This window comes from Perna viridis, chromosome 3, assembly GCF_037379345.1.
Source record: "Perna viridis isolate PV_CMFRI_1.1 ecotype Kerala chromosome 3, ASM3737934v1, whole genome shotgun sequence".
Classification (NCBI taxonomy): Eukaryota; Metazoa; Mollusca; class Bivalvia; order Mytilida; family Mytilidae; genus Perna; species Perna viridis.
Window position 1 is genome coordinate 54,318,463 of NC_142447.1, and position 60,166 is coordinate 54,378,628.

The following is a 60,166-nucleotide window of genomic DNA, read 5'->3' on the forward strand; positions in this document are numbered from 1 at the left end:
AGTTTGCGATAACCAATATCCAGAATGATGGCCACAAGTCTGTATGTTCATGAGGTTAACGCAAAGCATGATATTGATCAGTTATGCATTTACCAGCGATTGGGATTAAAAGTTTACCAAGAGGACAATGATATCCTTTCAGTAACATATCAACAGGTCATATTCAAAAGACTATGTGACTATGGTGCTCAGCTGTAGTAATACCAATCACTGATTTACTAATTCAAAAAATAGTATGAATTCTGTTTTTAAAAAATGCTCCCCAGGCAGAATTGCGTATTGTGAGCAAAGACCACTGTTTTTAACAAATACAGAAATGCTTTATGCATGTATTGTGAAATATTAAGGTTATGCACTTTAGTTATTCTTCTGAGAATTAGCTTGTTGCATGGAAAAACACAATTTTAAGTCAACCTTATAAAGAAAAAATTGTGCATTATTAAGATAACATTCGAGAATGAGATAAAATGGTCAAATGTCAATAAGAATTTGAACATCACAAAAAATGTATCATTCGACACTCATCTTCCAATTTATATGAAAAGAAAAAAGTTAAAAGAACTTGAGAAAAAATTGTTTTTGATCCATCAGATATAGCGACTTGCAACTTGGTTATCATATGACATAGATAATATACAGAAGTACTTCGTAACAGCTGAACTAACGCGGCTGCTTTGTTATGTACTAACACCGATCATATGACCGTTCTGATCTTGTACTGGATACCAAAACTTCATAAAGCCATTCAAATCACAGTTTATTTTATCCTCCAAAATAATTCTGAATGTTTAACCTCTACTTTGACTACAATTAAAAACTTTGATATTAATTATTGCAAGAGTGATCAAGAGAACCAATGTTATAGCGGTAATAAAAAAAATGCAATCCAGGGACAAAGACCAGACATGGAAGAGTAACCAAGGGACCAAGGTTATAGCGGTAATCAAAAGAATGTAATCCAGGGACAAAGACCAGACATGGAAAACAGACATTCACAACAAAGAACATAAAATAACTAAAATCATGCATACAAAGTAACAAAAGTAAATGAGCAACTCGGACTCCTCTAAAAACTGGGAGCATGGACCAGGTGCACCGGTAGGGTAAGCGTCCTCTGCTTTTCTAGAAACACCCGCCGAGTTGCTCATAAAAAGTCAAGTCCGGGGTAGACAAACGAGGAAAGGAAAACTATGACCCGTTGAATACATCAGTTTTCATGGTGCTGATGGATACACCATAACGATCCTCGAGTTCATGATGACAACCATAAAACGTCTGTAGCGATGACTTCAATTTTGTAGCAACATAACCCTGTTCAAGAAGCCTATTTGTTAGAGTTCTAGCGCGATACAAAAAGTCTGCGTAGTTTCGACAAGCTCTGGCATAACGTATGAGTTGTGATATGAACACTCCATACGCAGGAGCCGAAGGGATGTTGCCACAGATGAAAGTAAAGTTAACAATTCTGAATGAAAAGTCATCACGTTTGTCGTAAAGTTTGGTCAATAGTTTTCCTTTACCATCGATTTCTAAGTGTAGGTCAAGATATGAGGCTGACTTCACAGTGTCTGTAGTATCCTTTATCTCAAGTTCTTTTGGGTAGATGCGATGTATCAAATCCACAAAATTAGGATTGTTTAAAGATAATACGTCATCTATATAGTGGAAACTGAGATTAAGGATCGAGCCAAACGATATTCTTTCTTTCGGATCAAATCAGCTATAAAGTCAGCCTCATAAGAGTGAAGGAATAGGTCAGCAAGTAAAGGAGCACAATTTGTTCCCATTGGATTGCCGTTTGTTGAAACATTTGAAACAATTTGAATAGAAAAACAAACAAACAAATGAAAACAAAAAACAAAACAAAACAAAACAAAAAATATAATTTGGCTCAATATAGATATTCTACTTCCGAAAGTCAATAAAAGCTAACTTGCATGGCATCAGAACTAATTAAATCCAATTTTTATACCAATGTTTCCGCAGAGTATTCGTTTTTGTTGATTCTTATATTTGTTCCAAACCTGGAGAATGAGTCGTTAAATCGTCAAAAAGTAATCCATAACACACAGTAACAAAAAACCAAAAGGAGAGTGTTGAAAATCATACACGACGGCTACAGAACTAGTCAGACACAATGATCAATCTTATTACATAATATTTTATCTAATAACATTAACGGTCAGTTCTCACAGAAAAACCGTTGCCGCATTTCTTCCAACTATTGAAATACTAAATCGTTGATAAGTTCATAACCTACTATAATATTTTATTGACTTTCGGAAGTAGAATATCTATATTGAGCCTGTCCGTATTTGGTCTGTTAGTCCATATTGAGCCTGTATTTTCTACATTGAGCCTGTTTCTCCTTAATACCGTATTGGTCCAATTACTGATTTTTATTAATATTGAATGGACAATTATAATCATATTTTACACAACTGGTTATTAATTTGATTTATAAATATTATTAACTGATAAAAGCGTATATATAAATTAATATATACGATTTAATATGATTTTTTTATTCTCTTTATTTTACAGAAGAAAAGCTTGCCTTTATTTTACAAAAATAATAAAAATGTGGTTATTTTCAGCTATTTGGCTATACAAAAAGCTATAATTCAATTTTCGTTCAAAAATGATAACACTAAATGTCCTATAGGCCACACACTTGTCATTTGCTAAGTAAAAGTTTCATATTTTCCATATATTTGTCTATTTACATATGACATGCACATAATATATACATCACATAAACATAATAACAGGATTTAAATGTCGTGTAGGATAGACGTCTACCAAAGATAACCCAAAGGGAACCTGCACGTACACCATTCGTACGCGTATTTAAGAAGAAATTCGGGCAACGGTTTATCTGTGAGAACTGACCGTTGTTGTAATTAGATAAAATATTACGTAATAAAATTTATTGTGTCTGACTAGTTCTGTAGCCGTCCACTATGATTTTCAACACTCTCCTTTTGTTTTTTGTTACTGTGTGTTATGGATTACTTCTTGACGATTTAACGACTCATTCTCCAGGTTTGAAACTAATATAAGAATCAACAAAAACGAATACTCTGCGGACACATTGGTATAAAAATTGGATTTAATTAGTTCTGATGCCATGCAAGTTAGCTTTTATTGACTTTCGGAAGTAGAATATCTATATTGAGCCTGTCCGTATTTGGTCTGTTAGTCCATATTGAGCCTGTATTTTCTACATTGAGCCTGTTTCTCCGTAATACCGTATTGGTCCAATTACTGATTTTTATTAATATTGAATGGACAATTATAATCATATTTTACACAACTGGTTATTAATTTGATTTATAAACATTATTAACTGATAAAAGCGTATATATAAATTATATATATACGATTTAATATGATTTTTTTTATTCTCTTTATGTTACAGAAGAAAAACTTGCTTTTATTTTACCAAAATAATAAAAAGAAAGGTGGTAATTTTTAGCTATTTGCCTATACAAAAATCATATTTTTTGTTTCTTTTTTTTTCCTTTTTTTTGTTTGTTTGTTTGTTTTTTTTATTCAAATTTAATTCATTGTTTTACTTTTCCTCTATTTACAGCTTGTTCTTTTCCATGTAATTGGGTTAACAAATCTTACTACAATGAGGATGAAACCCTTGAAGTTGATGTAGTAAGTTCACAATTGGTACAAATCCGAGCGCCAAACAGTCCTAATAAGACCAATATTACTTGTTATAAAAGATCAGGACCATTTATTTTGAGGTAGATGTTTACATACACAAACAAAGACAGGGGACTTTGTTTTCGAGAACGAACACTAACAACCAAACATACTAATGAGTAACACAAAACAAGTATAATATAAATTACACACTTAAATGGAACTTGTATCTAGTATCAGAGCTATTGCGTATAGAAGATCAGAAAAGCAACGTCTTCATACAAAGTCAATACAAATAACATGATTTAATGTAAGGGTTATAGAAAGTGTTTTTTAATATTGGGCCATATTATATCCAAGGACAGTCATTTTTGGCCGAGGCCCAAAACTATTTGTCCGCGAACATTATACAGGACCAATATAAAAAAGCATTCTATGACACTTTATTGTGTAAAATAAGTTATTCATTACTTTGTTTATATATGCTGTAAGGATTTCTATGATTTTCGTAATTTGATCTTTGAGTCATGGACACTAACTTCATATTTCAGTGTTTTTAACATATACTAGTAATATAAATGAACGAATGAAATGTTTTCACCAGACTCTTAATATTGAATCTGTGAAACGACAACTTGAAAGTTCAGTTACAAATACATGTTTAGACGCTTAAATTAATATGTCCGACATTAAGATTTATTTTTGGGAACTGCCAATCTCATTTATGGGAAATATTTAAATGGATTCAAATTTTTAATACTGAATCGTTGAAAAGCTCATAACCTACTATATTATTTTATTGACTTTCCCCAAGTAGAATATCTATATTGAGCCTGTCCGTATTGGGTCTATTAGTCCATATTGAGCTTGTTTCTCCGTAATACCGTATCGGTCCAATGGACAATTATAATAATATTTTACATAACTGGTTATTAATTTGATTTATAAACATTTTTAACTGATGAGAGCGTAAAGTTTTGGTGTATAATATTTGCCAGATTTCCATAGTATTGAGATATGCAGTAAATTATCACCATTTTAAATAAAATTTTATTTTTATTGTAGAGTGTCTAATGTCAATGAGTACAGATGTTTTAAAATCAATGACATTGGAAACGGTGACGCGTTTGTTCTTATTCAGACGAATGTTTGTAAGTTAACAACAGCGGCTAGTATAGATTGCTTTCAACATAGTTAGAACTTGCTAATATAAACAAGGAATTGAATGTGTTTTTGGCACAGTATTACTAGGTTCTTATACAATATGAACAATTCCAAATTCAAACCAATATTATGTATTTGTTGAATGGTCGTGAGGGAAACAGGAAAATGACTACCCGATACCAACCTGAGGCAACGCCGAAAGTATTGGTTGGTATCGAAAGGGGGATTAGTAAATATACCCAAATAAAGAGCTACCAGATATTTTATTATAACGATTTATGACGATGCCTCCATAATCAAGAAACGAATTGCGCGACCATGATTCTTGATTGCCGTCTGATCATGCAGTATCGGGTTTTAACCTTTTTCAAGGATATAAACCTTGAAAACATCTGAACGTCGAAAGGTCAATGATAATAATAACGAAATATTAATGCGCACGGGACTACTGGTCAATAGTTAAAGCTACGTTTTGCGGTAATATATTAAAACGTTATACACGTACTTATGTATTACTACAAAAAATGTATATTGAATTATAATAATATTATAGTTTATTCCAATTTTGATATCACACTCTTCTCCTTGCTGATATATCCGAGTACGTTAGATAAAATATTTTAATAAACACATTTAAGGTCAACCTAGCAAATTAGGATCACACATTCGAAATCTACATTACAAAATGTGGATGATTTCGTTCGGATTGTGTGTAACATGTCCACTTTAGTTGTGTTGGGTATATTCTAAATGACTGCTATCACCACACGTATAGTATGATTGGCCGTATGGGCAAGACTTGATACATTGAAAGATTTGTTTGCATGACCTAATCTATATTATTATACGGATATGAAATTTGGGAATTTGAACAATATTATGTCACATGTATTGAACTTATTCATTTGAAATAATCATGTGGAGAGCTTGGAAGATTTCCTCTGAACCTCTCAATACTTACTATATTGGAATATAAAAGCATCAACACCTATGATTTCTTTATACTAATTTTCCTCATGCTTAGTTTAACTGCCGACCAAAAAGCGTAACACATCGCTGTTAATCTTAGAAGAGTGGAACACTTAGATACAAGTACGTAGTACTTTGTAGAGATTATCCATTCTTTGTAAGAAAAAAAAAAACATTTTCAATTCATCTTTCAAATAAACCGACGGAGAAGTTGTCAAAATATTTCAATTTTTTTTATCGACAACATATTTGTCCAGTTAGGTGGACGAGTTTTTTCAACAGACGGTCCAATGAGAACAAAATGTGCTCTGCTACTCGCTAACATATTCCTTCACTAGTATGAGGCTAGTTTTACAGCCGATCTTATTCAAAAATTTAACCAAAATGTTATAATTCTTAGCGACCGTTACTTAGTTGACACTTTGTCTATAAAGAATCCTAGACATTGTGTCTACCCCTAAAAGACTTGAGGTATGTGACACTACCTACACTGCGAGTCAGCCTCATACCATAATCTGTAATTAGAGATCATTGGAAAGGGGAATTTATACGGCAAACGTGATGACTTCTTCTTCCGTATTACCAACTTTCCTTTCATCTGTGGCAACATCCCTTCAGCGCCTACGTATGAAGTATCGTATAAAAATTCACACGTTATTCCAGAGCTTGTCGAAACTACGCGGACTTTCTGTATCACGCTAAACTTCTAAAAGTAAGGCTTCTGTAACAGTGCTTTCTTGCTGCAAGATAACAGTCATCTAACAAAAGTTTTATGGTCGTCATCATGAAGTTGTTGATGTGCATCCATCTGCATCATGAGATTTGTTCTCCTTGTCATTAGTTTTCTTTTCCTCGTTTGTTACTTTGTTGTTTGTTTCTATGTTTCTTGTCTAGTCGTTATCATTTGAATGCGTTATTTTTTATAAAAAATCATGGTTACCTTTATTTCCCTCTACAAATTCATATTGAAGTACTCTTAGCTTCTATTTGGACAACGATGGTGATGGTACATAATGAAAGCAAAAGAAAAATCAAGGGAAAGTATTGTGTAAATGTCTTTTTTCATATTTACGGAATGCAAGCTATTTTAGCAAGTTTTTCAAAGGGACATACCTAACAACATCCGACAACCTGGTTGCCGGTCTCATTGGGGAAAACAGTAACCATTTTCCTTTGAAACTTTAAACTATTTTCACTTCACTGAGTGGTTTCAAATGAATTCTTTAAAAGATTCCAAATCCTTACCGCGGCTCTAATAAATTGAATATTTGGATTTGAAGTACTCTGCTGTACAGTTTGACAGTTAACTAGTCTGTCGGATGACTTATTTGTAGAAAGTTACCCCCTTAGCTTAAAATATTAAAAAGCGAAGCCAAAGCCGGGAATATAAAAAGGGACTACTTTTTATTGACTTATGCTAAAACTGCACGACACTGAAATATCTATATGGATTGTATTATAAAAACTAAAAAAAATATCTGTGATGATATCGATATTAGTGGAATTTTTGCGAAATAAATTCATTTATTAATGCTAACTATATAAAGCAAGTTTATTTATTTAATCTTGATATTTCTGGATTTTGAAACATCCTTAGGTCTTGAAAACGTTTTAGTCTGATTACCAAAATTTGGCGGGGTTACACAACTCTACTCTCAATTTACCCATTGAAAAGGGGAGATAGTATCACATTCTAAAACTAGATACACTATGCTATATTTTAACGAGAATACTGGCGATGAATACTTTGTATTTGTGTTAATAAAAGATAGTTGGTAAAGGATTCCTATAAGTATCAAAATCGCAAAAAAATGAAAGATTTACTTTTTGTAATTTAAAAATTTGTGTTAAAAATATTTTCCACGTTAACAGCTATATACAGTTGCGATCACTTCTAACCTCTCTTAAATTCTGTCAGAATCTGTCAGGATTTCTGTTCTATGACAGCAGATAGAACAGAAATCCTGACAGGGTCTGACAAAGGCTGTCCTGGGTCAGGACACATTTTGCCCCATTCCCTGACAGATCCTGACAGAAACTGTCCTGGGTCGTGACAAAGAAATTACGAAAAGCTGTCCTAAACTGTCATACCCCTGGACAGTTCCTGACACTAAATCTTTCTATTCTGTGTGACGTAATTTAGAACAGGAAGTCCGCGATTACTAAATGAAACTGTGTGACCAATGTAAATTAGGAAACAGTTATGGATTTCGAAAATTTACATTAAATTTCCAATTATATATAGAGAGTTCCTCGTGATCATCATCTCCTAAATTACTCGATCATTGTTCATGTTCCAATTTTCGTCGATCACGGTCCAGTCACTCATCGTTCAAAAATTATCATTGCTTACATGTATAATATTTTTACACTCTGTCATACACCTGTGATATTAATTAAATCAAATTATTTAATTATAAAATTAAAGGTCTATGTTTCTGTCTAATAGTAATCAAGGGAACCAAGGTTATAGCGGTAATCAAAGAGTAATCAAGGGAACCAAAGTTATAGCGGTAATCAAAGAGTAATCAAGGGAGGTAATCAAAAGAATGCAACCCAGGGACAAAGACCAGACATGGGAGACAGACATACACAACAAAGAAGATAAAGTAACTAAAATCATACATACAAAGTAACAAAAGCAAACAAGCAACTCGGACTCCACTAAAAACTGGGAGCATGGACCAGGTGCATCGGTAGAGTATGTGTTCTCTGCTTTTCAAGAAACACCTGCCGAGTTTCTCATAAAAAGTCAAGTCCGGGGTAGACAAACGAGAAAAGGAAAACTATGACCCGTTGAATAAATCAGCGTTCATGGTGCTGATGGATACACCATAACGATCCACGAGTTCATGATGACGACCATAAAACTTCTGTAGTGATGACTTCAATCTTGTAGCAACATAACCCTGTTCCAGAAGCCTATTTGTTATTCTAGCGCGATGCAAAAGCTCTGCGTAGTTTCGGCAAACTCTTGCATAACGTATGAGTTGAGATATGAACGCTCCATACGCAGGTGCTGGGGGATGTTTCCACAGATGAAACATCAATTTTGAATGAAACATCATCACGTTTGTCGTAAAGTTTGGTCAATAGTTTACATTTACCATCGATTTCTAAGTGTAGGTCAAGATATGATGCTGACTTTACAGTGTCTGTAGTATCCTTTATTTCAAGTTCTTTGCGGTAGATGCCATGTATCAAATCTCCGAAATTAGGATTGTTTAAACGTCATCTGTATAGCGGAAACTGAGATTAAAGGATCTAGCCAAACGATAGTGTAAAACTCGTAACAGATATCTTTCAGATGTTTAGCAATTCAAGTTCAAGATTGACAAAGTACTTTTTGAGTGAAGGCCACTTTTAATAACATAAGGGTCACAAATCATTCTGAAAAATGCTAAAATTGACAATTTTGCATTAAATGGGTGACTGATACCGAAATATTTCGGTCAAAATTTTCCAAAGTCTCACTTTTAGCAACGAATGTGTGTGATAACACTTCCAATTTCCCAAAATAGTCTTGTATGTAGAAGATGTAGAAACTAAAAATGTTAATTTCATATTAGTGACTGTGACACCATTATTTCAGTAAAAATTCTGCAAAATGTATGAGTGCAGGCAGTTTTATTTTGCATGAGTGTCTAAAACTATCGACTAAAATGTTTTTGTTTTTTTTTTCAATACAACTATCATGTGGGTGACTGTGACTCATATATTTTTGTCAAATTCTACAAAAATGGCATATTCCAGCATATGTAAGAGTGCCCACACTTTTAATATCTATGAGGGTCTAAAATTAATGACTAAAATGGTAAATTTTTCAATATACATATCATGTGGGGGCTGTGACACATTAGTTTGAGTCAAAATTCTTTAAAAATGTTATATTCTTGCAAAATGTATGAGTGCAAGCACTTTTTATTTCCACGAGGGGCTTAAATTAATAACTAAAATGGTAAATTTTTCAATATAAATATCATGTGGTGGCTGTGACACATTAGTATGAGTCTAAATTCTTTAAAAATGTTATATTCTTGCAAAATGTACGAGCGCCCACACTTTTAATTTCCATGAGAGTCTATAAAGGCAATGATTAAAATGCTAACTTTTTTCAATATAACTATCATATAGTGGTTGTGACAAATTAATTTGAGTCAAAATTCTTAAAAAATGTCATATTTTTGCGAAAATGTATGTTTGCACACACTTTTAATTTCCATGAGGGTCTAAAAATAATGACTAAAATGCTTAATTCTCCAATATAACTATCATGTGGTTGCTGCGACATATTATTTTGAGTCATAATTCTTTAAAAATGTCATATTCTTGCAAAATGTATGAGTGTGTACACTTTTAATTTGCTTGAGGGTCTAAAAATAATGACTGAAATGCTAAATTTATCAATATAATTATCATGTTTGTGGCTGTGACACATTTGTTTGAGTCAAATTTCTTTTAAAGAATCTTATTCTTGCAAAATGTATGAGTGCAAGTACTTTTGATTTCCATGACAACCTAAAATTATTCACTAAAATGCTATTTTTTGTAATAGAACTACCATGAGGGTGACTGCGACTAATATATTTCGTTCAGAATTCTTTCAAATTGTATGAGTGCGAACACTTTAAAGTTCCATAAAGGTCTAAAATTTCTGCATAAACTGTTTAAAAATGTCAATATGTATAGGTAATCCGTAACATACCGGTGTCTAGATCTGCAACCAAAAGGAATTCAGTCCCAAATTCTATGAAGTCAGGGGCGTAGCAAGTAAGACAGGAAATATTTTTTGTTGGTACTGCATGCCACACATAAAAGTCGGGTAAAATATTGAAAAAATAAATCCAGGGTGTCAGGCCCAATGCATGACAAATTATAACAGAGTTTGTCCGAAGTCCTGATAGACCCTGACAAGGTGTGTCGCGGGTCAAAACAGTTTCTGATAGTTTAGAACTTTTCTATGACAGCGAATCCTGACAGGATCGAAGAGAGGTTAGAAGTGATCGCAACTGTACATGTATGTTATGATAAAATGTTTAAGTGTATTTATTCACTCTACCTACTTGTTAATCCTTTCTATCTGTAATGGCTTCACAGTGTAATACATATATGTCTGAGTACATCATTTATAGGGAAGGGGCAGAGTATCACCTGTAGGGAGTTGTACTCACCTGTAATACCATTCGTTTGCGACCCGAATGATTAAACGAAAGTCGATGCATTAGGCAAGACGTTTCAAATTAAATGTTTAATTTCCCGACTGTAGAATTACGATAACTTGAAATTCTTTTTGAAACGATTTTCCTTTTTCATGTAAAACAACAAATTAAAAAAAATTAATCATTTGCAGCTTGTATGATGTGAGCTTTCAAATTGGTGTCTCAAAGTTCACTTCGGTCTATTTACCTTTCTCGGGAAACAAAAAGGCAGATGTCTAAGAAATGTTATCGTGGCAGTACAAGGCATATTATCAATCATCTTCCGTCTTTTGAAATTGGAGATCGTGTTTGTTTTGCCCGTGATATTGGTTCTACGTTTTATTATTCACTACAAATACAACACACATTTAACAATCAATACATAAGCAGACTTGTATTTCTTTACAGACACATTGTCCTCTCCCCCAGCTTTGTGTGACATCTGTTCTCCAAAAAATTTTACAGAGGCACCAGAAGTCTGGGTTGGTAAGTACTTAGTGGGATTTAAAACCTTATTTCCAAAGTTTTTAACGAAACATCGAAGCTACATAGGCCTATTAAGATATGAAACTTTTTTCAAACTAACAGCTGTATACTCATATTTGTCAAAATGTGTAAAATTGAAGAAATATGGTTAATTAAATTATCACGATAAATTTGTCTCTGCATATACAAGTAGTAGTAAAATTTTACTTTGTTCGTATTTATCATGACAGAACTCGGACCAATAAGTTGAAACAACATTTTATTTCTTTTTCAAGTTAAAGAAAAAACAGGTAAGTTCAGTGTTTTTTTTTTAAATAAGATAGACGATCGCGGCGTCTCTTACTGTCAAGTTATATATACAAACGGAGCAAAGCGCTCAAGCCGATCCCCACCTAGGAAGCATATATTAAAAAAAAAAAAAACAGTCATTAAAGAGGAATTGTACGATTTTGCGTAGTGTTGACCATTTGTGATTGGATAAAACCGTTCGTCCAAATAACCGAAGCAGCAATATGCAAATTAATAAAAAAATCCATCCGCCATTGATGAAAATATTATAATGAAATAGACAAATGCCCATAAAGGTAAAATCAATCCACAAATGAAAACAATTGTTGCAGAATGACGCTGAGACTGATATAGCTTTATCAATGAAACGTACGATGCACGCTTTAAACAATTTGATCTCAATAGTTCAATCACGCCACCGGCAAGTATATACATTTGACCAGGACGCCAAGACAAAAATAGATTATACCTAGTAACCACTGAATGATTTTCAAAATAACTCCAAGAAATATAATGTGACAGAAAGATTAATTAATTTCCCCATTATGTTGATAAGCAAAATCGTATAAAGATGTAATAAGCTCCGGTAACAGTCTAAGATTATTTAGACAGTCAGTAGATCTGTTGGAGGGGTGCGGCTAATAATATATATAAGTCTAACGGATTGCACTAAGATACCGATAAAAATGAAGAGAATGTTAACGAGCAAAAATTTCAGTCAACCTTTGACCTTCAAAAGGCATAAAATGATATATATAAATATAATTATAAATCTGTGATATTATTTTTCTATTGATTAGCACTTGGTTGTGATGCTCCACAGACATGTTCGGCTGGTACAGGTACAAAATGTGACGGAACCGAACCACACAGTCCGGCTGCAGGATGTTAATGAGTACATAATTAAATGTACTAAAGTAAATCAAAAAGTCTCGTTGTATTAGTCCTGTCAACAACTCCAATTAACTTGTTCGTCAGACTCAGAACAAGTCCATGTCCATCTCCATCATATCTATCAAGTTTAACTGTTGACGTAGGTCTGAGATCGCCCTCAAAGGAAAAAACTCGAACTACTTTTGTTTTGCGAAGGTATACGTATATGCTATCATTAGAACAACATACCCCTTCCGGTTTGTCGTTCAATTTATAAGTCCATTTTACTTGGCCTCTTTGATCAATACATCTAATGACATCATTAGTTTTGGTTTCAGTTATAACAACTAAGCATGAATTCGGAAGGCCACAAATTGACTTCAGTGGCATGATGAATGGCTGACCAAATTCTTCTGGTTCGCAAAGCAAATTTTCACGTAAACTTTTCACGACAGTCCCGTCTTCTTCAATTATATCAACATTTGACGTCACTCCAAAAGACCAATCAAAACTTACCTTTTTGTTTGCGTTGCATTTTGGTTTATCGTGAATTAAAACTGCATATTGCTTGTTAGGCAATGGAGTAATGTTATAGTAAGGATATGCTGTGACAATCTCAGACTGAATACGTAAACCTTGGTATGTAGAGAGTCGTATTAATCGAGATTTTGCAGTAGGCGCAGTGACTATAACATCATCATTATCGTGAATGTTTGCAATACCGTAAACTCCATAAATTCTAATCTCATCCACTAATTCATTTCCATATGCAATCCTAAAACGTTGTGCCTTAAAGTTGGCATTATCAACTATTATGACGGAGTGCCCATTGAAAACAATATCAGTTATTCGCGCTTGTATCTCTTTCTGTCCTTTGGTAACTAATTCTATTGTAAATGAATGCTGAAAATATAAAGCCCTAGATGGGAGAGTATTAGTGGCAAATCGTATCCTTTGCCTACAAACTTTAGTTTCAGAGTCCTCAAAGTCAGTGGAATCTGCTGGCAATACATGAAGAGTTCCAATAGGCATGTCTTCAAGTGTCTTGCAAACGTCTAAAAATGTTTGGTCTATTTCTAACTGTAGTTTAACTGGATTTTGCTTCATTCCTAGGAGTTTATATATACGATCGTTGTACTGCTTGAGAAATGCTTGACAGTGAGTCAATAAAAGCAGCCTGTCAGTTGTAGCATCTGTCAAAATAGCGACATGAATTTCCTGTTGTTTATCGCTCAATGCTTGAACTATATCATCGGCTAAATGATTAACTTTATGTTTTTGTGTTTGATTGTCAATTTCACTTAACAATGAAGACACTTTAGCGTTTATGATTTTCTCGTAGTTTTGTACAACTTTTCTCAGGTTCATCAGTGTTAATTGCACAGTACTTCTTGAGTGCATCAAGAGTTGCTCTTTCTCTGACTCTTTATAAAATATGTCTTTACCATAACGTTCCAATCGTTGGATTTCCTCTGAAACTTCATGCAACCGGACATTTACATGATCAGACGATTTATTTATGCTCCTACAATCGCAGTTTAAGTTTCTATGCTTTTCTACTGCACACTCAGAACAAAGTATCTGTAAACAAGTGAAACAAAAGAACTCACAGATGGCATCGTCATGGTCGGGACAGCAAAGTCCAAGTGTTTTCGCATCAGAGAGATTAACTTCACAATATATAGTTCGAAGTAACTGAGTCGCTAACTCATCAGCTGGAAAGGATTTCGCCCAATCATCAGAAGATATTCGATAAGTCGGGGCTCTAAACGTTTTCCTATCGACGGGACAGGAAAACCTGTTCGTATGACGAGAGCTGCTGATAAGTTCACTTAGACAGTTAGTACACAGTGTGTGATCACATGGCAACAGTCTAGGCTCTTCTAGGGTCTCTTTACATATGGGACAAGACAAGTGATCCGATGTTATGTTTTTTGCTAATCGTCTTGCCATTCTGAAATGTTAATAACCATAAAATCATCGAATACTTGTCTTTACATCATATGAAAATATTCCAACGAATTACTAGATGTTAAAGCGTTCCCCTCCGAACAAAAACTACCACGAGTGGAATAATCATAAGGGGTTACCTAAGATAGGACCACGGTAGCATTTACAGTATATGGAACGGAGATATGAAGCCTGGGTACGGATATTGATGTGCTGTTTTAAAGTGGTGGAATTTTATACATGAATAAGGCTATATTCAACCGTTGTATCTATATCATTCACGGTAAAAAATACAAATGAAGAAATTTGTCTCTCTGTTCCACATTAAATAAAAAACAAATATGTACCGTGATTGTGTACACATTTAAGCCCCATAATGTTCCGGATTTTAAAGATAATACTTCAAAAGATATTACATATGTTATATTATGTTTCCTACCTTCAAGATTTTCAGAAAGTGAAATGTATTTTATACACCAGAAGTTGAAGAAGAAAATGGAAACAAATAGATAATATTTGAATTGCTACAGCAAAGGAAATCACCATTATCTTAACAAGAGTTGCATTTCTTCTAACATTGTATAGAAAGTATAAATAGCTCCGTCACGTTACTAAATATAACTTGCTTGTTGTTTATTTTGGTAATATATGGGGAAATATATTTTTTTTTATTTATTTCTTTTAAAGCCTGTTCACCAAACCTCGTGTAGCTTTATACATCTCATTGGTACTATTATACCTATTGTATCACTATGCCAATCGATCAATGCATAAAAAAAAAATAAATTGAATACAATGAACTTACTTTTTAGCGAATCAAGCTGCAATTTTGTATTGTTCATGCACTCACCTTTGACTTCTGTATCAGGTTAGTTTGAAAATTCCCTAACCAAAACAGAAAGTAGAATTGGTTACACGGAAAGTACGTAAGATTCAACCTAATAGTTTTATTGTACTTTCATTTCACAAATGAGATTTTAAAGATCCCCCACAAAATATAAAAAACAAAAACAAAAACAAAAGCAAACAAACAATAAATAAATGAAGTGTCATTAATTGAGTTATTTTCCTTTTTTCATTTGATTTGCAAAAACAACACAACAGGACAATAATTTGATATACAGCCTGGTATAATTTGTATCATTTCTCAGTAACTTTCAGCTTGGTTGCATACTTATTTCTTGCTTAATACCGAAACCTTTTCTGCAGTAAAATTAGAATGGGGGAATATTTTTTTTTCTTATTTATTCCTTTTGTTCAAAATAGGTACAAAACCTCTAGTATTAGCTTTATCCTTTTACATCTCATTCGTCCTATTATACCTATTGTATCAATATGCCAATCGATCAATGCATAGAAAAAAAATATTATAATTCGAATACAATGTACTTACTTTTAGCAATTCAAGCCACAATTCGGTAGTTTCATATTCAGATTCAGAATGTCCAGGCACTTACTAGTGACTTCTGTATCCGGTTAGCTTGAAAATTCACAAACCGAAACAGAAAGTAGAATTGGTCACGCGGAAAGGACGCAATATGCACGCCACAGATTGAATCTAATAGTTTTATTTTACTTTCATCTCAAATGAGCTTAAAAAGATCCCCCACACAAAATTTAAAAAAAAGCAAACAAGACGCAAAACCAACAACAACAAGTAACAACTAGAGGCTCAAGAGAGCCTGAATCGCTCACCTGTTTAACCATTTGCTTATTTAAAAAAACTTGAGGAATGAAACAGGCTAAGTTAAAATCAACTAAACTGTCAAATGCAGGAAATGCTTTTCATAGCATTTTCATGACCTGAACCAGAATTTTGCTGAAGGCAACAATTTTCGAATTGATTTTCAAAAACTTGTCTTATGACCCCTAAGTTCCATTTTTAGTATAGGCAGCCACATCTATTCACAGATTAAAAATCACAATAGTCATTTTGAGCACAATACACTAAAGAACTGTTATGCTTATTTTCATTCAATGATCTTAAATGGTTTTAGAGAAAAAGATTTTCAAAGTTGTACACGTGAAAAGAAACAACAAAAAAACTATTTCAGGGGTCGTAACTCCTACATTAGTCAATGAATGGTGTTGAAAATTTCGACGTAGGTCCTTCTCATGATGCTTAACAATTTTACCCATGCCAGAAATTTTCTAAAGGGAACGGTTTTTGAGTTGCTTGCAAAAACAGCCATCTGACCCCTATGTTCTATTTTTAGTAATGGCGGCCATGTTTTTTTCATAAATCAACAATCCCAACTGTCAATTTATGTGGAATACCCAAAGGAACATATATATCAACTTTCATTGAATTCTGTGAAATGGATTTTGAAAAGAAGAATTTCAAAGTTGCACATGCGAAAATACAAAAAAAAAATGTTTCAGGGACCGTAACTCCTACATCAGTTGACCAATCGTTTTGACAAATTTTGGCATAGGTTCGTCTCATCATGCTGAGCAATATTACCCACGCCAGAAATTTGCTAAAGGCAACGGTTTTTGAGTTATTTGCAAAAAACTGCCATCTGATCCCTATGTACTATTTTTAGTAACGGCGGCCATGTTCTTTCATGAATCAACAATCCCAACAATCTATTTATGTGGGATACCTTAAGAAACATACATGTCAACTTTCATTGAATTCTGTGCAATGGATTTTAAGAAGAATATTTTCAAAGTTGCACATGCGAAAATACAAAAAAAACTGTTTCAGGGACCGTAACTCCTACATCAGTTGACCAATCGTATTGACAAATTTTGGCATATGTTCATCTCATGATGCTAAACAATATTACCCTGCCAGAAATTTGCTAAAAACAACGATTTTTGAGTTATTTGCAAAAAAACTGCAATCTAATCCCTATGTTTTATTTGTAATAACAGCAGCCATATTTTTTTCATGGATGAAAAATCCCAACTGTCATTTTGTGCAGAACACCCTAAGGAACAATTATGTCAAGTTTAAAACCTGTCAGTCCAGCAGTTTCAGAGGAAAAGATTTTTAAAAATGTGTCCACGACGACGACGACGACGATGACGACGGATGCCAAATGATGGGATAAGCTCACTTGGCCTTTGGCAAGGTGAGCTAAAAAAATGAAGTGTCATTGATTGATGTTTCTCTTTTTTTTTGTCATTTGATTTACAAAATCAATAAAAACAACAGCAACAATAATTTGGTATATATCATGTATCATTTCTCAGTAACTTTCAGCTTGGTACAATTTATATCATTCCCCAGTGACTTTCAGCTTGGTACAATTTGAATCATTTCTCAGTGACTTTCACAATTGGTTACACACTAATTTCTTTTTTTAATACCGATTTGTTTTTGATTGCAGAAAGAATACACTGCCGTTAAACATAGACTGGTAATTATTTTGGCCTTATGAGGTCTGGGCTGGCCATAATTGTGGCTCAGCATGACCTGGAAAGTTTGTTAGTCTAGATTCCTTATTGTATACCTTTATGAAATCCTAATGTAATAGAGTAAAAGCGAGTGCCTAGTCAATCTGTTCATAATGTGTTTAACATGTAATGTAAGTATAAAAGGGTCTGAAAATTTCCCAACGATGTTAGAACTGTCAAATTTGCATAGGAAAGTTTTGGTCGTTCCCTCCGCGGGACTCGAACTCGTACCGCTGTGACATCTGTGGCAACACCGCCTGCATGAAGTCCAGCGCCCTAGACCACTCGGCCAGCCGAGCTATATAAAAATATAGCTTTCGCTGACCGGGTCATTCCTCCTCGTAGGATTAATCTAATCTCTGTTGTAATCAAATTAATACAGGGAAGTTCATGCAAGTCAGAAAAGTTTGAAAAATTCCCAACGATGTTAGAACTGTCTAATTTGGGAAGCAAATGTTTTGTCGTTCCCTCCGCGAGACTCGAAACAACCAAAAATTTGCACAATTTGCCTGTTCTGACATTGTCAGGTATATCTGAATTTTTCAGACCTTTCTATACGTTTACATATCTTCCCTATATCAATTTGATCCGAGGGAGCAGTGTAGTGAATAGAGTCGTCACATTCTGAGACATTTGTCTAATATTGATTTGATGTGACATGCATCATTAATTTGATCCTCTATCCTACATAATAACATCTAAATGAACTGTCCCGTACTACCATACATCGTGTACTAAGTTACAGCCCTAGATTAATCCTACGAGGAGGAATGACCCGGCCAGCAAAAACTATATTTTATCTGGCCGAGTGGTCTAAGGCGCTGGACTTTGTTCAGGCGGTCTTGCCATAGATGTCAGAGCTGCACGAGTTCGAGTCCCGCGGAGGGAACGACCAAAAATTTGCATCGCAAATTGGACAGGTTTAACATCGTTGGGAATTTTTCAGATATATATATATATCTGCTTCAGAATTAAAAAAGAAATAAAAAGATTTGATCTCTTGAATATGCTGAAACGAATACGCAAATAACGAAACGCACCCAGAACGGTAGTATGAAGAACTAAGAACGAACAAGAAAGCAAATACGCAGAGCGAACACTAATGCAGGAACGTCTTAGGACTTTTGTCAGCACCTGGTCGATAAGAGCTTGTCATTTAGTATTATTCCTACATATATTTTCATTATAATTTTACAGGTTGTGTCTCTGTATTTTTTATATTTATCTAATATTGTTTTCTTCCTATTGGAACTTGAAAGTAGTAGTTATGTTTCAAATTGATGCTATAGGTTGCCTGTCTAACAAGGTTTATTAAGTCGCCGACCACTTTCAAAATGGCCGCCAACGTGATAAAAAAATTAAAATTGTCAGATATTGATGAAATTTGATATCTAGGATATTGAGGCTATTCTATTATAATAATATACAGCTTTACTGACGATTTGGACAATGTGTCGGTCGTCATTTTTCAAAAAGTCTCCATTTTTTCAAAATGTCTGCCAACATTCAAAGTTGTCCGATTTTGACGAAAATTGATATCTAGGTTCTTTAAGGCATCCCGATTAATAATATGCGGCTCAATTGAAAGTTTGAGCTACGTATTGGTCGCCATTTTCAAAATGGCCGCCACCACGGTAAAAAAATCCAAAATTGTCCGAATTCGATGAAATTTGATATCTAGGTTAATTAGGCCGTCCCGATTAATGATTTGCTGTTCAATTGGCAATTTATATATCAAAAAGGGATCCAGAAACGGAAGGCTACTTCTACACTTACGTGGAAACGTAAATTCTTCTTCTTATTATTATTTTTTTAATTCTTCTGTCAAAAAAATTCTCAAAAGTGTCCTTTGTCCGATTGAGATGAAACTTCTCAAGAAGTCAGAACTACAAAGAATGCCGAACTCCGAAAAATTTCGAGCTGCCGTCATGTATTTCAAAATGGCCGCCGGACTGATCATGCCATTTTTTTTTAAATCGTGTGCATCTCGGCCGTCATTTTCAAAATGGCCGCCAATGCCATCGATAATTCAAATTTGTCCGATTTTGATGAAAATTGATATCGTCAATTAAGCTGTCTTTGGTTCAATTGACAATTTGAGCTATTTATCGGTCGCCATTTTCCAAATGGCCGCCATCGCGGTAAAAATTTGTTGTCCATATTTGATGAAAATTGATAGCCGTTCCGATTAATAATCTGCGACTGAATTGACAATATGTGTCTTTATTATAGATCCAGAAATTGGAAGTAACTGCTACACGTTTTCGCGAAAACGTAAATTTTAATTGTAGTTAAAATACTTCCGTACAAGATTCCATTATCAAGTGCGGTAAGTATTTAATGGTTCCATTAAAGTCATTGTGAATAAAGTGGTGTGCCGTATTCCTATAGAAGTTGCAAAGAAACTAGAGGGTAAAATGATACATTAAACCATGCTGTATTAAAGACAAAAATTTCATGCTAGTCTAATCCTAGATATTGAGTAATAAAGCCTCAAAAACAAAAAAGTAAAATTTTATATTTCACACAAAATATATCCAGAAACTGCAATTTCTACTATTTAACAACTTGAAAAATTATGACGTTTCTTTCATTTTAATCCATGTGCTAAAAGGCGGCAAGACGCTATTTGAAGTGCATAATTTTTAAACTAGCAATACAGTAGATTGGTCTTGTTTGAAAACTTTTCAAATCGACAAGAAAAAAAAAAAAAAAAAAAAAAAAAAAAAAAGAAAAAAAACAGGAAACCAAAAGTTACGAAGTCAAACAAACTGATCAACTCTAAAACTATGATGAATTATTTAAGTCACAGTAACCAATACAGAATCAACTGTTTTAATCATTTTTTTCAGTCAAGCCTTATTGTTTTAAAATATTTTACTAGCTAGCTGAAGTAAAGTCGCGACAAACGATAACATTGACTGATTCACCGCCAGTGTTTTGATATCTGTGAGAAAAAATGCTTCGTCTTCATCCGTGTCCGAATCAAAAACTATTTTTCTTTATCGCCCGATTCATTAATTTCTGTTCAAAGGATTTGTTTTATAACTGAAAACGCGTGCTTGTTTAAAAATGTACCGCTTCTTCAAACTTTATTTCGAAAAAAGAATTAAGAAAATGTACAAGTGCTCCCTAGCTACATGTATCTGTTGTTTTTCTACGACTGTCCGATGTTCAAGATTACAAGTTGAATTAGCTGTGGCATAAAGTTCAAGTAGATAAGATACCGATAAATTTAAGGAGTCACTTGTGGTAAAGATCAATGCTTTTCGGATGAAATTCGTCATTTTTTGCCGTGAAATAACTCCGTCAACAAATCGGATCTCGTCACGTCTAGCCTCTAGGTTTTGCTTGTTCTAATAGAGTTGTTAATAGAGCATTTTGAGCATTTGAATTGTTTTGATTTAGTAGCTTTTTCTTTTGTGAACAAACTACGCGCAACAATGTCTAGTAATACTGAATTAGGCCTACTATTACATGATTTACAATCATAATTAATAAAAGATTAAATAAAATGTGAAATTTTGTGTTGGCAAAACGACTGCAGAAAGCGGAAAGACAAGATCGGGCAAGACTGTACAAAACGCCGAGAAGTAAATTGGCTGAGGTAGTCGTTTCGCTGGTAACAGCGATAACGGAAGTTCCTCCATGCACTACTGAGTGAACAGGGAGCCCGATCCTTACATATATGTGGCCACATGTAAATAAGTCACCCTGGTTACAGAGGACGAGAAATTCCGACTGGTACCAGTCGTGAACCGGCCGCTCTGGTAACAGATAAAGCCTTATTTAAACCCACCTTCCCGTGGTACCACAGAAAGGTATAAAATAATATGGTCCAACGCAGAATTATAGAATCCTGAACCCTCTCATCTTGCCAGATTCCGCCCGCCCATCACTGCAACAATTTCATTTTATTCACTTACATAGCAATAAAATATAAAATACAAAAATTGTCACATTAAGTATAATCCGCATTCTGAATATGCGAAAAAAAGATTCGAAAACAGACAAGACAAGACAAGACAATTCTTTATTATAGTCTCACCTCTAACTGACCTCTAACTGACATATTATATATACATTTAAAAGCAATATATATGATTCTAAAAGTTAATAGTTCACATTTGTATAATACCATTATTATCGATATACAAAACATATACAATTAAAACTTTATGTTGTCAAATTAGAGCCACTCTTTTCAAAGAGTTATGAGAGACTTTAAATAAGTAATTAAAATACTATATATATACATTTTCATTTTAATATATTATATTAACAGAAATTACCTATATAAAATATTTCTTCTAGTTAATAAAACATCATGGCAGATTTTGGCTGAATAAAAGAACATTTTTTCATCACTAAATAAAAATATGAATTTTTCACCATCAGTTAAATTATCAAAATTGTCATTAAAAGATTTAGCCCGAATAAAAATATCTTCTCTCAAATGTAAATACACAGGACAATGCAAAATGACATGTTTCTCATCTTCAATATTACCATTATCCATACATACATTATTAAAACACAATCTATTTTCACTCAAAATACCTTCATATCTGCCAGTTTCTATTTTTAATGGTGCAACATCACAACGAAATTTAGAAAAAGCACTTCTGTATCTACCAGGTATACGTGTTTGTAAATATCGTTCTACTCCATAAGTTCTCAGCTTACTATGATTATTACTATTTAAATCATTGAACCATTTATTCTTAAAATTTTCAAAATTTATATTTTCTAACATATTTATAGAACTTTTGTTAAATATAAAATCTGTATTACAAAAATGGTTTACATTTAGCTCTCTAAATTTACTATGTACTCTAAAGTTCCAATTCTTTATTCTATTATTACAATTTCTATTTGCCCATAAAAAGACTTCTTTATCAAGTCTATTATTACACATTTTTGTAAATCTTGACCACATTCTAAAAACATGACCACTGCTTAATTATACAAGACGACCAGCCCATGTCACCATAGAGTGAAAGATTTGGGGTATATTTACCGACCCCCATAAAGAAACGCATTGCTCTATTTTTTACAGCATTAATACATGAAAAGTCTCTACAGCCCCATATAGAGGCACCGTATTCAATAACTGACATAACCATTGTATCAAATAATTTTGTAAATACAGAATAATCAAAACCTCCGTTAGCATTATATTTAGCTATAAGTAAATCTAGAGCTCTACTAGCAGAATTGGCAACAGCCTTAGCCATATCTACGTAATTCAAAAATTCACTCATGACTAATCCTATCTTTTCTCTATCAAACGTAAACTTAAAATCAGTTCTCTGAACAGATTCAGGTCTAAAATGAACTACTTTTGACTTAGTTAAATTTACACACAAATCATTATTTTGACACCATTGACTTAAAGTGTCCAAAATTCTTTGCAAGTCATTTTCATTTTCACATATCAAAACAATATCATCTGCATATAGCAAAACTAAAATAATAGAGTCATCTAATCTTACACCAACATTTAACATCTTTATTTCATCTACTAAATCATTAATAAAAATATTGAAGAGCAAGGGTGATAAAATTCAGCCTTGCTTCAGGCCTGTTTTTTAATCAAACCAATCTGTCATATGACCATTTATTTTTACACAAGATTGTACATTAATATATATGGAAAAAATAGCATTCATCATCTTTGTACTAACACCGATATTTTCAAGTTTACTAAACAATATATTTCTATTTACAGAGTCATATGCTTTTTTAAAGTCAATAAACGCACAAAAAGTAGAGCATTTATTAAGTTTTCTAGTTTCAATTATTGTTGTTAATGTAGACAAATGGTCGACTGTACTGCGACCTTTTCTGAAGCCATTTTGTTCGCCATTTAAAACCTCTAACTCTTCAAATTTGTCAGTAAGTCTGGCATTTAATACCCCACAATAAATTTTATATGATGTTGGGGCCAAAGTAATTCCCCTATATGCTATAGGATCTCGAGGGTCAGCTATAGATGATTTAGGAATGGGAGTAATCACACCTTTACTCCAGATAGCTGGAATTTTACCAGACTCAAAACAAACATTAAAAATACGAGTTAATGCGTTCAAAGCAGTTTGATTTTTTAATAATTCAATTTGATTTGCTGCTTTTCAAATTTGGTCTTCTGAGGAAATGTTGCTGGTCATATCATATTCTATACATATCATTAAGAACAAACATGTACAGTTTTCCATTCAAAGGCCATGTCAGGTATTAAATGAACATCATAATGGCAAATACTACTGAAATTGTGGTTACACTGTAAGAGTCAAATCTGTACTACAATAAACAATAACGTTTGGCTTAATAAGTTTGTAACTTTGGCGTTCTGAATGACAAATCCGACCTCACAATAAAACGATAAAGTTGCACTTTGCGATTCCATGTATTAGGGTTTTAAAAGACAGAAACGATAATACGGCATATTGCTAGTCTGTAAATATTGAATATCATACCATGCATTATTAAGATAATATTCCATCTTGTGATTCTGAAAATATCGACGTTTAAAGTTTAATTTTATTTTGAAAAATAGAAAACAGGTAAGTTTAAAAGGAAAGTCCGGCGGAATAGCTTTATGTTATAAAGACAACCTTCATGAATCCGTTGAAGTGATTAACACTCCTTGTAAATTTGTTCTCTGGGTGTAGAATCTCAAATTTTCTTCCCCAGGGAGAAGACATTATATTAGGTATTTATACATACCCCCAGAATACACTTCGTACTCCTCAGGCAGCTCAATAAGTGAAATGAATATATATCCCTTTCAACTAATTTTAAGAATAATATGACGAAGGTGAAACCTTTTAACGCTCCCGAAGAAACTTTAGTAAAAAACAGCTTATTTTGATATTTTTTTGTCATTTCTGATTTGATAATTTAAACATATTTTATTCAATAAATAAATTGTATAAGATTGGCCAGGAGAGGATATATATATATATCCTCTCCATACAAGCCAACAAATACAACATGCAGATAGAAGATATTCACACGACTTGAAAACACACACACACACATTTTACTTTAAAAAAATTGTAATAGTAATTCTCTGTGCAATTTAAATTATAATGCATAACTTTTCCATTATCTTCAAATTAAACTTTTTTTTAAATTTTAGAATATTAGCAATATACATTTTTGTAAACATTGATGGATAAAGTTCAAAGATTGAAAATTATTAACTCGATCTTGAAAAAAGAGGTATTTTCCGCATATTTCATGTTTTCTAGACATCATGCACCGATCCCTTCATTAATGAAGATGGAATTGATTTGAAATGATTTTTAATATCTAGCAATAATTAAATTAAAAACATGATAAATATATCATTTATAATGCTGCTGAATAGAACAATAAATTAGTATTTTTTTTAAATATAAAATCAATATTTTATGAAAAATTAAATGTCTGTCAGCAAAATTATGTTAAGGTCTAAGCAGACAGACTGCATTGACCTCCTATGGTGAGCATAGTTATTGCAAGATAACAAGAAATGATGATTATCTCCAATGTGGTCCCTACAGTGCGGACAGTCTTGGTTATCAGTCAAGTGATGAAGAAACAAATGTTGATTAAGATTGCTTGCTTCATTCCTCATGCTCTAATTTGATATATTATACTCATAACCTTCAAGTATGGTAAATTTTGTAATGATATATATTTGTCCTAAGGCATTATGCTAATTTTCATGGTCTGATATGTCTATTGGCCGAAATGTCTGGCATTCATAAGGAATTATTGGTTGTCATGGTTCGAAATGTCTTTTGGTCGAATCTTTTAGCACTGGCTAACATTATGGAACTTAAATTTGCGAAAGAGTAATCAAGGGAACCAAGGTAATAGCGGTAATCAAAAGAATGTAATCCAGGGACAAAGACCAGACATGGAAAACAGACATTCACAACAAAGAACATAAAGTAACTAAAATCATACATACAAAGTAACAAAAGTAAATGAGCAACTCGGACTCCACTAAAAACTGGGAGCATGGACCAGGTGCACCGGTAGAGTAAGCGTCCTCTGCTTTTCTAGAAACACCCGCCGAGTCGCTCATAAAAAGTCAAGTCCGGGATAGACAAACGAGGAAAGATTGGTCAATATTTTTCCTTTACCATCGATTTCTAAGTGTAGGTCAAGATATGAGGCTGACTTCACAGTGTCTGTAGTATCCTTTATCTCAAGTTCTTTTGGGTAGATGCGATGTACCAAATCCACAAAATTAGGATTGTTTAAAGATAATACGTCATCTATATAGCGGAGACTGAGATTAAAGGATCGAGCCAAACGATATTCTTTCTTTCGGATCAAATCAGCTATAAAGTCAGCCTCATAAGAGTAGTAAAGGAGCACAATTTGTTCCCATTGGATTGCCCTTTGTTGAAACATTTGAAACAATTTGAATAGAAAAACAAACAAACAAATGAAAATAAAAAAAACAAAACAAAACAAAAAATATAATTTTTGGCTAACTTGCATGGCATCAGAACTATTTAAATCCACTTTTTATACCAATGTTTCCGCAGAGTATTCGTTTTTGTTGATTCTTATATTAGTTCCAAACCTGGAGAATGAGTCGTTAAATCGTCAAGAAGTAATCCATAACACAAAGTAACAAAAAACCAAAAGGAGAGTGTTGAAAATCATAGACGACGGCTACAGAACTAGTCAGACACAATGATCAATCTTATTACATAATATTTTATCTAATAACATTAACGGTCAGTTCTCACAGAAAAACCGTTGCGCATTTCTTCCAACTATTGAAATACTTAATCGTTGAAAAGCTCATAACCTACTATATTATTTTATTGACTTTCGGAAGTAGAATATCTATATTGAGCCTGTCCGTATTTGGTCTGTTAGTCCATATTGAGCCTGTATTTTCTACATTGAGCCTGTTTCTCCTTAATACCATATTGGTCCAATTACTGATTTTTATTAATATTGAATGGACAATTATAATAATATTTTACACAACTGGTTATTAATTTGATTTATAAATATTATTAACTGATAAAAGCGTACATATAAATTAATATATACGATTTAATATGATTTTTTATTCTCTTTATGTTACAGAAGAAAAGCTTGCCTTTATTTTACCAAAATAATAAAAATGTGGTTATTTTCAGCTATTTGCCTATACAAAAACCTATAATTCAATTTTCTTTCAAAAATGATAACAGCAAATGTCCTATATACCACTCACTTGTCATTTGCTAATTTAAAGTTTCATATTTTCCATACTTTTGTCTATTTACAGATGACATGCACATAATATATACATCACATAAACATAATAACAGGATTTAAATTTCGTGTAGGATAGACGTCTACCAAAGATAACCCAAAGGGAACCTGCACGTACACTATTCGTACGTGTATTTAAGAAGAAATTTGGGCAACGGTTTATCTGTGAGAACTGACCGTTGTTGTAATTAGATAAAATATTATGTAATAAAATTTATTGTGTCTGACTAGTTCTGTAGCCGTCGACTATGATTTTCAATACTCTCCTTTTGGTTTTTGTTACTGTGTGTTATGGATTACTTCTTGACGATTTAACGACTCATTCTCCAGGTTTGGAACTGATATAAGAATCAACAAAAACGAATACTCTGCGGAAACATTGGTATAAAAATTGGATTTAAATAGTTCTGATGCCATGCAAGTTAGCTTTTATTGACTTTCGGAAGTAGAATATCTATATTGAGCCTGTCCGTATTTGGTCTGTTAGTCCATATTGAGCCTGTATTTTCTACATTGAGCCTGTTTCTCCGTAATTCCGTATTGGTCCAATTACTGATTTTTATTAATATTGAATGGACAATTATAATCATATTTTACACAACTGGTTATTAATTTGATTTATAAACATTATTAACTGATAAAAGCGTATATATAAATTATATATATACGATTTAATATGATTTTTTTTTATTCTCTTTATGTTACAGAAGGAAAACATGCTTTTATTTTACCAAAATAATAAAAAGAAAGGTGGTAATTTTCAGCTATTTGCCTATACAAAAATCATATTTTTTGTTTCTTTTTTTTCTTTTTTGTTTGTTTGTTTGTTTGGTTTTTTTATTCAAATTTAATTCATTGTTTACTTTTCCTCTATTTACAGCTTGTTCTTTTCCATGTAATTTGGTTAACAAATCTTACTACAATGAGGATGAAACCCTTGAAGTTGATGTAGTAAGTTCACAATTGGCACAAATCCGAGCGCCAAACAGTCCTAATAAGACCGATATTACTTGTTATAAAAGATCAGGACCATTTATTTTGAGGTAGATGTTTACATACACAAACACAGACAGGGGACTTTGTTTTCGAAAACGAACACTAACAACCAGACATACTAATGAGTAACACAAAACAAGTATAATATAAATTACACACTTAAATGGAACTTGTATCTAGTTTCAGAGCTATTGCGTACAGAAGATCAGAAGAGTAACATCTTCAAACAAAGTCAATACAAATAACATGATTTAATGTAAGGGTTATAGAAAGTGTTTTTTAATATTGGCCCATATTATATCCAAGGACAGTCATTTTTGGCCGAGGCCCAAAACTATTTGTCCGCGACCATTATACAGGACCAATATAAAAAAGCATTCTATGACACTTTATTAACCAGTTACTTGTGTAAAATAAGTTATTCATTACTTTGTTTATATATGCTGTAAGGATTTCTATGATTTTCGTAGTTTGATCTTTGAGTCATGGACACTAACTTCATATTTCAGTGTTTTTAACATATACTAGTAATATAAATGAACGAATGAAATGTTTTCACCAGACTCTTAATATTGAATCTGTGAAACGACAACTTGAAAGTTCAGTTACAAATACATGTTTAGACGCTTAAATTAATATGTCCGACATTAAGATTTATTTTTGGGAACTGCCAATCTCATTTATGGGAAATATTTAAATGAATTCAAATTTTTAATACTGAATCGTTGAAAAGCTCATAACCTACTATATTATTTTATTGACTTTCCCCAAGTAGAATATCTATATTGAGCCTGTCCGTATTGGGTCTATTAGTCCATATTGAGCATGTTTCTCCGTAATACCGTATCGGTCCAATGGACAATTATAATAATATTTTACATAACTGGTTATTAATTTGATTTATAAACATTTTTAACTGATGAGAGTGTAAAGTTTTGGTGTACAATATTTGCCAGATTTCCATAGTATTGAGATATGCAGTAAATTATCACCATTTTAAATAAAATTTTATTTTTATTGTAGAGTGTCTAATGTCAATGAGTACAGATGTTTTAAAATCAATGACATTGGAAACGGTGACGCGTTTGTTCTTATTCAGACGAATGTTTGTAAGTTAACAACAGCGGCAAGTATAGACTCCTTTCAACATAGTTAAAACTTGCTAATATAAACAAGGAATTGAATGTGTTTTTGGCACAGTATTACTAGGTTCTTATACAATATGAACAATTCCAAATTCAAACCAATATTATGTATTTGTTGAATGGTCGTGAGGGAAACAGGAAAATGACTACCCGATACCAACCTGAGGCAACGCCGAAAGTAATGGTTGGTATCGAAAGGGGGATTAGTAAATATACCCAAATGAAGAGCTACCAGATATTTTATTATAACGATTTATGACGATGCCTCCATAATCAAGAAACGAATTGCGCGACCATGATTCTTGATTGCCGTCTGATCATGCAGTATCGGGTCTTAACCTTTTTCAAAGATATAAACCTTGAAAACATCTGAACGTCGAAAAGTCAACGATAATAATAACGCACGGAACTACTGGTCAATAGTTAAAGCTACGTTTTGCGGTAATATATTAAAACGTTATACACGTACTTATGTATTACTACAAAAAATGTATATTGAATTATAATAATATTATAGTTTATTCCAATTTTGATATCACACTCTTCTCCTTGCTGATATATCCGAGTACGTTAGATAAAATATTTTAATAAACACATTTAAGGTCAACCTAGCAAATTAGGATCACACATTCGAAATCTACATTACAAAATGTGGATGATTTCGTTCGGATTGTGTGTAACATGTCCACTTTAGTTGTGTTGGGTATATTCTAAATGACTGCTATCACCACACGTCTAGTATGATTGGCCGTATGGGCAAGACTTGATACATTGAAAGATTTGTTTGCATGACCTAATCTATATTATTATACGGATATGAAATTTGGGAATTTGAACAATATTATGTCACATGTATTGAACTTATTCATTTGAAATAATCATGTGGAGAGCTTGGAAGATTTCCTCTGAACCTCTCAATACTTACTATATTGGAATATAAAAGCATCAACACCTATGATTTCTTTATACTAATTTTCCTCATGCTTAGTTTAACTGCCGACCAAAAAGCGTAACACATCGCTGTTAATCTTAGAAGAGTGGAACACTTAGATACAAGTACGTAGTACTTTGTAGAGATTATCCATTCTTTGTAAGAAAAAAAAAAACATTTTCAATTCATCTTTCAAATAAACCGACGGAGAAGTTGTCAAAATATTTCAATTTTTTTTATCGACAACATATTTGTCCAGTTAGGTGGACGAGTTTTTTCAACAGACGGTCCAATGAGAACAAAATGTGCTCTGCTACTCGCTAACATATTCCTTTACTCGTATGAGGCTAGTTTTACAGCCGATCTTATTCAAAAATTTAACCAAAATGTTATAATTCTTAGCTACCGTTACTTAGTTGACACTTTGTCTATAAAGAATCCTAGACATTGTGTCTACCCCTAAAAGACTTGAGGTATGTGACACTACCTACACTGCGAGTCAGCCTCATACCATAATCTGTAATTAGAGATCATTGGAAAGGGGAATTTATACGGCAAACGTGATGACTTCTTCTTCCGTATTACAAACTTTCCTTTCATCTATGGCAACATCCCTTCAGCGCCTACGTATGAAGTATCGTATAAAAATTCACACGTTATTCCAGAGCTTGTCGAAACTACGCGGACTTTCTGTATCACGCTAAACTTCTAAAAGTAAGGCTTCTGTAACAGTGCTTTCTTGCTGCAAGATAACAGTCATCTAACAAAAGTTTTATGGTCGTCATCATGAAGTTGTTGATGTGCATCCATCTGCATCATGAGATTTGTTCTCCTTGTCATTAGTTTTCTTTTCCTCGTTTGTTACTTTGTTGTTTGTTTCTATGTTTCTTGTCTAGTCGTTATCATTTGAATGCGTTATTTTTTATAAAAAATCATGGTTACCTTTATTTCCCTCTACAAATTCATATTGAAGTACTCTTAGCTTCTATTTGGACAACGATGGTGATGGTACATAATGAAAGCAAAAGAAAAATCAAGGGAAAGTATTGTGTAAATGTCTTTTTTCATATTTACGGAATGCAAGCTATTTTAGCAAGTTTTTCAAAGGGACATACCTAACAACATCCGACAACCTGATTGCCGGTCTCTTCGGGGAAAACACTAACCATTTTGCTTTGAAACTTAAAACTATTTTCACTTCACTGAGTTGTTTCAAATGAGTTCTTTAAAACATTCCAAATTCTTACCGCGGCTCTAATAAATTGAATATTTGGATTTGAAGTACTCTGCTGTACAGTTTGACAGTTAACTAGTCTGTCGGATGACTTATTTGTAGAAAGTTACCCCCCTTAGCATAAAATATTAAAAAGCGAAGCCAAAGCCGGGAATATAAAAAGGGACTACTTTTTATCGACTTATGCTAAAACTGCACGACACTGAAATATCTATATGGATTGTATTATAAAAACTAAAATAAATATCTGTGATGATATCGATATCAGTGGAATTTTTGCGAAATAAATTTTCATTTATTAATGCTAACTATATAAAGCAAGTTTATTTATTTAATCTTGATATTTCTGGATTTTGAAACATCCTTAGGTCTTGAAAACGTTTTAGTCTGATTACCAAAATTTGGCGGGGTTACACAACTCCACTCTCAATTTACCCATTGAAAAGGGTAGATAGCATAACATTTTAAAACTAGATATACTACGCTATATTTTAACGAGAATACTGGCGATGAATACCTTGTATTTGTGTTAATAAAAGATAGTTGGTAAAGGATTCCTATAAGTATCAAAATCGCAACAAAATGAAAGATTTACTTTTTGCAATTTGAAAATTTGTGTTAAAAATATTTTCCACGTTAACAGCTATATACAGTTGCGATCACTTCTAACCTCTCTTAAATTCTGTCAGAATCTGTCAGAATTTCTGTTCTACGACAGCAGATAAAACCGAAATCCTGACAGGGTCTGACAAAGGCTGTCCCGGGTCAGGACACATTTTGCCCCATTCCCTGACAGATCCTGACAGAAACTGTCCTGGGTCGTGACAAAGAAATTACGAAAAGCTGTCCTAAACTGTCATACCCCTGGACAGTTCCTGACACTAAATCTTTCTATTCTGTGTGACGTAATTTAGAACAGGAAGTCCGCGATTACTAAATGAAACTGTGTGACTAATGTATATTAGCTAACCCGATTAGGAAACAGTTCTTGATTTCAAAAATTTACATTAAATTTCCAATTATATATAGAGAGTTCCTCGTGATCATCATCCCCTAAATTACTTGATCATTGTTCATGTTCCAATTTTCGTCGATCACGGTCCAGTCACTCATCGTTCAAAAATTATCATTGTTTACATGTATAATATTTTTACATTCTGTCATACACCTGTGATATTAATTAAATCATATTATTTAATTATAAAATTAAAGGTCTATGTCTCTGTCTAATAGAAATCAAGGGAACCAGGGCTATAGCGGAAATCAAAAGAATGCAATCCAGTGACAAAAACCAGACATGGATAACAGACATACACAACAAAGAACATAAAGTAACTAAAATCATACATACAAAGTAACAAAAGCAAATGAGCAACTCGGACTCCACTAAAACTGGGAGCATAGACCAGGTGCACCGGTAGGGTAAGCGTCCTCTGCTTTTCTAGAAACACCTGCCGAGTTTCTCAAAAAAATTCAAGTCCGGGGTAGACAAACGAGAAAAGTAAAACTATGAGCAGTTGAATAAATCAGCTTTCATGGTGCAGATGGATACACCATAACGATCCACGAGTTCGTGATGACAACCATAAAACTTCTGTAGTGATGACTTCAATCTTGTAGCAACATAACCCTATTCCAGAAGCCTATTTGTTAGAGTTCTAGCGCGATACAAAAAATATGCGTAGTTTCGGCAAACTCTTGCATAACGTATGAGTTGAGATATGAACGCTCCATACGCAGGTGCTGGGGGGATGTTTCCACAGATGAAACATCAATTATGAATGAAACATCATCACGTTTGTCGTAAAGTTTGGTCAATAGTTTACATTTACCATCGATTTCTAAGTGTAGGTCAAGATATGAGGCTGACTTCACAGTGTCTGTAGTATCCTTTATCTCAAGTTCTTTGGGGTAGATGCGATGTATCAAATATCCGAAATTAGGATTGTTTAAACGTCATCTGTATAGCGGAAACATAAGGGTCACAAATCATTCTGAAAAATGCTAAAATTGACAATTTTGCATTAAATGGGTGACTGATACCGAAATATTTCGGTCAAAATTTTCCAAAGTCTCACTTTTAGCAACGAATGTGTGTGATAACACTTCCAATTTCCCAAAATAGTCTTGTATGTAGAAGAAACTAAAAATGTTAATTTCATATTAGTGACTGTGACACCATTATTTCAGTAAAAATTCTGCAAAATGTATGAGTGCAGGCAGTTTTATTTTGCATGAGTGTCTAAAACTATCGATTAAAATGTTTTTGGTTTTTTTTTTTCAATACAACTATCATGTGGGTGACTGTGACTCATATATTTTTGTCAAATTCAACAAAAATGACATATTCCAGCATATGGAAGAGTTCCCACACTTTTAATTTCTATGAGGGTCTAAAATTAATGACTGAAATGGTAAATTTTTCAATATAACTATCATGTGGTGGCTGCGACACATTAGTTTGAGTCAAAATTCTTAAAATGTCATATTCTTGCAAAATGTATGAGTGCACACACTTTTAATTTGCTTGAGGGTCTAAAAATAATGACTGAAATGGTAAATTTTTCAATATAAATATCATGTGGTGGCTGTGACACATTAGTTCGAGTCAAAATTCTTTAAAAATGTTATATTCTTGCAAAATGTATGAGTGCAAGCACTTTTTATTTCCACGAGGAGCATAAATTAATGATTAAAATGGTAATTTTTTCAATATAAATATTATGTGGTGGCTGTGACACATTAGTTTGAGTCAAAATTCTTTAAAAATGTTATATTCTTGCAAAATGTATGAGTGCAGCACTTTTAATTTGCTTGAGGGTCTAAAGTTAATGACTACAATGATAAATTTTTCAATATAACTATCATATAGTGGCTATAACACATTAATTTGAGTCAAAATGTCATATTCTTGCATAATATAAGAGTGCCCACACTTCCATGAGGGTCTAAAAATAATGACTAAAATGCTTAATTCTCCAATATAACTATCATGTGGTGGCTGCGACATATTATTTTGAATCATAATTCTTTAAAAATGTCATATTCTTGCAAAATGTATGAGTGTGTACACTTTTAATTTGCTTGAGGGTCTAAAAATAATGACTGAAATGCTAAATTTATCAATATAATTATCATGTTTGTGGCTGTGACACATTTGTTTGAGTCAAATTTCTTTTAAAGAATCATATTCTTCCAAAATGTATGAGTGCAAGTACTTTTGATTTCCATGACAACCTAAAATTATTCACTAAAATGCTATTTTTTGTAATATAACTACCATGAGGGTGACTGCAACTAATATATTTCGTTCAGAATTCTTTCAAATTGTATGAGTGCGAACACTTTAAAGTTCCATAAAGGTCTAAAATTTCTGCATAAACTGTTTAAAAATGTCAATATGTATAGGTAATCCGTAACATACCGGTGTCTAGATCTGCAACCAAAAGGAATTCAGTCCCAAATTCTATGAAGTCAGGGGCGTAGCAAGTAAGACATGAAATATTTGTTGTTGGTAGTGCATGCCACACATAAAAGTCGGGTAAAAAATTGAAAAAATAAATCCAGGGTGTCAGGCCCAATGCATGACAAATTATAACAGAGTTTGTCCGAAGTCCTGATAGACCCTGACAAGGTGTGTCGCGGGTCAGAACAGTTTCTGATAGTTTAGAACTTTTTTATGACAGCGAATCCTGACAGGATCGAAGAGAGGTTAGAAGTGATCACAACTGTACATGTATGTTATGATAAAATGTTTAAGTGTATTTATTCACTCTACCTACTTGTTAATCCTTTCTATCTGTAATGGCTTCACAGTGTAATACATGTATGTCTGAGTACATCATTTATAGGGAAGGGGCAGAGTATCACCTGTAGGTAGTTGTACTCACCTGTAATAGCATTCGTTTGCGACCCGAATGATTAAACGAAAGTCGATGCATTAGGCAAAACGTTTCAAATTAAATGTTTAATTTCCCGACTGTAGAATTACGATAACTTGAAATTCTTTTTGAAACGATTTTCCTTTTTCATGTAAAACAACAAATAAAAAAAAATCATTTGCAGCTTGTATGATGTGAGCTTTCAAATGGGTGTCTCAAAGTTCACTTCGGTCTATTTACCTTTCTCGGGAAACAAAAAGACAGATGTCTAAGAAATGTTATCGTTGCAGTACAAGGCATATTATCAATCATCTTCCGTCTTTTGAAATTGGAGATCGTGTTTGTTTTGCCCGTGATATTGGTTCTACGTTTTATTATTCACTACAAATACTACACACATTTAACAATCAATACATAAGCAGACTTGTCTTTCTTTACAGACACATTGTCCTCTCCCCCAGCTTTGTGTGACATCTGTTCTCCAAATAATTTTACAGAGGCACCAGAAGTCTGGGTTGGTAAGTACTTAGTAGGATTTAAAACCTTATTTCCAATGTTTTTAACGAAACATCGAAGCTACATAGGCCTATTAAGATATGAAACTTTTTTCAAACTAACAGCTGTATACTCATATTTGTCAAAATGTGTAAAATTGAAGAAATATGGTTAATTAAATTATCACGATAAATTTGTCTCTGCATATACAAGTAGTAGTAAAATTTTACTTTGTTCGTATTTATCATGACAGAACTCGGACCAATAAGTTGAAACAACATTTTATATCTTTTTCAAGTTAAAGAAAAAACAGGTAAGTTCAGTGTTTTTTTTAAATAAGATAGACGATCGCGGCGTCTCTTACTGTCAAGTTATATATACAAACGGAGCAAAGCGCTCAAGCCGATCCCCACCTAGGAAGCATATATTAAAAAAAACAGTCATTAAAGAGGAATTGTACGATTTTGCGTAGTGTTGACCATTTGTGATTGGATAAAACCGTTCGTCCAAATAACCGAAGCAGCAATATGCATATTAATAAAAAAAATTCATCCGCCATTGATGAAAATATTATAATGAAATAGACAAATGCCCATAAAGGTAAAATCAATCCACAAATGAAAACAATAGTTGCAGAATGACGCTGAGACTGATATAGCTTTATCAATGAAACGTACGATGCACGCTTTAAACAATTTGATCTCAATAGTTCAATCACGCCACCGGCAAGTATATACATTTGACCAGGACGCCAAGACAAAAATAGATTATACCTAGTAACCACTGAATGATTTCCAAAATAACTCCAAGAAATATAGTGTGACAGAAAGATTAATTAATTTCCCCATTATGTTGATAAGCAAAACCGTATAAAAATGTAATAAGCTCCGGTAACAGTCTAAGATTATTTAGACAGTCAGTAGATCTGTTGGAGGGGTGCGGCTAATAATATATATAAGTCTAACGGATTGCACTAAGATACCGATAAAAATGAAAAGAATGTTAACGAGCAAAAATTTCAGTCAACCTTTGACCTTCAAAAGGCATAAAATGATATATATATAAATATAATTATAAATCTGTGATATTATTTTTCTATTGATTAGCACTTGGTTGTGATGCTCCACAGACATGTTCGGCTGGCACAGGTACAAAATGTGACGGAACCGAACCACACAGTCCGGCTGCAGGATGTTAATGAGTACATAATTAAATGTACTGAAGTAAATCAAAAAGTCTCGTTGTATTATTCCTGTCAACAACTCCAATTAACTTGTTCGTCAGACTCAGAACAAGTCCATGTCCATCTCCATCATATCTATCAAGTTTAACTGTTGACGTAGGTCTGAGATCGCCCTCAAAGGAAAAAAACTCGAACTACTTTTGTTTTGCGAAGGTATACGTATATGCTATCATTAGAACAACATACCCCTTCCGGTTTGTCGTTCAATTTATAAGTCCATTTTACTTGGCCTCTTTGATCAATACATCTAATGACATCATTAGTTTTGGTTTCAGTTATAACAACTAAGCATGAATTCGGAAGGCCACAAATTGACTTCAGTGGCATGATGAATGGCTGACCAAATTCTTCTGGTTCGCAAAGCAAATTTTCACGTAAACTTTTAACGACAGTCCCGTCTTCTTCAATTATATCAACATTTGACATCACTCCAAAAGACCAATCAAAACTTACCTTTTTGTTTGCGTTGCATTTTGGTTTATCGTGAATTAAAACTGCATATTGCTTGTTAGGCAATGGAGTAATGTTATAGTAAGGATATGCTGTGACAATCTCAGACTGAATACGTAAACCTTGGTATGTAGAGAGTCGTATTAATCGAGATTTTGCAGTAGGCGCAGTGACTATAACATCATCATTATCGTGAATGTTTGCAATACCGTAAACTCCATAAATTCTAATTTCATCCACTAATTCATTTCCATATGCAATTCTAAAACGTTGTGCCTAAAAGTTGGCATTATCAACTATTATGACGGAGTGCCCATTGAAAACAATATCAGTTATACGGGCTTGTATCTCTTTCTGTCCTTTGGTATCTAATTCTATTGTAAATGAATGCTGAAAATATAAAGCCCTAGATGGGAGAGCATTAGTGGCAAATCGTATCCTTTGCCTACAAACTTTAGTTTCAGAGTCCTCAAAGTCAGTGGAATCTGCTGGCGATACATGAAGTGTTCCAATAGGCATGTCTTCAAGTGTCTTGCAAACATCCAGAAATGTTTGGTCCATTTCTAACTGTAGTTTAACTGGATTTTGCTTCATTCCTAGGAGTTTATATATACGATCGTTGTACTGCTTGAGAAATGCTTGACAGTGAGTCAATAAAAGCAGCCTGTCAGTTGTAGCGTCTGTCAAAATAGCGACATGAATTTCCTTTTGTTTATCGCTCAATGCTTGAACTATATCATCGGCTAAATGATTAACTTTATGTTTTTCTGTTTGATTGTCAATTTCACTTAACAATGAAGAAACTTTAGCGTTTATGATTTTCTCGTAGCTTTGTACAACTTTTCTCAGGTTCATCAGTGTTAATTGCACAGTACTTCTTGAGTGCATGAGGAGTTGCTCTTTCTCTGACTCTTTATAAAATATGTCTTTACCATAACGTTCCAATCGTTGGATTTCCTCTGAAACTTCATGCAACCGGACATTTACATGATCAGACGATTTATTTATGCTCCTACAATCGCAGTTTAAGTTTCTATGCTTTTCTACTGCACACTCAGAACAAAGTATCTGTAAACAAGTGAAACAAAAGAACTCACAGATAGCATCGTCATGGTCGGGACAGCAAAGTCCAAGTTTTTTTCGTATCAGAGAGATTAACTTCACAGTATGTAGTTCGAAGTAACTGAGTCGCTAACTCATCAGCTGGAAAGGATTTCGCCCAATCATCAGAAGATATTCCATAAGTCGGGGCTCTAAACGTTTTCCTTTCGACGGGACAGGAAAACCTGTCCGTATGACGAGAGCTTCTGATAAGTCCACTTAGACAGTTAGTACACAGTGTGTGATCACATGGCAACAGTCTAGGCTCTTCTAGGGTCTCTTTACATATGGGACAAGACAAGTGATCCGATGTTATGTTTTTTTGCTAATCGTCTTGCCATTCTGAAATGTTAATAACCATAAAAGCATCGAATACTTGTCTTTACATCATATGAAAATATTCCTACGAATTACTAGATGTTAAAGCGTTCCCCTCCGTAAAAAAAACTACCATGAGTGGAATAATCATGAGGGGTTACCTAAGATAGGACCACGGTAGCATTTACAGTATATGGAACGGAGATATGAAGACTGGGTACGGATATTGATGTGCTGTTTTAAAGTGGTGGAATTTTATACATGAATAAGGCTATATTCAACCGTTGTATCTATATCATTCTCGGTAAAAAATACAAATGAAGAAATTTGTCTCTCTGTTCCACATTAAATAAAAAACAAATATGTACCGTGATTGTGTACACATTTAAGCCCCATAATGTTCCGGATTTTAAAGATAATACTTCAAAAGATATTACATATGTTGTATTATGTTTCCTACCTTCAAGATTTTCAGAAAGTGAAATGTATTTTATACACCAGAAGTTGAAGAAGACATAAGAAAATGGAAACAAATAGATAATATTTGAATTGCTACAGCAAAGGAAATCACCATTATCTTAACAAGAGTTGCATTTCTTCTAACATTGTATAGAAAATATAAATAGCTCCGTCACGCTTACTAAATATAACTTGCTTGTTGTTTATTTTGGTAATATATGGGGAAATATATTTTTTTCTTATTTATTTCTTTTAAAGCCTGTTCACAAAACCTCGTGTAGCTTTATACATCTCATTGGTCCTATTATACCTATTGTATCACTATGCCAATCGATCAATGCATAAAAAAAATATAAATTGAATACAATGAACTTACTTTTTAGCGAATCAAGCCGCAATTTTGTATTGTATTGTTCATGCACTCACCTTTGACTTCTGTATCAGGTTAGTTTGAAAATTCGCTAACCAAAACAGAAAGTAGAATTGGTTACACGGAAAGTACGTAAGATTCAACCTAATAGTTTTATTGTACTTTCATTTCACAAATGAGCTTTTATAGATCCCCCACAAAATAAAAAAAACAAAAACAAAAGCAAAAGCAAACAAACAATAAATAAATGAAGTGTCATTAATTGATTTTTTTCCTTTTTTCATTTGATTTGCAAAAACAACACAACAGCGACAATAATTTGATATGCAGCCTGGTATAATTTGTATCATTTCTCAGTTACTTTCAGCTTGGTTGCATACTTATTTCTTGCTTAATACCGAAACCTTTTCTGCAGTAAAATTAGAATGGGGGAATATTTTTTTTCTTATTTATTTCTTTTGAAGCCCTTTTGTTCAAAACAAGTACAAAACCTCTAGTATTAGCTTTATCCTTTTACATCTCATTCGTCCTATTATACCTATTGTATCAATATGCCAATCGATCAATGCATAGAAAAAAATATTATAATTCGAATACAATGTACTTACTTTTAGCTATTCAAGCCACAATTCGGTAGTTTCATATTCATATTCAGAATGTCCAGGCACTTACTAGTGACTTCTGTATCAGGTTAGCTTAAAAATTCACAAACCGAAACAGAAAGTAGAATTGGTCACGCGGAAAGGACGCAATATGCACGCCACAGATTGAATCTAATAGTTTTATTTTGCTTTCATCTCAAATGAGCTTAAAAAAATCCCCCACACAAAATTAAAAAAAAAGAAAACAAGACGCAAAACCAACAACAACAACAAGCAACAACTAGAGGCTCAAGAGAGCCTGAATCGCTCACCTGTTTAACCATTTGCTTATTTAAAAAACTTGAGGAATGAAACAGGCTAAGCTAAAATCAACTAAACTGTTAAATGCAGGAAATGCTTTTCATAGCATTTTCATGACCTGAACCAGAATTTTGCTAAAGACAACAATTTTCGAATTGTTTTTCAAAAACCTGTGTTATGACCCCTAAGTTCCATTTTTAGTATAGGCAGCCACATCTATTCACGGATTAAAAATCACAATAGTCATTTTGAGCACAATACACTAAAGAACTGTTATGCTTATTTTCATTCAATGATCTTAAATGGTTTTAGAGAAAAAGATTTTCAAAGTTGTACACGTGAAAAGAAACAACAAAAAAACTATTTCAGGGGTCGTAACTCCTACATTAGTCAATGAATGGTGTTGAAAATTTCGACGTAGGTCCTTCTCATGATGCTTAACAATTTTACCCATGCCAGAAATTTGCTAAAGGCAACGGTTTTTGAGTTACTTGCAAAAACAGCCATCTGACCCTTATGTTCTATTTTTGGTAATGGCAGCCATGTTGTTTTCATAAATCAACAATCCCAACTGTCAATTTATGTGGAATACCCTAAGGAACATATATATCAACTTTCATTGAATTCTGTGAAATGGATTTTGAAAAGAAGAATTTCAAAGTTGCACATGCGAAAATACAAAAAAAAATGTTTCAGGGACCGTAACTCCTACATCAGTTGACCAATCGTTTTGACAAATTTTGGCATATGTTCATCTCATGATGCTAAACAATATTACCCTGCCAGAAATTTGCTAAAAACAACGGTTTTTGAGTTATTTGCAAAAAAAACTGCAATCTGATCCCTATGTTTTATTTGTAGTAACAGCGGCCATGTTTTTTTCATGGATCAAAAATCCCAACTGTCATTTTGTGCAGAACACCCTAAGGAACAATCATGTCAGTCCAGCAGTTTCAGAGGAAAAGATTTTTAAAAATGTGTCCACGACGACGACGACGATGACGACGGATGCCAAGTGATGGGATAAGCTCACTTGGACTTTGGCAAGGTGAGCTAAAAAAATGAAGTGTCATTGATTGATGTTTCTCTTTTTTTTTTTTTTTTTTTTTTTTGTCATTTGATTTACAAAATCAATAAAAAAACAACAGCAACAATAATTTGGTATATATCATGTATCATTTCTCAGTAACTTTCAGCTTGGTACAATTCATATCATTCCCCAGTGACTTTCAGCTTGGTATAATTTGAATCATTTTTCAGTGACTTTCACAATTGGTTACACACTAATTTCTTTTTTTAATACCGATTTGTTTTTGATTGCAGAAAGAATACACTGCCGTTAAACATAGATTGGTAATTATTTTGGCCTTATGAGGTCTGGGCTGGCCATAATTGTGGCTTAGCATGACCTGGAAAGTTTGATAGTCTAGATTCCTTATTGTATACCTTGATGAAATCCTAATGTAATAGAGTTAAAGCGAGTGCCTAGTCAATCTGTTCATAATGTGTTTAACATGTAATGTAAGAAAAAAGGGTCTGAAAATTTCCCAACGATGTTAGAACTGTCAAATTTGCATAGGAAATTTTTGGTCGTTCCCCCCGCGGGACTCGAACTCGTACCGCTGTGACATCTGTGGTAACACTGCCTGCACGAGCTATATAAAAATATAGCTTTCGCTGACCGGGTCATTCCTCCTCGTAGGATTAATCTAATCTCTGTTGTAATAAAATTGATACAGGGAAGTTCATGTAAGCCAGAACGATGTCAGAACTGTCTAATTTGGGAAGCAAATGTTTTGTCGTTCCCTCCGCGAGACTCGAAACAACCAAAAATTTGCGTCTCAAATTTGACAGTTCTGACATTGTCGGGTATATCTGAATTTTCCAGACCTTTCTATACGTTTACATATCTTCCCTGTATCAATTTGATCCGAGGGAGCAGTGTAGTGAATAGAGTCGTCACATTCTGAGACATTTGTCTAATATTGATTTGATGTGGCATGCATCATTAATTTGATCCTCTGTCCTACATAATAACATCTAAATGAACTGTCCCGTACTACCATACATCGTGTACTAAGTTACAGCCCTAGATTAATCCTACGAGGAGGAATGACCCGGCCAGCGAAAACTATATTTTATCTGGCCGAGTGGTCTAAGGCGCTGGACTTTGTTCAGGCGGTCTTGCCATAGATGCCAGAGCTGCACGAGTTCGAGTCCCGCGGAGGGAACGACCAAAAATTTGCATCGCAAATTGGACAGGTTCAACATCGTTGGGAATTTTTCAGATATATATATATGTCTGCTTCAGAATTAAAAAAGAAATAAAAAGATTTGATCTTTTGAATATGCTGAAACGAATACGTAAATAACGAAACGCACCCAGAACGGTAGTATGAAGAACTAAGAACGAACAAGAAAGCAAATACGCAGAGCGAACACTAATGCAGGAACGTCTTAGGACTTTTGTCAGCACCTGGTCGATAAGAGCTTGGCATTTAGTATTATTCCTACATATATTTTCAATATAATTTTACAGGTTGTGTCTCTGTATTTTTTATATTTATCTAATATTGTTTTCTTCCTATTGGAACTTGAAAGTAGTAGTTATGTTTCAAATTGATGCTATAGGTTGCCTGTCTAACAAGGTTTATTAAGTCGCCGACCACTTTCAAAATGGCCGCCAACGTGGTAAAAAAATTAAAATTGTCAGATATTGATGAAATTTGATATCTAGGATAATGAGGCTATTCTATTATAATAATATATAGCTTAACTGACGATTTGGGCAATGTGTCGGTCGTCATTTTTCAAAAAGTCTCCATTTTTTCAAAATGTCCGCCAACATTCAAAGTTGTCCGATTTTGACAAAAATTGATATCTAGGTTCTTTAAGGCATCCCGATTAATATTATGCGGCTCAATCGAAAGTTTGAGCTACATATTGGTCGCCATTTTCAAAATGGCCGCCACCACGGTAAAAAAAATCCAAAATTGTCCGAATTCAATGAAATTTGATATCTAGGTTAATTAGGCCGTCCCGATTAATGATTTGCTGTTCAATTGGCAATTTATATATCAAAAAGGGATCCAAAAACGGAAGGCTACCTCTACACTTACGTGGAAACGTAAATTCTAATTATTATTTTTATTATTTTAATTCTTCTGTCAAAAAAAATCTCGAAAGTGTCCGCCCTTTTTCTCAAAAGTGTCCTTTCTCCGATTGAGATGAAACCTCTCAAGAAGTTAGAACTACAAAGAATGCCGAACTCCGAAAAAATTTCCAGCTGCCGTCATTTATTTCAAAATGGCCGCCGGACTGATAGTGCCATTTTTTTTAAATCGTGTGCGTCTCGGCCGTCATTTTCAAAATGGCCGCCAATGCCATCGATAATTCAAATTTGTCCGATTTTGATGAAAATTGATATCGTCAATTAAGCTGTCCCGGTTTGTAATCTTTGGTTTAATTGACAATTTGAGCTATTTATCGGTCGCCATTTTCAAAATGACCGCCATCGCGGTAAAAATTTGTTGTCCATATTTGAAGAAAATTGATAGCAGTTCCGATTAATAATCTGCGACTGAATTGACAATATATGTCTTTATAATAGATCCAGAAATTGGAAGTAACTACTACACGTTTTCGCGAAAACGTAAATTTTAATTGTAGTTAAAATACTTCCGTACAAGATTCCATTATCAAGAGCGGTAAGTATTTAATGGTTCCATTAAAGTCATTGTGAATAAAGTGGTGTGCCGTATTCCTATAGAAGTTGCAAAGAAACTAGAGGGTAAAATGATACATTAAACCATGCTATATTAAAGACAAAAAGTTCATGCTAGTCTAATCCTCGATATTGAACGGAAGTATATTTTCATCGCTTTTTAGTTTAGTTTGTATCTTAATTCTTATTTTAACCTAAATACTAATTAGGTTGCGAATATATATACAACTACAAATCGTTCGGTATACTCTACACATGTTTCAAGGAGTAGTCTCTCATCAGCAGCATTAGAATCAAATATTTCATTATTCTACATTAAATTATACACAAGAATTACTGAAAACAAAACAAAAAAAAAAGAAAAAAAAGAGAAAGACAATATAGGTAGACAAATCTAGCACCAATGAGTCTAAGGAGCAACAACATTGTAGTCACGATTTTAATGCAAGTAATAAAGCCTCAAAAACAAAAAAGTAAAATTTTATATTTTACACAAAATATATCCAGAAACTGCAATTTCTACTATTTAACAACTTGAAAAATTATGACGTTTCTTTCATTTTAATCCATGTGCTAAAAGGCGGCAAGACGCTATTTGAAGTGCACAATTTTTAAACTAGCAATACAGTAGATTGGTCTTGCTTGAAAACTTTTCAAATCGACAAAAAAAAAAACAAAACAAAACAAAACAAAAACAAAAACAAAAACAAACAAACAGGAAACCAAAAGTTACGAAGTCAAACAAACTGATCAACTCTAAAACTATGATGAATTATTTAAGTCACAGTAACCAATACAGAATCAACTGTTTTAATCATTTTTTTTTCAGTCAAGCCTTATTGTTTTAAAATATTTTACGGCAATGAAGTATTTCTCCATCCTTGATGAATTCAAACTACAGCTAGCTGAAGTAAAGTCACGACAAACGATAACATTGACTGATTCACCGCCAGTGTTTTGATATCTGTGAGAAAAAATGCTTCGTCTTCATCCGTGTCCGAATCAAAAACTATTTTTCTTTATCGCCCGATTCATTAATTTCTGTTCAAAGGATTTGTTTTATAACTGAAAACGCGTGCTTGTTTAAAAATGTACCGCTTCTTCAAACTTTATTTCGAAAAAAGAATTAAGAAAATGTACAATTGCTCCCTAGCTACATGTATCTGTTGTTTTTCTACGACTGTCCGATGTTCAAGATTACAAGTTGAATTAGCTGTGGCATAAAGTTCAAGTAGATAAGATACCGATAAATTTAAGGAGTCACTTGTGGTAAAGATCAATGCTTTTCGGATGAAATTCGTCATTTTTTGCCGTGAAATAACTCCGTCAACAAATCGGATCTCGTCACGTCTAGCCTCTAGGTTTTGCTTGTTCTAATAGAGTTGTTAATAGAGCATTTTGAGCATTTGAATTGTTTTGATTTAGTAGCTTTTTCTTTTGTGAACAAACTACGCGCAACAATGTCTAGTAATACTGAATTAGGCCTACTATTACATGATTTACAATCATAATTAATAAAAGATTAAATAAAATGTGAAATTTTGTATTGGCAAAACGGCTGCAGAAAGCGGAAAGACAAGATCGGGCAAGACTGTACAAAACGCCGAGAAGTAAATTGGCTGAGGTAGTCGTTTCGCTGGTAACAGCGATAACGGAAGTTCCTCCATGCACTACTGAGTGAACAGGGAGCCCGATCCTTACATATATGTGGCCACATGTAAATAAGTCACCCTGGTTACAGAGGACGAGAAATTCTGACTGGTAACAGTCGTGAACCGGCCGCTCTGGTAACAGATAAAGCCTTATTTAAACCCACCTTCCCGTGGTACCACAGAAAGGTATAAAATAATATGGTCCAACGCAGAATTATAGAATCCTGAACCCTCTCATCTTGCCAGATTCCGCCCGCCCATCACTGCAACAATTTCATTTTATTCACTTACATAGCAATAAAATATAAAATACAAAAATTGTCACATTAAGTATAATCCGCATTCTGAATATGCGAAAAAAAGATTCGAAAACAGACAAGACAAGACAAGACAATTCTTTATTATAGTCTCACCTCTAACTGACCTCTAACTGACATATTATATATACATTTAAAAGCAATATATATGATTCTAAAAGTTAATAGTTCACATTTGTATAATACCATTATTATCGATATACAAAACATATACATTTAAAACTTTATGTTGTCAAATTAGAGCCACTCTTTTCAAAGAGTTATGAGAGACTTTAAATAAGTAATTAAAATACTATATATATACATTTTCATTTTAATATATTATATTAACAGAAATTACCTATATAAAATATTTCTTCTAGTTAATAAAACATCATGGCAGATTTTGGCTGAATAAAAGAACATTTTTTCATCACTAAATAAAAATATGAATTTTTCACCATCAGTTAAATTATCAAAATTGTCATTAAAAGATTTAGCCCGAATAAAAATATCTTCTCTCAAATGTAAATACACAGGACAATGCAAAATGACATGTTTCTCATCTTCAATATTACCATTATCCATACATACATTATTAAAACACAATCTATTTTCACTCAAAATACCTTCATATCTGCCAGTTTCTATTTTTAATGGTGCAACATCACAACGAAATTTAGAAAAAGCACTTCTGTATCTACCAGGTATACGTGTTTGTAAATATCGTTCTACTCCATAAGTTCTCAGCTTACTATGATTATTACTATTTAAATCATTGAACCATTTATTCTTAAAATTTTCAAAATTTATATTTTCTAACATATTTATAGAACTTTTGTTAAATATAAAATCTGTATTACAAAAATGGTTTACATTTAGCTCTCTAAATTTACTATGTACTCTAAAGTTCCAATTCTTTATTCTATTATTACAATTTCTATTTGCCCATAAAAAGACTTCTTTATCAAGTCTATTATTACACATTTTTGTAAATCTTGACCACATTCTAAAAACACATGACCACTGCTTAATTATACAAGACGACCAGCCCATGTCACCATAGAGTGAAAGATTTGGGGTATATTTACCGACCCCCATAAAGAAACGCATTGCTCTATTTTTTACAGCATTAATACATGAAAAGTCTCTACAGCCCCATATAGAGGCACCGTATTCAATAACTGACATAACCATTGTATCAAATAATTTTGTAAATACAGAATAATCAAAACCTCCGTTAGCATTATATTTAGCTATAAGTAAATCTAGAGCTCTACTAGCAGACTTGGCAACAGCCTTAGCCATATCTACGTAATTCAAAAATTCACTCATGACTAATCCTATCTTTTCTCTATCAAACGTAAACTTAAAATCAGTTCTCTGAACAGATTCAGGTCTAAAATGAACTACTTTTGACTTAGTTAAATTTACACACAAATCATTATTTTGACACCATTGACTTAAAGTGTCCAAAATTCTTTGCAAGTCATTTTCATTTTCACATATCAAAACAATATCATCTGCATATAGCAAAACTAAAATAATAGAGTCATCTAATCTTACACCAACATTTAACATCTTTATTTCATCTACTAAATCATTAATAAAAATATTGAAGAGCAAGGGTGATAAAGTACAGCCTTGCTTCAGGCCTGTTTTTAAATCAAACCAATCTGTCATATGACCATTTATTTTTACACAAGATTGTACATTAATATATATGGAAAAAATAGCATTCATCATCTTTGTACTAACACCGATATTTTCAAGTTTACTAAACAATATATTTCTATTTACAGAGTCATATGCTTTTTTAAAGTCAATAAACGCACAAAAAGTAGAGCATTTATTAAGTTTTCTAGTTTCAATTATTGTTGTTAATGTAGACAAATGGTCGACTGTACTGCGACCTTTTCTGAAGCCATTTTGTTCGTCATTTAAAACCTCTAACTCTTAAAATTTGTCAGTAAGTCTGGCATTTAATACCCCACAATAAATTTTATATGATGTTGGGGCCAAAGTAATTCCCCTATATGCTATAGGATCTCGAGGGTCAGCTATAGATGATTTAGGAATGGGAGTAATCACACCTTTACTCCAGATAGCTGGAATTTTACCAGACTCAAAACAAACATTAAAAATACGAGTTAATGCGTTCAAAGCAGTTTGATTTTTTAATAATTCAATTTGATTTGCTGCTTTTCAAATTCGGTCTTCTGAGGAAATGTTGCTGGTCATATCATATTCTATACATATCGTTAAGAACAAACATGTACAGTTTTCCATCCAAAGGCCATGTCAGGTATTAAATGAACATCATAATGGCAAATACTACTGAAATTGTGGTTACACTGTAAGAGTCAAATCTGTACTACAATAAACAATAACGTTTGGCTTAATAAGTTTGTAACTTTGGCGTTCTGAATGACAAATCCGACCTCACAATAAAACGATAAAGTTGCACTTTGCGATTCCATGTATTAGGGTTTTAAAAGACAGAAACGATAATACGGCATATTGCTAGTCTGTAAATATTGAATATCATACCATGCATTATTAAGATAATATTCCACCTTGTGATTCTGAAAATATCGACGTTTAAAGTTTAATTTTATTTTGAAAAATAGAAAACAGGTAAGTTTAAAAGGAAAGTCCGGCGGAATAGCTTTATGTTATAAAGACAACCTTCATGAATCCGTTGAAGTGATTAACACTCCTTGTAAATTTGTTCTCTGGGTGTAGAATCTCAAATTTTCTTCCCCAGGGAGAAGACATTATATTAGGTATTTATACATACCCCCAGAATACACTTCGTACTCCTCAGGCAGCTCAATAAGTGAAATGAATATATATCCCTTTCAACTAATTTTAAGAATAATACGACGAAGGTGAAACCTTTTAACGCTCCCGAAGAAACTTTAGTAAAAAACAGCTTATTTTGATATTTTTTTGTCTTTTCTGATTTGATGATTTAAACATATTTTATTCAATAAATAAATTGTATAAGATTGGCCAGGCCTATATATATCCTCTCCATACAAGGCAACAAATACAACCTGCAGATAGAAGATATTCACACGACTTGAAAACACACACACATACACACACACACACACACATTTTACTCTAAAAAAATGTAATAGTAATTCTCTTTGCAATTTAAATTATAATGTATAACTTTTCTATTATCTTCAAATTAATCTTTTTTTTTTAATTTTAGAATATTATCAATATAAATTTTTGTAAACATTGATGGATAAAGTTCAAAGATTGAAAATTATTAACTCGATCTTGAAAAAAGAGGTATTTTCTGAATATTTCATGTTTTCTAGACATCATGCACCGATCCCTTCATTAATGAAGATGGAATTGATTTGAAATGATTTTTAATATCTAGCAATAATTAAATTAAAGTGCATGATAAATATATCATTTATAATGCTGCTGGATAGATCAATAAATTAGTATTTTTTTTAAATATAAAATCAATATTTTATGAAAAATTAAATGTCTGTCAGCAATATTATGTTAAGGTCTAAGCAGACAGACTGCATTGACCTTCTATGGTGAGCATAGTAATTGCAAGATAACAAGAAATGATGATTATCTTCAATGTGGTCCCTACAGTGCGGACAGTCTTGGTTATCAGTCAAGTGATGAAGAAACAAATGTTGATTAAGATTGCTTGCTTCATTCCTCATGCTCTGATTTGATATATTATACTCATAACCTTCAAGTATGGTAAATTTTGTAATGATATATATTTGTTCTAAGGCATTATGCTAATTGTCATGGTCTGATATGTCTATTGGCCGAAATGTCTGGCAATCATAAGGAATTAGTGGTTGTCATGGTTCGAAATGTCTTTTGGTCGAATCTTCCAGCACTGGCTAACATTATGGGTCTTAAATTTGCGAAAGAGTAATCAAGGGAACCAAGGTAATAGCGGTAATCAAAAGAATGTAATCCAGGGACAAAGGCCAGACATGGAAAACAGACATTCACAACAAAGAACATAAAGTAACTAAAATCATACACACAAAGTAACAAAAGTAAATGAGCAACTCGGACTCCACTAAAAACTGGGAGCATGGACCAGGTGCACCGGTAGGGTAAGCATCCTCTGCTTTTCTGGAAACATCCACCGAGTTGCTCATAAAAAGTCAAGTCCGGGGGAGACAAACGAGGGAAGGAAAACTATTACCCGTTGAATAAATCAGTTTTCATGGTGCTGATGGATACACCATAACGATCCACGAGTTCATGATAACGGCCATAAAACTTCTGTAATGATGACTTCAATCTTGTAGCAACATAACTCTGTTCCAGAAGCCTATTTGTTAGAGTTCTAGCGCGATACAAAAAGTCTGCGTAGTTTCGGCAAGCTCTGGCATAACGTATGAGTTGTGATATGAACACTCCATACGCAGGAGCCGAAGGGATGTTGCCACAGATGAAAGGAAAGTCGACAATTCTGAATGAAAAGTCATCACGTTTTCCTTTACCATCGATTTCTAAGTGTAGGTCAAGATATGAGGCTGACTTCACAGTGTCTGTAGTATCCTTTATCTCAAGTTCTTTTGGGTTGATGCGATGTATCAAATCCCCGAAATTAGGATTGTTTAAAGATAATACGTCATCTATATAGCGGAATCTGAGATTGAAGGATCTAACCAAACGATATTCTTTCTTTCTGATCAGATCAGCTATAAAAGTCAGCCTCATAAGAGTGAAGGAATAGGTCAGCAAGTAAAGGAGCACAATTGCGAAACGTCTTAAAAGATTTCTTTTATTGCATTTAGTTTCGCTTCATTCAGTTTCATTTCGTACAGTTAAATTATGTTTTTATAACGATTTGATTCATTTTATTTAATTGATTCGTTTCGATTCTTTCTTTTATCGATTATTTTCGTTTTGGTTTGGTTCATTTTTGTTTCGCAATTTTTATGATCCGAGAATTATGGGTAATATTGATTACGTAATTTTCGTAAACATCTGGGCGCCATACTGCAGACTACAAGGCCAACCCTTGGAAAAGCTATGATTCGCTTTGTATTTAATTATGGAAACTAGCAAATATTTTCCGAGACTGGTTTGGTTTGGTTCTCAGTCGCACACATACAAGTATGCGCAAATGAAGCTGCCATTATGCTGTTTTTCAGCTACTGAAAATGCAGGTGCAAACCGGATATTGATATTTTTTTCTTGCCATAAGTATACAGAACCAAGTTGATATTACAACCATAAACGCTCCCTTTGGAAGCGTATTAAACTAACTCAAAAACGTATATATAACCGTGACGCGCGTTATTGCGCGAGTCACGGTTATTGGTTCGATTGTTGTGGTCCGAAATGTTTTTGGGTCGTTTTGGCAATCGCATGCAATTATGGGTAATGGTACTTTCGTAAACATTGGAGCGCCTTCTGTTGACTGTTTTGACAATCCATATCTTGGAAACTATATGATATGTTTTGAACTTTATCAAAAACGCTACTGAGACTGGTTCTGTTCTCAATCACATTTTTAGAAGTGTACGAAAATGAAGCTGCCATTATACTGTTTTTAAGTTCCTGAATTTACATGCACAAATCAGATATTGATGCCTTTTCTGCCCATAAGTATACATGACCTAGTTGATAATACAGCCATTTACGCTCCCTTCAGGAGCGTATAATGCTGATAGGAACTTTAATGTCCGAACTTCGTCAGATAAGGATTATATATTCATGGAAGAAAGCGAAAGGGGAGATGTAAATGATGGCGTTAACATTAATGAAGTATGCGAGTTAGATCGATTTAATTTACCGATAAAATAATAGTATGGATAGGGTAAAAATAGACTCAGAAACCAATTGTTGGAATTATGCAAGGGAAATGATTTATTTATTTTAAACGGTAGGTCAAAAAGCGACAGTACGGGTAAACTTACGTGTCGGAATGCAAGTGTCTTTGACTATTGCATATGCCACTCATTTCTTTTGGAGTATCTGATAGATCTTGAAGTATTAGATTTTTCCACACTATATTCTGATTTGCATTTTCTTTTGTATGTGAAGCTAAATGCTACTCAAAATGGTAAAAAAATAAGATCTAATGTAAACTCCGAGTTAAACAAGATAAGTAAAACAAAGGTAAATAAATGGAAAAATGAATCGAGCAGTGTGTTTTTTTAAGATAATATAGATAGCGAAGAAATAAATTTACTTCTCAAATAATTAGAGGAGAACACAGAAGCTGATCAAAATTTTTTTTTAATTCTGTGTCAGATAAGATTGCAGAGGTTTTCTACACAACAGCTTCTAAAACTTTGAACTAAGCAAATTAAAGTTGAAAGCGAAAGAAATTATTTCCATGCAACCTTTAAAAATAAACCTTGGTTTAATAGTGAATGTGAAGTTGCAAGAAAAGAGTTCAGAAAAATAAAGCAAATTAAAGAAAAGTCAGATAACGTCCGCAAACTATTTAAAAAAAGCCGAAAAGAACTATAAAAGTGTTCTAAATAAGGCACAAGCAGAATACAGAAAAAAAAACCCTCAAAAAACCATACGGAGACCAAAAGGAGTTCTGTAAAATCCTTAACGAACGAGACTCATGTAACCAGCCCGACAGGACGATACTGTTTGATTTTATTACAGATTTAAATTCTTATAAGTTCAGTGGTACTAATAAAAATCTTTTTTAGACGATAATGATGTTGAAAATATTAATGAGAAATTATGCCAATCACGAAGGAAGAAATATACGAATGTTGTAAAAAATTAAAGAATAATAAAGCATGTGCCGATGACGGTATAATTAACGAATATATTAAGGCCACTTTAGATAAATTTATTGATGTGTATGAAAAATACTTTAAATTGGTATTTGAAACAGGTAAAATTTCAGAGTCGTGGCTAGTGGGTTTTTATAAAACCCTTCTATAAAAACAAAGGAGATAAATATAATCCAAAAAACTATCGACCAATAACTAAAGTGGAAAACTCTTCACGTATGTACTATAGGCTAAATAGTTTTTCGGATGAATCTTTCTTGATCAAGGAAAATCGTGAAGGATATGCCACCGCTGACAATATTTTTGTTTTTCATTTTCTATTTTAAGTTCTTGAGATTAACAAAAAGAATCTGTATTGTGCATTCGTAGATTTCGGAAAGGCGTTTGATACTGTAAAGAGAGACGCCCTTTGGCAAAAAATGATACTTAATAATATGAACGGGAAAAGTCAGATAACGTCCGCAAACTATTTAAAAAAAGCCGAAAAGAACTATAAAAGTGTTCTAAATAAGGCACAAGCAGAATACAGAAAAAAAACCCTCAAAAAACCATACGGAGACCAAAAGGAGTTCTGTAAAATCCTTAACGAACGAGACTCATGTAACCAGCCCGACAGGACGATACTGTTTGATTTTATTACAGATTTAAATTCTTATAAGTTCAGTGGTACTAATAAAAATCTTTTTTAGACGATAATGATGTTGAAAATATTAATGAGAAATTATGCCAATCACGAAGGAAGAAATATACGAATGTTGTAAAAAATTAAAGAATAATAAAGCATGTGCCGATGACGGTATAATTAACGAATATATTAAGGCCACTTTAGATAAATTTATTGATGTGTATGAAAAATACTTTAAATTGGTATTTGAAACAGGTAAAATTTCAGAGTCGTGGCTAGTGGGTTTTTATAAAACCCTTCTATAAAAACAAAGGAGATAAATATAATCCAAAAAACTATCGACCAATAACTAAAGTGGAAAACTCTTCACGTATGTACTATAGGCTAAATAGTTTTTCGGATGAATCTTTCTTGATCAAGGAAAATCGTGAAGGATATGCCACCGCTGACAATATTTTTGTTTTTCATTTTCTATTTTAAGTTCTTGAGATTAACAAAAAGAATCTGTATTGTGCATTCGTAGATTTCGGAAAGGCGTTTGATACTGTAAAGAGAGACGCCCTTTGGCAAAAAATGATACTTAATAATATGAACGGGAAAATGTTTTAAGTTATACATAATATGTATCAAAACATCTCGTATAAATTATAATGGTTAGCGAGAGACATGTTCTGGGCTTAAATACAATAACTAGTGCAATTAAAAAAGAATTAGAATTATTTTTAAAACTTTTTGTCATTTTATATGCTGACGACACTATCATCATGACTGAATCGGCAAGTGATCTGCAATATTAATTGAACAAACTGTAACACATGGAAATTAAGAGTTAATTTCGAAAAAACAAAAGTATTATTTATTTCGCGAAAAAGACAAACAAAAAATATTAATTTTGTCTACAACAATTCTGCTGAACAAATCGTAAATGACTACAACTACCTCGGTGTACATTTTTCGAAGAGTGTAAACTTTAAAACCTGCAAACATCATTTAGCTGAAAAAGGCATATATGTACTTCAATCTTTGTACCTCAATAACTGTACATTAATATTGTAAAATATGCATGTTTATCTGTACACCAATGTTTCTACATAGAAATAAAGTATACACAAATAAATGTCTAGTAATACTGAGTGAGGCCTACTATTACAGGATTTACAGTCATAATTACATTTACAAATAAATGCCTTTTTAAGCTTTTGTTACGTTTTATAATGATTTATTCAAAGTGATCTAAATTGTTATTTGTGTTACACTATGTGTACTGTAAAAGTTGTTTTTAACCTATCCTGCAACTTCATAAATCTTTTTTTAACAGGGCTTGAATATAACAGTCATTTCATATAATACATGTCATGTGTGGACTTGCCTGAAATAAGATACCCATGGTATATCTTACCTAATGCATTGTACCTCTATTCACACTATATAGGTTAAGGAATAGTTATTACCAGCGCATGTGTTTCATTTATTACTTCAAATAAGAATGTTTAATTATCGTTGAAATACGCTTTTATACATTTAAACATTATTATACTAAAACATTGATTGTCGGAAAGCTTTTAAATGCTATTAGTAAGCATTTTATTTTTATAATTCATGTTTGTATTTGAGTTGACATTGTACAAATAATGCAATATTAATTTGAATTTACTTTTGTTAATCTAAGCTATAGCAATGGTTAACTTATCAAGAAAAATGGAGGTTCTTGCTTCATAAACGGTAATATAATTATTCGTTTGATTTACTTTGATATGAAGGGAATTCATTCCGAACTCCTTAAAAAAATCAAAGTCTGAAAGACTAAATTGTTGCTAACGATTTTTTGAGTGGTGAAAAACAATACTTCAATGTAAATATGCGGTTTTACACTGATTCCATTAGTTTGAAATTTAGTTATACCTGTGCGTTTTTTTTTGTTTTTTGTTTTTTGGTTTTTTTTGCAAACCATTTTCAAAAAGGGTCCCGAGCATAATTGGTTTTTTTTAAGTGACTAAAGCTCGTCATCATGGCACAAAGGATGAGGGTACATAAGGTGCTGTAGCGCCTACTAGAAGAAATGAAATTATCTCCCTTTAATAAATTCAAAATTGTTCCATTTTTTTAAATTAAAACACTTTATTTCATCTTCATTTTTAATTAAATCAAAAGTAAAAATTTATTTTGTTTATAAAATAAATAAACAAAGTAATATGCATATTCAATTAGCATATGTTGAATAAAGTAAAAAACAATTACACCTTAGTGATATGTTTTACGCAATTTGTTAGACATATGAAGTAATTTGGTTTGGAGGAAAAGCTGGTCATAGCGGCATACTAGAGTAATGTAGTTCTCTTCTGCTAAATATCTATCTGATGTGGGTGTGTGTGTTATTTTAAATAAAATATAATATGTTGCCATGTCATACATGTAATGTTGATACTTTATAGTTTAGCCTTCTAGAATCATCCAGAAAAATGTTGTATGTAATTTTTTGGTTTGCGCATGAATTGAGCTTTGAAGCTTCAAATTAAGGAGGTATATATACATATCAATTTATCTTCAGTGCCCGATGTATGAATTCGTTAGGTAGTTTCGAATTGTTGCAGTCGCGCACTTAGCCCTGTAACTTCTACATTTTATAAAGCTTAAGGCAATTAATCATTTTTGTCTCCCCTTCCGTAAAATATCGTTTTACTTGAATCAAACTTGTATAAAATGTAAAAATATATATATATATAATCATTGAGTTTCAGAATATGTTACACAGAAGACAGAATCATCACATCGAGATGGGGCAAATATACAAAATCATGTGTTATCGTCTCTTCCTCAACTACATAATAACACTGCGTGAGTGGCTATATACATCTTCATAACCACTTAAAAGTCAGTAATGATTCTCGTGGTTAACTACAGACAGATAGACAGCCAGACAAACAGACGGACCCCTGAGCAAAGTGTTAAAAGTTTTCCAAGTACAATAGCGGAAAAATAATAAGCACGTACATGCACAAATCATTGTTGATAAACTTATCAATACTTTTAGTTAAATCAATAATTTCTATAATATTTGCAAAGTTTAAAAATATATAAATGAGAAAAATAAAAATGGAATATTATTTGTTTAGAATTGACGAATAATTGTAAATTAATGTGTGAACGTTTTGAAAAAAATACATCTATATAGATAATTAACCTCCCGCTATCGGTCGTCCTCGGCTTGAACCTCCCAAAATTTTATCATACATTCTTCAAGTCTTGTCCATCTCCCGGTGGGAGCTGGTGGGAGCTTAAGTTCTGCCGCTTTCAAGATTTTCGCTATTCATCAGTCAAAATAATGGGGATGAAACTTGGAAGGTAAGAGGCACAGGGGTGACGCACTTCAATTTTGGATATAATAACAGGGGTCTGCTTTTGTAGAGTTTCCCAAGATTAACATCAATGCAAACTGTATCTCCGCTAAAATACATGAAAGTTTGGCATATCTTAAATTCAGGTTCGAAAACTTGTTTCAATAAATGTCACGTGGATATTCATACCACTAAACCTCAGATGGTTCACGGTCAGACCATGCTTATTTAACCTGAAACCTACATGTAAAAGGCATTGTCGCACTCCATCAAATTCACCACCCGCGCCTGTTTTTGTTTTGTTTTTTTTCTAATATTTTCAAGAGGCGGATAACAAAATTTTGGAGACATGGATTAAATACAAACGTAACACAGGATGCAGCTGACTAAAATAAAAGACAACTTCGTTCACATAAAATATAGACGCTAAAATTTACATTAAATATTCGAAAAACCGACAAAAAGCTGTACTGCAGACAACAATTAGCATGAAAGGACCGCTTGGCACAAATATTATACAAGACCTGTTACAACAAATACTAAAACTACTTGTCGGCTATTAAGCACAGATATTTACACATAAACATGAAGAATTTACATGTACATCCATGCTCCTCCTGAGAGGAGCATCATAGTACTTCCTCATGTAACAGCTTTGATATAAAAACGGGTATTTTTGTGTCTACATGTTTTGTTTTTTTTTTTGGCGTATGTGTAGGTGTACACTAAATACGAAAGAAATGTTGGAATATTTACTTTATATACAAGAAACTTAAGCAACAGGATTTTATACACACAAAATTGTGTACAATTGACCATCATTTTGCATATATTAAATTTGCAATATCGGATACATGTAAGGACATGTTTAATATGTGTGCATTATAAATGTATATGTATTGAAGATTTTTCCTGGATAAAGAAAGCAGTTTTGAAAGACTTTTGTTATATAGAACTGCGCTTAATCATTGTAATAGATAAATACCCAGAGCCTGGATTTTTACAGGCAAACAATGCAAACGGATTTTAATTTTTCTACTTTCAAAATAAAAACAGAAGCAATCAAAAAGCTTTATTCGCGCTTGGTATATATTATAACATTGTTTCCAACTTTGCCTGATCGCATAAGGAAATAAAATGCTTTGCAGCATTTATTACAAACAAAATTATCTTTAGACAGCGTGCTACAGGTTTCTATACACTATAATGCCTATACGAGCTTATTTAAAGCATTTCATTTATGTACTTAGTTCCACGAAAAAAATTTATCGAGGAGATTTATACGGATATTAGAGCAAAAAGATATTCAAAACTATTGGATTCAAATATTAAGTCCATAGATAAAATCCCACGTAAAGGACAGTAAAACGCGGTTCAAAGTATATAAGTGCAATCACGTACTTGCATGAATTTTCATAGCAGTGGCTATATCAATATCCAAAGATTACTTTAGACTTTTTCCATTCTTTGGCATAAAGGTGAGATGAAAGCTCTTTAATTAATACATCTACTCCACTTGCTACAGTGTAATTAGAATGGCCAGGTGCTTAATCATGTGACGGTTAGCTAGGTCACATAATACATGTACAGGTAAAGTTGGACTTACTCATTTCTGAAGCGATTTTAAGCGTGATTTTCGAAGGTTTTTTGTTAAATGCACATAGAGATCCAGCGTTAACCAAAAAATCCTTTTTCCTGTAGAAAGACTATATAAATGCACACTTTCAGTTTCAATCTTTCATTTTTTTGGTTAACGCTGAATCTCACTATAAAATAAGTGGCAGAAGGGTGAAAAAATTCTATTTTATTTACAGAATAGCCTTCCAGGCGGTTTTTGTGCATTTGTTTCTGTATTGTTGCTCTTTAAATCACAAACTGAATGCATAAACTTGAAAATTTACAATATGTATTACATTATTATTTAGTTTTCTTCCGAATGATAATTTGTTTACCAATTATTTCAGCAGGCAGAGCAAGGCATGGACTCTCATCCTTTCGTCGATATTGATGTCCTGTCTATCATTGACAATCGCGCAATTATCAAATACATGCATATAATCAGATGATAGTATATTTTAACATTGTACCTTAAAGCTTACACGCCATATCAAAGTAGAGTAAGCAGCCATATACCTTACGCAGTCTATTCTATATAGTGATTTGGTATATGTCATGTGATATGCATTTATACAGAAATCGTAGTTACTCTGTTCACACTGAATAGTTTGTCAAGCCAGCACCACACATCTACACCCATTCATACTGAAGTCGCTCATAAACAAGTGACACTCAAACTTAATATAAGGGAATATCTATGTAGAAAAAAATACAGACAAAAAAACAATAAAAAATGTTTATAGAAATATCCATCACATTTTCTTTATAAATTATAAGAAGTTCTTGACGCTGTATATATCAAAAAGTGTTTTGAAATATGGAACTATTTTGCTACCAAAGTTCTTAATTCTAAATGCATTTATCTTTTATATAATTATAGGAAAGTTGATATGCCTGAGTTAACCGCAGAGATGGCCAAAGTAAATGCGTCTAACAGATAACGGAACATATGCTATATTATTATAATGTGTACATACAATTATTAAAATTGAAGAATACACGTACTTACAAAAAGAGCTTTAAAGGTTTGCTGCACAGAAAGTTTTGTGTATAAGCTGCACGACAATGTTTTTGTATAGGCTGGATTGTGTATAGGCTGTATGGAAACGCACGGACGGAAAGGTTTGTGTATAGGCTGCACGGAAATGCACGGACGGAGAGCATTGTGTATAGGCTAAAAACCACTAATTCCACTTCCCATAGGCTTCTAGGCTAATTTCACAATATTCAATGGCTTCTCTGGACTTTACCTTAACTTTAACCTGCAGATGACTATATATCAGCATGATTCTACATATATCAGCTCACAATCCTCAGAATGGCATGTGGGGTTAGCAGACTTGCAGTGCA

At 33.1% G+C, this 60,166-nt stretch overlaps 4 protein-coding genes, 1 long non-coding RNA gene and 2 pseudogenes across 13 annotated transcripts; 3 read left to right on the plus strand and 4 right to left on the minus strand.

Annotated features, from left to right (window-relative positions):
* The first annotated feature begins 2,858 nt into the window (after positions 1–2,858).
* On the plus strand, positions 2,859–12,691 carry LOC148622927 (uncharacterized). The gene is made up of 6 exons (XM_088573284.1): positions 2,859–3,045; positions 3,596–3,758; positions 4,723–4,808; positions 11,397–11,474; positions 11,750–11,764; positions 12,563–12,691. Exons 1-6 carry the CDS (start codon positions 2,964–2,966, stop codon positions 12,652–12,654), a joined length of 516 nt encoding a protein of 171 aa, XP_088429410.1. The 5' UTR covers positions 2,859–2,963; the 3' UTR covers positions 12,655–12,691.
* On the minus strand, positions 11,315–16,120 carry LOC148622928 (uncharacterized). 4 transcript variants are annotated; one of them, XM_088573280.1, is made up of 3 exons: positions 15,979–16,111; positions 15,436–15,470; positions 11,315–14,589 (listed from the first exon to the last, which is right to left on the minus strand). In XM_088573280.1, the coding sequence occupies exon 3, from the start codon at positions 14,586–14,588 to the stop codon at positions 12,675–12,677; it is 1,914 nt and encodes a 637-aa protein (XP_088429406.1). In that variant the 5' UTR covers position 14,589; positions 15,436–15,470; positions 15,979–16,111; the 3' UTR covers positions 11,315–12,674. The 4 variants fall into 4 exon arrangements, with proteins under 4 accessions (XP_088429406.1, XP_088429408.1, XP_088429407.1 ...); XM_088573282.1 differs by having other exon boundaries at positions 15,391–15,470; XM_088573281.1 differs by lacking the exon at positions 15,436–15,470 and having other exon boundaries at positions 15,979–16,120.
* Positions 16,121–22,187: 6,067 nt separating this feature from the next.
* LOC148622929 (uncharacterized) lies at positions 22,188–26,044 on the minus strand (annotated as a pseudogene).
* A 1,365-nt stretch (positions 26,045–27,409) lies between these two features.
* LOC148622930 (uncharacterized) lies at positions 27,410–37,183 on the plus strand. Of its 6 annotated transcripts, none has more exons than XM_088573309.1 (6): positions 27,411–27,596; positions 28,147–28,309; positions 29,286–29,388; positions 35,894–35,971; positions 36,202–36,261; positions 37,055–37,183. In XM_088573309.1, the coding sequence occupies exons 1-5, from the start codon at positions 27,515–27,517 to the stop codon at positions 36,214–36,216; spliced, it is 441 nt and encodes a 146-aa protein (XP_088429435.1). In that variant the 5' UTR covers positions 27,411–27,514; the 3' UTR covers positions 36,217–36,261; positions 37,055–37,183. The 6 variants fall into 6 exon arrangements, with proteins under 6 accessions (XP_088429431.1, XP_088429435.1, XP_088429433.1 ...); XM_088573307.1 differs by having other exon boundaries at positions 27,412–27,596; positions 29,286–29,371; positions 36,247–36,261; XM_088573310.1 differs by having other exon boundaries at positions 27,413–27,596; positions 29,286–29,371.
* Positions 37,000–39,456, minus strand: LOC148622931 (uncharacterized; annotated as a pseudogene).
* Positions 39,457–40,018: 562 nt separating this feature from the next.
* LOC148622932 (uncharacterized) lies at positions 40,019–46,121 on the plus strand. Its single transcript, XR_015920732.1, has 3 exons — positions 40,019–41,839; positions 44,461–44,498; positions 45,345–46,121. It is a non-coding gene; the product is annotated as an uncharacterized LOC148622932 (long non-coding RNA).
* Positions 46,122–46,549: 428 nt separating this feature from the next.
* LOC148622933 (uncharacterized) lies at positions 46,550–48,717 on the minus strand. Its single transcript, XM_088573304.1, has one exon. The coding sequence runs from the start codon at positions 48,207–48,209 to the stop codon at positions 46,821–46,823; it is 1,389 nt and encodes a 462-aa protein (XP_088429430.1). The 5' UTR covers positions 48,210–48,717; the 3' UTR covers positions 46,550–46,820.
* Between the last annotated feature and the right edge of the window lie 11,449 nt (positions 48,718–60,166).

Coding starts and splice junctions, on each gene's coding strand:
- LOC148622930 (XM_088573305.1), top strand. CDS start 27,515: ATGATTTTCAATACTCTCCTTTTGGTTTTTGTTACTGTGTGTTATGGA. Junction 27,597..28,146: donor TTTAACGACTCATTCTCCAG/GTTTGGAACTGA, acceptor CTCTATTTACAG/CTTGTTCTTTTCCATGTAAT. Junction 35,972..36,246: donor GGCACCAGAAGTCTGGGTTG/GTAAGTACTTAG, acceptor ATCTTTTTCAAG/TTAAAGAAAAAACAGGTAAG.
- LOC148622933 (XM_088573304.1), bottom strand. CDS start 48,209: ATGATGAATGCTATTTTTTCCATATATATTAATGTACAATCTTGTGTA.
- LOC148622928 (XM_088573281.1), bottom strand. CDS start 14,588: ATGGCAAGACGATTAGCAAAAAACATAACATCGGATCACTTGTCTTGT.
- LOC148622927 (XM_088573284.1), top strand. CDS start 2,964: ATGATTTTCAACACTCTCCTTTTGTTTTTTGTTACTGTGTGTTATGGA. Junction 3,046..3,595: donor TTTAACGACTCATTCTCCAG/GTTTGAAACTAA, acceptor CTCTATTTACAG/CTTGTTCTTTTCCATGTAAT. Junction 3,759..4,722: donor TCAGGACCATTTATTTTGAG/GTAGATGTTTAC, acceptor TTTTTATTGTAG/AGTGTCTAATGTCAATGAGT.